We start from the raw sequence: 70,918 nt of genomic DNA, 5'->3' as shown, positions 1-70,918 counted from the left end.
TGCACAGGAAGGGGATGGTTCCGTTTGTGAGATGTGGGGACAGGAGGAGGGAAGACTTTGCAAACACTGTCACGAGGGCAGGGCTGTTTTCAGGTATGGTGCCAAGTGGCAGTACAGAACCTTTGATTTCATGTCAGGTGCTGAAGGGCAAACATTCTCAGTGAAAAGGAGAGAGTGTCTCCACTCACAGAGCAAGGTAAGTAAAGGGGAAAGTGAAATCTGTATTTCAAGGGAGGTGCTCAGTTTTTAACAAAGTATTTTTGCAGATGTGCCTAGGCAGCGGTGATTGAGAGCATTTTATCAGACTCACAGAGTATCCCCACATCTGTTTTGCCACATTTGCTCTCTTTTTTCATTGTGAATGATTTCTGTTGCCAGGGTGGCTCCTGCTTGGAGTTCTACTCTCAGTGGAATCCTGGAGTTTCCTCAGCAGTCCTTTGCAGTGAGTTCTGAGCCAACGTGTGGCTCTGCTGCCATCCCAAATCTGTGCTTCCCTTGCCCAGCCTGAGTGCAAGTCCTGGGCACGGCCAGAGATTTTCATGGCCAAAATCCTCCAGCATTTCCATCTGCTCATGGCTTTGGGCAGCACAAATCACAAAACACCCAGTGCAGCTGACAAATGGCATTTTCTGCAGATTGCTACAGCTGCACGGCTGATCGACAAATGCACGAGAATCAATTTCAGTTGGAAAATGTAATTTATTACAAATTGCTACACCCACGCTGAGAATACAGAACTATACAAGTATTAATTTATGTTAAAAAAGGAACTTATTACATTAGTAAAACAATCTATGTAAAAATATACAAATACCAACTTCAGTTAGCAAGCCTTAATTTATTGCCAACCTCTACAACAATTTACTGTACACAAAGATCAATTAGTTGTTTCACAACTTAATTTATTACATATTACTACGAGTGTAAAACCCATCTAGGAATACAAAAATGTGTTTGTCTTCCGTCTTGAAGTTTGTTCTTCTGTAGTAGGTTTTACATATTCCTTGTTACAAGTTTGTAAGGGTGCATTCCATGTACCCCATTTGGCTTTGTAATGGTTCAGTCCTGAGTTGTTTACCCCAAAATTTTTCCACAAATGGATGTCAATCCACCTGTCAATCTCCTTGTATCTCCTTTGTTCTCTGCTGGAGTGTTCCCTGTCGTTCCTCCCTTCCTCGAAACAAGATTGGGGTGCAAGGTTTGCTCCTTCCCCTTGGTGGCTTCTATTGGATAGTCCTTACCCTGCAGCTCTCCCCTGATGCCTTCCTATTGGTAAGAGGTTGTGTCCTTCCTTAAATCCCGCTCGCCTTAAAAGCAGCTTTTTGCCCTCAGTTATTGTCATTTGTCCCTGAATCCTCTGGGGAATAAAACTCCCTAGAATTCAAACAAGTGACTCCTCTTTATTCCTTTGCCTCGGTTTCTCGCACTGTGCTGCCGCTGTGTTACCCATGCCACAGCCGTCTGCTGCAGGGAGCTGCAAGTCCCCGGCAAGCACCACCACCCAGGAGATCTCAGTGGAGATCTGGGGGTGGCCACCCTCGTGACTGCACACAGGTCTCGAGGAGTGAGCTGGCTGGAGAACATCTTCCCTGTGACCCACAGCATGTAGATACACTAAAATATCAATCTCTCTCTTTAAATAACCCTCTACCAAGAACTCAATAGATAGAATTACATAGCTAAACAACTGCATACATAATGAAAGTAATATATATATATAAAACCACCACAATATACAGAAATAAATATGGATTTTTAGATATATATGTACACATTTATTACATACATGTGCATATAAATACATATATAAATATAAAAACAAACACATAGAAATAAACCTATACAAATAGCAACACACATATGGAAATATCCAGGTAATTATCTGTGTTCATGTACAAGTCCAGACATCTTTAAGCAGAACTACAAAGCAGAAGGATCCCAGCTGCCCCATCTCCAAAGCTTCTCCCTCGGTCTCTTCCTCCTGTGCAGAGCAGCTCTGCTGGACAGGGACGGCAGAAGGCACAGCTGGCAAGCAAAGAGAACACTGAGTCAGTACAGGGACCTTTCCCTTGGCAGCAGCTGCACTTCCATCGGGGAGGAGAAGATCTCAGAGCCTCCCCAGGAGGGCCAGAAGGAAAAAGCAGCCGAGCGGGCCAGGCCGTGGTGAGCGCAGCCGCGGCGGGCCTGTCCCGCAGCCCCGGCAGCCCGGCACAGCCGGCACAGCTCCCGGGCCCTGCCGGCACAGCTGCCTTGCCCCAGGACAGCCCCTGTGCCGGCCGGGGCAGCTGCGCTGAGCAGCCCCAGAGCGGGCAGGGCCCGCTCCTGCCCCGCCGGGCAGTGCCCGCGGCCTCAGCCCCGCCGCCCTCAGCCCCACCCTGCCTCCCCGGGCTGTGGCCTCACCCGGGCTCTCTCCAGGCTGGCAGCAGCAGCTCCCCGGTCCTGCTCCTGCTGCTGGCCGGCAGCTTCTCCCTGCTGGCTCCCGTCCGCCTCCGGCTGTCCTCGAGCTCTTCAGTGCGGCTGTGGCAAAAGCGGAGGCTCTGGAATTGCTTCCAAGGCCCGGCAGAGCTGCAGTCCCGGAGCCCTCTGTGCTCCCTGCCGGCCCCTCCATCCCCTCAGCCCCGCCATGCTCCGGGCAAAGCCCCAGCCCCCTTCAGTTTCTTCAGCCCTCACAGTCCTCTCGCCCCCTCAGGCCCTTCTGACCCTTCCCGTCCCCCTCGACCCGCCACGCCCTTGGCCTGTGCCACTTCCCTGTCCCCTCAGTGCCACCATGGCCCCCGGCTGCCCCACACCCTCAGCCCCAGCAGCACCTCAGGGTCACCGTCCCTTCAGCGCCACCGGCCCTCGGCCCCTCGCTCTCACCGTCCTTCAGCAGCTCCTCAGGGGACAGTGCCTGGGGCCAGCGGCAGCTCCCAGCGCTCCAGGGACACCCGGGCTGGAACTGCTGCTCCGCCCGGCCCGGCCCCAGCTCGGACCAGCACAGGGAGAGGGGACACGGGGGGCACAGGGAAAAAGCAAGAGGTTAGGGAGGAAGCAGAGCAGGGGAGGAAGTTACAAAGAGGCCTATACCTATACAGATACCAATCTATGTAACTAAACTCCCATATATCAAAATAAAGATGCCTTTCTATAAATGTAATTATATTGCATCTATAAATGCGACTATACACATGTATAAATGCAACTATGGACATCTATAACTATAACTGCACATCAAAAAATATAAATATATACACCTAAAATTAAAAATAAATTAACTATACAGACCTCTAACCATCTACCTGGATAAATATAAGTATATAAACCTATACATACAACTACATAACTATACACATCTATTAATATTACGAGAGACAGAGGAATTCTACCTGCCCGATGGTCACAGGCTCTCCCTCTGTCTCTTCCAGCCACACAGGGCAAACCTCCTGGGGAAGTCAATCACACTGGATCTGGGAAGCAAAGGAAACACGGAGTCAACATTGGCCTTTGCCCAAGTATCCCCTGAGCACCAATTGTCCGTCCATGAGGGCCTTTAAAAGATGGCCTGAAAGGCAGACTCTCACTTGGCAATTTGAAGCCTGCTCTTTAAAAAACAGGGATCCTTCCAAGTGTTCAAAACTGCACAGCATAAAGTATTTAAGTATCCCGATGAAGTCTCAGCACTCACAGTGCAAATGGCACCCACGAGAGCTTGAAACAGAGACAGTGCCAGTGACAGAGACACCACAGCCCTCACTGAAATGGCTGAAGGCTGCTGGGGGCTGAGTTATGAACCAAACTGGGACACCCAGCTTGGTGACACAACTCCCACAAGGTCAGGTTTATTCCCTGCTCCCCTGCCACAGCAGAGGACTCTGTCAGAGCCTCTGCAGAAGCGTGGAGGGCAGGGCTCAGGCACGTGCCTGTACAGGATTTGAACTAAAGGCACTGGGAAGCACCAACCCTGCAGACAAGAACTCAACTTTTCTCATCTCACCTTCCTGCCAGAGGCAGGCTCAGAGCAGCCGTCTCACACCTCTCTAAACCAATGGGGGCTCTGTCCTTACCAGGCTCCTCGGGCTCTGGAGAACTGTTCCCGCAGCTCTCGGTGCCAGATGGAGTTTCTTCTGCTGCAGCTCTCTGCACAGGCTCCCCTCCTGAAGACTCAGGAGCAACATTAATACTCGCCTTGAAAGAACAGTAGAAAAAAAGAAAATTAGAGATCATTCAGTATTTTGTTGGAATCACATCAAGGTACAATTACTCCACTTCTCCATGTAACAATGTTCAAAATCTCTCAGCCCAGCATCTTCCATTCCTCTCCAATGGGATTACCTGAGAAGAGGGAGGCCTTTCAGACACGGACCTCCTGATCTCCCGAATCATTTGCTCTATGGCAAAGCCCAGATCCACTGGTGGCAATTGTTCTTCCCCAGGTGCCTTCTGTGCTGAGCTGGAGGCTGTTGATGCTGCAGCACTGCCAGGTGGAGCACTGGGGGCTGAAGTGCCCGAGGCAGCTGCAAGAATCCAAACACATTGGTCAGGCTTCTCGATAGGCTTGACGATTTTGGGGCAAGAATGACAGAGCCTTGTGGAAAAATAGTTCAGTCACTTTTCATGACCTTTTGGGAAAGCAAAGAGCTACAGCTCTTTTCCTACCTCGTGGGACGGAGGCTGGGGGCTGCTGCTCCCTGTGGAGAGGCTGGAAGCTGCCCGGCTGCATCCTGAGCAGCTCCCGGTCGACCGGAGGCAGCTGCTCTCCGTACAGGTCCTGGAAGCGGCTGCGGGGCCGCGCCTCCCCGAGCGGCAGCAGCGGCTCCCCGCAGAAACCGAGCAAGTCGCAGGGCGCGATCCGGAGCACCTCCTGCTCGGCGGGCGGCGGCCGCTGCCCATAGAGCTCCTGGAAGCGGCTCGGCCCCTCCCGCCGGGCCGGCACCGGCCGGTCCCGGTGCAGCAGGTGGAAGCCGCAGGGCGGGCGCCGGGCGAGCAGCGGCCGCTCCCCGGGCGGCTGCTGGAAGCGGCCGGGCCGGGGGCTGCGCAGCTCCCGCCCGTCCGGCAGCGTCCGCTCCCGGTGCAGCAGGAGGAAGCCGCTGGGCGGGCGCCCGGGCGGCAGCGGCGGCCGCTCCGTGGGCAGCGGCTGGAAGCGAGCGCGCCCGCCCCGCCCGTCCGGCAGCGGCCGCGCCCCGGGGAGCTGCTGGGAGCCGCAGGGCGGGCGCCGGCGGCCCTCCCGCCCCGCCGCCGGCCGCTGCCTGGTGGCCGCGCTCCGGCGCCGGATGCGGAGCAGGAGGTCGGGGCGGTCGCGGCGGAAGCAGGGGTTGCTGTAGTGGAGCCAGGCGCCGGCATCGCCCGGCGCGGCTGAGCCAGCCCGGCCCGGCACGCTGCGGAAGCCGTAGCGGTGGAGCTGGCGCACGAAGCTGCGGAACCGCGTGGCTCTGAAGGTGCCCGGGGCCGGCCCCTGGGCGTCGCCCGGGCTGAGCAGCTCCCGCTCGAAGAGGGAGCGGTCGATGAGCAGCCCCTGGGCCCGGCTGTCCCAGCGCACGGAGCGGACGCGGGGGCTGTTCGCCAGGCGCCACAGCTTGGCGGGGAAGGTGCTGGCGCAGAGCCCGGCGGGCAGCGGCAGCTCCGCCATGGCACCGATCGCCGAGTGCCGCCGCAACGGCCGCAGCGCAACGGCCGCGGCTGCGCCGGCGGCGCGCGGCCTGAGGGGGGCGCTGCGCTCGGGCCCCCGGCGCGGGCCGGGCTCGGCGGGGACGAGCGCGGCAGAGCCGGGGCCGCGGGCACAGCGCGGGCGGGGCGGCTCCGGGGCTGGCCGGGCTCGGCTCGGCACGGCACGGCACGGCTGGGCAGGGCAGGGGAAGCCCCTGGCGAGGGCGCTGGGAGCGGCGGCGGGCTCTGTCCCCACGCTGCATCCCGCGCCTGGGTCACCATCGGCTACAAAGAGAGAGGACATTGCTCTGTCTTGGCTGGGGAAAGGATGAAAAGGGGGGATTGGAAAACATTCCTTTGGCCTCCTTTTCAGCAGACTAGCTGGTTTTGTCTCACCATGTCTGCCTGTCTTTGGCAGAATTGGCATATCACTGGTGGAGTCAGCAACAGCAGCAAGAAGGGCCAGAAATTTTGTCTGCATTGTCTTCAAAGCTGTAGTGCTGCCCCATGGATGGATGTTGCTTTATGCAAGGGATTTTTGGCCTAGAGTTGTAGCAAACTCGTGCTTGTGTCTTCCCAAACCACATTGCAGTTTTCTTTCCTCAGGAATCACCTCTTCTTTTTCTTCCCCCCATCGGGGGAGAGTTCCAATGCAAATGTCTCCTGCAGCCAACTCTTGTCGCTGTAGACTGACAAAGGAGGTCTTGCAATGGAGAGAGACTCCCTAGAGCTGCTTGTGGAGAGCTGGAGGGGGAAGCTTTGTCCTTTAGTCTTCAAGTCTTGTTGGGGAGCTGCTTGTGCTCTGGGGGACGCACACCAACGATGCCTATCCAAGCCTTGCAGGTTCATTCCCGAGCTTCCTGACACACCACAGAGACTTTGTGGTTGTCGTGTTGGGGCACAAATTTTAGTCTGTGTACTTTTTGAAATGCTTAATTTTAGTTTTTTTTTAATTTTCTGCAGAAATGTTGTCATAATTTGTTGCTTTTCCTACTTTTTGGGGAACTTCCCTTTGCTGTCGTCCCAGATCAGGCCAATTCCTAGGGTTCCTTCCCAAACTGAGGAACAGCCCATGGCCTCCACTCTCCAGCTGGAACAGAAGGAAGCACAGAGAGTTTGCTGTTGTGGGAGAGGAGCTTCTCCTTCCTGCCTGCTTTCCCTTTGGGACAGGTTGGTGTGTGTTCATTTGATAAAGGGGGGTTTAAACTCTGAAGGAGTTGTGTTTTAAACTGCTCCATCCTCAAGCACTTCCGTGGCTATCCTTGGACAAAGACCTCTTGGTGGGAGCTCCCAGTGGCAGGTTAAAGAAGGAGGTTGATGTTTCAGGGTTGTGACTGCTGAAAGTAGTTGGTTTCTGGAGGTGTCCAGAGCTGGGAGTGGCTCCTTTTCTCACCTGCCTGCAGAAAAGAAAGTTGCACAGTGGGAATTCCATTTGTTGAGGTGGCCATCAGGGGCCATCCAGGTATTTTCCAAGAGATAGGCTGGCAGGGAGGCCAGTCTTGTGCTAAACTGGCTGTGTGTTTGTTTTGATGGTGGGGAGGATCAGAGATGCAGACACAGACACCAGCTGAAGGAATAGTGTCATTTACTGTAATGCAAAAGTGCAAAAAGGAATAAAAGGATAAGCTAAGCAATGCACCTCAGCATTATTACAAAGGGTTGCCTCTAGTGATTAAGAAAGATACATCACCAGATACCCCAATCCTTTCCCCTTCATCCAGAGCTGCACATCAGCTGGGGGAAGCTGTTCCAGCCAAGCCCTGGAAAGCCACGGCTGGGAACTGGGAAATCCCACAGTGCCTCCACCTTTGCCGGCCAAGAGGCTTCCGACTGCACTGTGAGAGTAGCCCAGCTTTGAAAGTGTTGGACAAGCAGTGTGACAGAGCTCCTGCTGAGGGGACATCTGATTTCATTCACTTTTAGTTTTCTCCCCAAGCCTGTCCAGGGCTCAAGGAGGAACCAAGGCCAGATTGGCCTTATTTGGTTTCCTAATGCCAGAAGGTGAAGCCATGTTTCACCAATGAATGGATGCATCGATCCTTTTCATAGCAACACTTGCTTAAGGAGCAGATACATAGAACGCTTGGCTGGAAAGATCATCTAGAGGGCAGCTTTGGCTCAGGTCCTGTTGTTGAGGCTTCAGTCAGGGCCTGTTGTTCAGCCCTCAGTCCTTCAGTATTTTGTGGTGCAATCAGTGCTGTGCAGAGCTGGAAACAAACAAGTCTGTCTTTGGGACGTTTGAGACAGGGAAGAGGATTAGCCCTGCAAGGCCGGGCTAGGGCCAAGAGCAGAAGGCCAGCACCCTGCACTTGCCCACAGGGAGCTGTCCAGAGCAAGAAGCCACTCCTGCCCAGGGGCTGAGGTGCCCGAAGCTGCCTCCCCGCTGTGCAGCTCTGCAGAGCCCACGGAGCGCAGGGCCCTGGGCAGCCAGGGCAGCCCGGCTGCCTTGGGGCACAAGGAGTGTCCCAGAGAGAAGCTGCTGCCCTTTGCTTTGGAAATGTTGCTCAGAGTCTTGTCATTAATCCACAGGGTCTGACATGTTTTCCTTTCCTCTCACAAATTCAACACAGCTTTTTGAGAAAATTGACTGATGTAGCTTCTGCTGGTGGTGGTGCTTTTGTCTGCAGGTGAGAGCTGGTGATTTGAACCAAGGACAGAGTCCACTGTTAACACCCCAGTATTGCCAAGTCAAGAAAATCATTCCCAATTGGGCTACTGGTGCTGAGCAGTTTTCCTTGGTTTTGGATATCTACGACCTTAAGAAACCCAACAGAGGATACCAGCAGTAGCATGATGCCAAGTTTTTCCACCTCTTTTCTGTGTCTTTGGTGCTTTTAGGAGTTCCTCAGTGCCCAGCAGGAATGAAAGGACCTGTGATAATGTGATTTGAGAGCTCTGATTTGTGCCCTCCATGAGGATTCCAGCAGTAGCATGATGCCAGGTTTTTCCACTTCTTTTCTGTGTCTTTGGTGCTTTTAGGAGTTCCTCAGTGCCCAGCGGGAATGAAAGGACCTGTGATAATGTGATTTGAGAGCTCTGAGTTGTGCCCTGCCACATGAGTGTTCATGGCAAGCTGGACACCCCACTTGTGGGTCTGTCGAGTTAAATTCATCCCAATTCTGTGCAAACAGCAGCCCCGAGATGCTGAGAAGAGCAAGGACAGTGGGTGGGTGTGCATGCACAGATACAGGGCTGACTGCTGTGTGGGCAGAAGGCTTTGGACAGCAGAACATCTTCACTCTTCCAAGCTGGAGCAATATATCAAATCTATATGAAATGAAAATATTTATCAAAATATATTAAAATATATTTATAATGTTATGTGATATGTCATACATATATAATATTATGTGATACACAATATTTATATATATTATGTATCACACAATACATATGAATTTACATATGAATTTATCATATATGTCATAGATGTAATTTCTCATCTATATACTACATATTTTATATTTTAATATAGATACTATAATAAATAGAATATATAAAATATCCTCTTGATCTTTTTCTAAGCTGCTGCCTGTGGGTCATATCGACCATCTCCTAGTGTTACTGCATTTGTGTATTCTGGTACTACTTATTATAGTATTAATTTCCCTGGGAGTTCCTTCGCTTCCATCATTTCAGTGCTTGTCAGAACTCGTTGCTTCCCAGTTCTCCAGCCTCCTGGATTTTGGGGCTGTTGCTCGTTTTCCACACGGGCCCCGGGCCCCCAGGCGCCGGCTGGCAGCCGCCCGTGGGTGGCCGGTGGTGAGCAGCGCACGCCGCTGCCCCTGGGTCTCTGCCGAGATTTCCAGGTAGCAGTGAGTTCGCTGTGACGCGGGCAGTGCTGCTCTGAGAGCGCTACTAGGACCCGAGACAAAGAGACAAAGAGAGGACACCTGTATGCAGTTCGCAGAAAGTTGTATTGCTTGAACCCCGAAGGGACAAGTGACACCGGGCAGGTTTCTGGTTACAGTTTTCATAGGGGGTGTAGGTAAAAAGGTGAAGCCAATAGGGACAGTCTCCAGCCTGAATACATTACGGGTCAAATCCAATGGGAATAACTCAAGGAGGGGTGAAGGCTCCAGGGATTACAGAAAGAAAACTTTCTAACTTCAGACTCACAAAGCCTTTCACCTTTTTCGCAGCTGCGCGCTACCGCATGGGGCATTCAGCACTTGTGTCCATGGCCCTTCCTTCATCCCCAGCCTGCAGCAGTCACAGTCACTGTTGCCTCCCCCTTGCTGGAGCTCATTTGCCAAAGTGCTGCCAAAGGCAGCAGAGCTGGCTCAGGATCCCTGTTGGCTCCTGGTCTCCAGGACGAGCTTCAGAGGGACACTTGGCACGCTGCCTAAAGAGCTGCCCCTGGGATGGGTGTGGATTTGTCCTTCCCAGGTGGCTCCTGCTTGGAGTTCTACTCTCAGTGGATTCCCAAAGTGTTCTCAGCAGGCCTTTGCAGCGAGTTCTGAGCCAGCGCGTGGCTCTGCTGCCATCCCAAATCTGCACTTCCCTTGCCCAGCCTGAGTGCAAGTGAGGCATGTGCTGGGCATGGCTGGAGATTTTCATGGCCAAAATCCTCCAGCATTTGCATCTGCTCCTGGCTTTGGGTAGCACAAACCTGTACTTCTTTCAGCTGAACCATTGCATTTATTGCAGATAGTTACACCCACACTAGTAATGTACAAATACGCAAAAACCCCTTAAGTTTAAAAATGAAATTTGTTTTAAATTGCTACACTTGTGCCGCCGATGTATAAACATGCAAATTTAAATTTAAGTTAAAAATCTAATCTATTGTGAGAATCATGCTTTGTAAATATACACAAATATCAGCTTCAGTTAAAAAATGAATTTATTGCAACTCCCTACAACTCAATATACACAAATAAGAATTGAAATTGGACAATTTCATTTTTTACATATTACTACAAGTATATGGCCCATGTACGAATACAGAAATATCAATGTCCCTCTCAAAAGACTCTCAGATGCAGAACTAAATTAACAGAGTTTTAGAACTATTGAACTCCATATATTTTTCAGTAGAAGTAAATACATAAGAATATACAGATGTAAATATGTACTATGGATTTCATTACATGTATGACATATATAATACACACATAAGAAACCTATCTATAAATATACAAATATCAATGGGCCAATAAAACAATCCATACAACCCCAGCAATAGAACTACACAGCTACACAATTGTACAAGTATGTAAATATAACTACAGATGTAAACAGATCAAAATACATACATCAATATAACAATATACAAACATAGACACCTATACAAATATCAGTCTACGTATGTCAATATCCCTATACTTGTAACTATCAAAGTCTAACTCTACAAATCCATAAAGAGAACTAGATCAGGAGGGACTGCAGCTGCCGATGCTCCCAGGCTCTCCTGTCTCTTCCTCCCGTGCAGAGCAGCTCTCCTGGACAGGGACGGCAGAAGGCACAGCTGGCAAGAAAAGGGAACACTGAGTCAGTATGGGGACCTTTCCCTTGGCAGCAGCTGCACTTCCATCAGGGAAGAGAAGATCTCAGAGCCTCCCCAGGAGGGTGAGAAGGAAAAAGCAGCTGAGCAGGCCAAGCTGTGGTGAGCTGTTCACTCCTTTCAGGCATCCCAGTTACTCTGAGGGTACTGCAACATGTCACGTTATTGAACCACGTCTGCACTACCAAGACTGTGGCCCCCAAATCAATCAGTATTTATATCTCCAGCTGCTTGCACCAATGGCAGGGAGCATTCTCTAACGGTGCTGGGGCACAAAGTTACCTTCCACAGGTCATCTGACAGAGCCTGTTTCTTCCTCTGTTTCTGGTCTTTCTCCTTATCTTTCACTTGGAATTTTTACAGGATTTATTTTTATTTTGTCTTGATCAGTGCTAAAATGCATGTTTCTCTTCCCAGTTTCAGTTTGTTTAGTGATCCTGTCAAGCGTTTTCTCAGAAGATTTTGTAATGGAATTGAGTGTTAATTTCAGCAATTTTGGTGATTTTCTGTGTGATTTACCCAAATCTCCTGTTAGTTAGGGCACCACTTAGGAAGGTACAAAGAGAAAAAAGTTGTCTCTGTAAGTCTGTTCAGTAGTGATTCCACTATTCATGAATGAAAGAGAGTGATTAGCTGAATTTTAGATGTACTCCTAACCTGAAAGTGCAACAGGCAACTTGGGGAGAAATTAAAGCTAGCCTCTTCTCCTACCAGCCTGTATTCAAATGTAAAGTCAATAGAGCAGGGTGAGAATGTTAGTGCTGGGCTCCTAAAGTGCCTTATTAAGGTGTTCTTAGCATAATGGAGATAAAATCTGGGTTTCCATTCCTAATCTCCAGACACTCATTGTCAGTTTCATTGACTCTGAAAACAGCAGAGATGTGCACATCATGCCTTATCAATGTATCTGGGAATGTTTTAGGTTCAGGTTCTCTGAGGCTTTAGATTTTTAGTTCTCTAGACAATACTTCCAGGAGTCTAAAGAACTTTCAGAAATTAAACTTTTCTCCTTTTTTCCTCATTCTTTGCACTTGTGCACCAGAGATCTTCAGTGAATATATTCCACTCTAATACAACTCCAAGCTGAATCTCTCAGATGTATTTACAGTGGTTGCCCATGTGTCTCTTCTGCCCAGTGCAATTTAAAAATCTTCATTCCTCATTATTTCTGCTGTTCTTTTTCTGTTTTAGCTTATAAATACATGCCCATGCATCGGAAATGTTGTTTTTTTTTCATACATCACTTCCTGTCAAGTAGTTTATTTTTATCCTGTCCTGATGTTTCCCTAGTTTCATATGTTTTATTCTAACTGCACTCGTGTACTTTTGAATGTGAAGTTTTATAATGCAATGCTCTCATTCACCTGCTTTCATGAAATCCTTCATTAACGTTAGCAAAGGTACCTGTCTGGTTCCCTTCTGCTTTGTAGAAGATTTGGGAAACTCAAGTCATGCTGAAGATACCTTGATGAACAGATTAATGGGATTATGGGCCATACTGGCCTGCGACAGCAAGGTCCTGTACATGAAGGCAGAAGTGCAGAAGGTCCTGTCAGTCCTGTTTCTGTGTATTTCTGGAAACCAGGGAATCTCTCTTGGTCCTGTGAGGCACTGAGTTTGCAAAGCAATGGTTCTGTTGCTGTTGTTGCTTTCCCTTTGGGCTGTATCAGTATTTGAAGGCAGTCAAGCCTCTCTCCAGATGGACACTCTGATCATTGCAGTGAAGCAATGGAGGAGTTCAGGAGGTGGTGATGACCATTTCAGGATGGCTCACTCCAGTTCAAGCCCTGAGTGGGACTCAGAATAAAAACTCTTTCAAACCTCAACTCCATTGGAAGGTTCCCTTCCTTGTCACCCTGTGAATAAGCTCAACATTAACTTTTGGAATTATCCATTGTTTTTACAAGATGGAAAGTCCCATTTGTGGTGGTTTTGGCACGGTTAGGAATTGGGGAAGGGTCTCCTTCTGATGCCAAAATTATTTTTGCTTTTATATTTTCTTCATAGATATTCATGGCTCTGTAGACTATTGTTGTATAGCTATCTAGTTCCTAGGTAACTTCAGTACTTTTCCTCCCCTGATAGGCAGAAAGACAAAACACCTTCCATTGGCTCCTATCCTATCTTGCCTCCTTGGGGAACCAAAGTTCAAACAGGTTTTCAAGACATTGAGAACTGCACTTCACTACACTTTCCCATAAACTACCTGTAGCCAGAACAGCTAGTACAGCTAGTCACAAAGAAAGAGGGGCCCCAGAAGAGGTGGAAACAAAGTGGGGGAATTTCCCCTTTACTTGGCTTCTAATTGGGAATTCTTGTCAAGTATGCTAACTTCCCAAACTTGTAAAACCACATTGACTGGCCCTATGGAGGGTGGGCATTTTTCTGTATCTGTTCCTGGAGGCTTCCAGTTAAAGACCAGATTTGATCTTACCTGCTATACTTAAATTGCCTGGAAAGTGTGTTGTTTCATTTCTCAGTCTTTAAGGCATCACTCCCTCCACACTGCAGTGCCTTTGGAATACAGCCACTGGCTGTTGTTTGCACAGCTGTGGTACTTCTACCTGAGGCAGAAAGTGCAATTGCATTTCCAGCCAAAATCCATGAGGAATGCGGCAGCCAGAGCATCCTGTGCAGATACAGACCTGCAGCTGTGACTCAAGGGGGTTTTGGCTGCTGCCCAGCCCAGTGGGTGCAGTGTCTCCTGTGTGACTGCCCCCTTCCCTGCTGCCCATGGATAGTCGTGCAGGGCTCTGCAAGGGGTATGGAACAGGGAGGGAATGTCTGCCGGAAAGAGTGAGTGGAAAATGTTGGGAAAATGTTTGAAAGTAAGCAATTGAGAATTCCTTATGCTTTAACAGACAGCTCTGGGTCCTGTATTTCCTCATACAAATGATTGATGTGTGCAAGTGGGTATCTTAGTCTTGAGATTTAGAGTGGGCCTGCTGAGAAGATAGCTGTCGTTAAGGGGAAGAAATTGGTTTTAGGGGGCTCTTGACCATCAAAGGATAATCTGAAGCATGGGATGTTCCCAAAATTACTTTGAAAGAGACCTCTATTCTAATGCAAATAATTTTGTGGGAATGATTTAAATGTGTAAAACTATTTTAGGAATGCTTAGCCTATGCCTTTGAGCAAAGTAGTGAACATGGATACAAACTAGTAGGTGCTAAAATAAAGTAATTCCCCCTTTCTGTCCTTGTTAAAAAGGAACCTGGAAACAAGAATCAACCACTGTCTTTTCCAAACAGCAACGTAGTATTGCACATTCATCTCCATGCCCTTACTGCCTCCTTTCAGCCACCTTGTGGGCAAGGAGTTCTGGCTGCTGATGGAGTACATGGACAGAGGCACTCGGAGAGCTGTGACTAATGAAACTCACAGATCTGAAGATGACATTGCAGCTGCCAGTCTGGACCTTAGGGATCCCATCTGTGCTTCCGAGGACTTGGGTAGGATTGTCTGGGAAACAGCTTCAGAACAGGAGCAATTCCATGTGCTGGACTTTGTTTCTGTATTGCTGGAATGCTATGAGGAAGCAAGAGCATTTCAAGTGAATTGCGTGGCAGGGTGCCTGCACTCACTGTGCTCTGTTCTTGTACTCTTACTTCCTGCTGTTGTATCCTGGCTCTGTTTCTTGCATTTGTATTTACTGTTCCCCACCTTGCTTCTCGAAGCGTTTGCCTGGAGCCTGCCTGCACCCCATTCCTTGCCTGTAAAGCAATCCTGCTGGTGGCAGGATTTGAAACTAACAGCAAAGGAATAAGAGACTCATTTCTGACAGTCCTCAACTGAAAAGGACAATAAGGCAAATGCAAAATACTGTTTGCTCCAGAAGAGTAATGTGACACCCTCCTGTTAGTGTTTTCTCTCTCAGTTCCTGTGAGGACTGGATATCCTTCACTCAAGCTAAGTAATCCACAGGGATGTCAAAAGCTGGCACATCCTTCTCATAACCAACACCTCTTTGAAGCTGGGTCAGTATATTCTCAATCTGGTCCAGCATTCCAGGCATGTGGTCCATGGGGCTGCTTTTGAGTAACTGCCAGTTCCTGCAAAGTGGTGCTGGTGGCAGTGCAGGGACCCCTACTTGTTGCGGTGTGGTTTGATTTAGTCAGTTGGTTTTATTAATGTTAGTTATCATTTATGTTCCCCGGTTTGTCCCCTCATGGTTGGTTTGATCCAAGTTGTTTGGCCCAAAAGTTCCCACCACTTGGGTCCCCAGTTATCTGTCAATCTTCTCACCTCTCCCTGCTTTCTCCTTTTTTGGTTGCATCAATCAGAGTTTGTTCATACTCTTTTGGTTGTGAATCCTGCAACCACCCTGAGTTTCTTCAAGAAAGTTCTGTATCAATCACCCCAGGTCAGTTTTTCTATTTGTCCCCTGACTTGGTGCCTAACTGTGCTATGTTATCATAGGTTGCTGTAATTGGTTTCATCCCTCTCTGGTTTACCTCCATTGGGCGAGACAGATTTGCACCCATGTCCACCCAGCCCCTATTTGAGTTGCTGTAATCTTTGATTTCTTTGGCATTTGTTCCTGCACCCACTCAGAGAGCACTTGTGTTCTTGCCCCGCCTGGGGAAAATAAAGACTCTTTGGGCTGGCATACAAGTGTCCTTCTCTCATCCCTTCACCTCCTCTCAGCGTGTGGAACTACCAAAGCTGCGTAACCCACGCCACAGCACTCAGCACCACCAGGCTGGCAGATGCCGTTCCCCTGGGGTGCCTCTCTCGTGGTGGCCACTCGGCCTCACACGGGCAGTGCCAGCCGGCTCATCCCACCTGCCCGAGGTCGTGGCAGGGAGCCGCCGCACCTACTGTGAGCTGAGGGCAGAGTTGCAATGCACACAGAGCTGTCACAAGGAACAAGCAGTCCACACGAGCATTATTGTGTGTGTATCCCTTCCAGAGGGAGGGAGCTACAACCTAAAGCTTCCAGGGAATCAAATCCACTGCTGGGGACAGTGTAAAAAACTGGTTTGTTTCATTTAGAATGTGGAATTCTTTTGATTGGTTTCCTAATTGCACAGAATTTTTTTATTCTCCTCAGCTGATTTTGGCCTCTTTGCTCAGCTCACCCCTGAGCAGAGTAGATGGAGCTCAGTGGCCGGCACTTGTGGGTGGATGCCGCCTGAAGTGCTGACAGGTCAACCCTAGGGCCCCAAAGTGGACATGGATCAGGAAGTTCCTTACTGGAATGAAACTCCTGTCTCAGTAAGGTGCAAATACTCCCTGATCCTGCTGTCTTTCTCTCCTGTCCCATGTCCTGTGTGCCATTGAACAAAATCCCATTGCCATTTCCTGGCACCATTTCCACCAAGGTCCCCTTCTAAAAATGTCCCTGCAGCACAGCAGCATCTGCTGTAGCTTTGGTTGCATCAGTGGGGGAACCACAAAAGAGAAGTAGCTTATAGGAAGTAGAAGGAACTTGAGCAGCAAGTAGCACAACGAAGTGGCATGCAGAAGTAGCAAGTAGCCCATAGTTCAGGAACCTGTAATTTTGGCCTTCAGCCATACTTACATTTCTCCTGTGCTCTGGAGAGATTGGCTGTGGGCAGGAGGGGCTGTGAGGGGCTCACTGTGAGCCTCTGAGGGGCCCTGGTTTGTGCCCCCCACCCCACCCTTAGAGGTTTCTGGCACACAAACAGGGACAGCTGAGAGGGATTTGTCCCAGCCCCGTCTGCTGCCTGGCACGCTCAGGCAGAGGGGAACTGGCCCAGGCTGACTGCCAGGTTGTGTGGCAGAGAGGGAACTGCAGGACCCAGCGCCACTCGGCTGGCCCTGCTGGGAAGGAAGGTGCCATGCAGCACAGGAGGGGCAGGGCATGGAAAGGCAGACACTGCTCTGTGTGCCTTTGGAAATTAGCACGGTGCCTGTCTTTCCAACACAGGGACCTATGTGAGTCATTGGAGCTTCCTGAAAGGAAGAAACCCCAGGGACAGAAAGCACCATTTCTAGAGCACTGGCAGGGCAAAAATCCCAGCAAGATGGAACAGATGAGTGGGATTCTGGGCCAGGTTTGCTTGTGATGGCAAAATCCTGCACATAAAGATGGAAGTGCAGATGGTCCCATTGGTCCTCTTTCTGCATTCTTCTAGGAGCCAGAAGAATCCTGTGAAATACTGAGCTTGGAAAGTTATGCTTCCTTGGTTTTTGTTGATTTTTTTTTTTCCTTTTGGCTGCATCCATTTGTAACATTTGCTGAGCCTGCATCCAGACTGATGCCACTGATTGTTTCATTGAAGAAGGGGAAGGACACAAGAATGTGATAATCACATAAGGACCATTACCATTTACTTAGAGTAGGATTGTAGGTTAGGGTAGGATTGTCTAATAGGACTTGGAAGAGTTGGATTGGAAATTAATACAGTTTCTGAAACCACAACTCACCTTGAAGATTCCCTTCCTTCTCACTGTGTGAATAAGCTTGATATTTCCTTCTGAATTGTCTGTTTTTTCTTAAAGGTGGAAAGTGACACACCGAAAGTGGGGAAGGCTCTTCTCCATTCATCCTCTCCAGACCACACTGCCTTTGGAATATGGCCCACTGACCCCTTTTGGCATATCTGTGGCACGTCCAGTTGAGGCAGAAATGGCAATGGCATTTGCAGGAAAAAGCAAAGGGCAAGTGGTGCAGCCAAAATATCCTGTGCAGATGCAGGCCTTCAGCTGTGACTCAAGAGCATTTGGGTGCCTGCCACTTGGATTTGTATTGTGAAGGGCAATGTCTTTGGCTGGAGGAGAGCCTCGCTCAGCGGAGAAAGCAGAAAGATCAGAGAGGTGCTCTGAAAGGTCTCCTGCGGTGCAGAGCTGTCAGCGAGTGTGAGCTGAGAGCGGGCCCGGCCCTGCCCGGCGTGGAGCCGCAGCAGAGCCCTGGCAGAGCCCGGAGCAGCCTGAGCCTCGGCAGGGCCAGGCTGCAAGGAGGCCCTGGTAGCTGCAGGAGGCACAGCCCGGCCCTGCGTGCCTCTTGCTGGCAGCGGGCGCATCCTCCGCTCTCAGAGCCCAAGCGCAGCCGGCTGCTCCCGAGGGCAAGCGGAGCCCTGCTGGGCACAGCCCAGCCTGGAGGCATTGGCCCTCTGGAGTCTGCCCGAGGAGAGAAAGGCCAAGGGCAGCCGAGGCCCGCTGGCCTGGCTCAGCATTCCCACTCTTGTGCCGCTGCCCTGCGACTCCTGGCAAAGGTCAGCAGTGTGTGCAGCACCCTGGGCACCGGGGCAGGGAGCCGGGCTGCTCGGCAGGCTGGAGCACAGGGCAGCGTCCTTCGGGCACGGCACTTGTGCCAGGGGACCCGAGGCCAGCGGGAGGCAGCGACAGCTTGTCAGCTCACGGCTGCAGGAGCCAGTGCCTCACACAGCTCTGGGAGGCAGCGCCTGCGATCCTGCAGCTCTGCACTGAGCCACAGCAAAGCTGGGAGCTGCAGAGTGCTCTGCAGAAATATTCAGGGCCGGCAGGCCAGCCTGCTTTGTGCTCTCTGGCACACAGCAAGCGCTGTGCCACACCGCAGCTCGGAGCTGCTGGGAGAGAGGTGTTAGAGATAAACTCTTAGGTACATTTAAATGGAGACAAAGTCATTAAAGCAAAAGAGAACCTTCTTCTTAGCAAGGATTCAGCTGAGCTGGGTGTACTTCTCTTTTGGTCTGGTGTTCAGACCGCCCCTACCCCCCCACCCCGCCCTTTTCCATCTCACAGCAACACCCAACAAATGAACTTGAACAAATGCAAACCATAACTAACAACACCTAGCACCAACAACTTTCATTCTTTTTTTGTAATGACCTTTCGGCTGCAGCAAAATATTACCTCCTATCTCTCAGAGGGAACGGGGGATGAGCCTGAGCTTTGTGCTTGACTAGTGATCTGATTTGGAAGGGAGCAGAAGGGTTTCAGCAGGCAACTTGTGTTTCCTTTATTCATTTCTGAAGGAAAGACGCAGTGTGGCTTCAGTCAGCAAAAGCATTTGCCAGTTGCATTGAGGAAATGCTTGTGAGCAATTCCCAGAAAAGGAACGTGTTGAGGGCAAGTCTAATCCTAACAAATCCTGCATTCCTTTAGCTGTAGCAGGCGGTGTTGCGCCCTCTATTCCCCCGTGCAGTGATTAATGCCTGCAAATGGCTCTCCCGGCCCTGCCAGTGAAGAGAGCGCTCCCCTGCGCAGGTTCTGTGCTTTGCTTTGCGGCGGCAGCTGCCGCTGGCCGGGCAGGCAAAGTCTCTCGCTGGCCGTGCCGAGGTGGCGGTGGCTGCGTGGGCCCTTCTGGCCCTGCCGCGCTCAGTTGGGGCCGTGCCGGCCTCCCCTGGCGCCGTCCCGGGGCTGCTCCCGGCACGGGCAGCGGGAGCGTTCCCGCTCCTGGCCCCGGGGCCGCTCCTGGCCTCGGCCGCAGCTGCCGGCGGCGCTGGGATGAGCCCCGGCAGCACGGCCCGGCGGCCCTGCTGGGAAAGAGCCCCGAGCCCGCCGGGAAGGGGCCCCGCTGCCCCGCAGCACCCCTCGGGGGCACACACAAAGCCGGCTTCTTTCCCTCTCTTTTTGTCTCTCTTCAAAATGCTGTGCTACGGGCGGCACCAGCTTTTCTAATTGGCTTAGCAGTGCGCCTGCTCTCAGAGCCACTCCGTGATTGCTTTTGCCTGGCACAGGGAAAGCTTATGGCAGCTCCTCACAGAAATGCCTCACTTTCCCGGCTGCCTTCTTTCCTCCTCTCCAAAAACTGACCCATGAAAAACCAACAAAACCGGCCACTGGTGCTCCTGGGGCTGGGGAACCTGGAGGCTTAGAGAAAACTTGAAACACTTGTGTGGGGCCCTTCAAAAACCTCATGTGGCTTCATATCCAGACACACAGCTAAAGCCCAGCTATTTCTCTTTTAAAAATCTTTTTAACTGAGAAAGGAAGTCAGATTGTATCAAAGAAAATTCTATAAAGCAATGAAAAGCATATGTACACTTTCCTGATAGCCTTGGGATTTTACTCCTTAAATATTGCTAAGTTTCTCTATCAGTCTATTTGCAAAGTAACTGGTTATCCTAATAAATTTAGATACATTTCCCCTTTGATTACAAATTAAGCATTGCACCTTCAAGGCATATCCAGGGTTGCACAGGTGACACTGCGCTCATTGTCTCAAACGAGATGAGCACAAACATAGAAATTCCTGTTATTACCTTCCCATGCATAATTTTTACCTCAAATGACCTCAAATGACCTCAGTTCTGTGATTATATTAAATGCCATGGTCATAATTTGGTTCTAAAGAAAGAAAACATGCAAATTAGTATTTCAGTGATAGCAGTGGCAGACCTTTTAGCTTTAATCCAATTCCTGCTATATTCAGAAACCTGCTATTGGGCTTCAACAGGAGTTGGCATGGGTGCTTAACCAGGAATAAATCTGGAAGGTAGTTGTCAGTGATTTTCAGCATGAAAACGTTTTTATAGACACTGTAAACAGGTAGCAAATACTCAAGAGTCAGGAAACTCTGCAACCAAAACCTCCGAATGAAACACCTCTCCTTTTACAGACCTAGCCTTCAAAGACCTCTCTCAGATCTGTGGAGTTCATGGGAACCTTTAGTACCTTTATTTATAGTACCTTTCTTTATAAAGGTAAATTATAATTAAAAGCTGTGAACACAAAGGGAACATTTAAGCACATGCAGCGTCTTTAGACACTGCAATCTATGTTTGCTTTTGCTCCACCATACTCCAGTGTATTTGGGAAAATAATAGTTATGCAAACCTGTGTGTCAGTGTAGTTAATCACAGTGGCATTGTGTGGATGGATGGATGGATGGATGGATGGATGGATGGATGGATGGATGGATGGATGGATGGATGGATGTACAAAGCCTTGAGATAGAAAATACAAGTTCAGACTTTGTTAATTATTACTGATAGATCTGGAGTGCTTTAGTTGATCTGATTTTGTAGGGTTGCAGTATCTCTTATCTTAAGGCGGTCCATAAAATATAACTCCCCACACATGAGGTATTCTGCCAAGCAAAACAAAACACCTTGAGACAATTCTAAGATTTTTGAGAATGATAGCCCATGCTTTGTTTACGTATAGTGACTATATATTGAATTAGCATTCCCCAAAGGTAGATTTGGATTCAGCAGTGGGGAACAAAGCAATACAGAACCCCTCATGCATCCAAATGAGATCCCTTTATTGTAAAAATCGCAACCTTTTTATGCCTTTAATCTCAACTCAACATCACTGAAACCAAACCGAGACCTGACAGAACTGAACAGAAAGAAGGCACCCAATGGCTGGTGTTAGCAAATATCATAGATGAGCTTGCTGCCAAGCCCCAGGATTGACTGACCGGGGCTTCTCCCTCTCAGATCTCTTGTGAAGCTGCAAGCATTTCACTGGCCAGATCCCAAGGGCCATGGAGTTCAGACCAAGGAGAATATCCCAATTTCAAATGCTTTGTATAAGGGATGGCCTGGGAAATGAATACTGTCAGTGCCACACGAACCTCGGGGCTGAGTGATCTCTGTCTCCTAGATCTCTTAGACCCGCCACACCCTCGGCCTGTGCCACTTCCCTGTCCCCTCAGTGCCACCATGGCCCCCGGCTGCCCCACACCCTCAGCCCCAGCAGCATCTCAGGGTCACCGTCCCTTCAGTGTCACCGGCCCTCGGCCCCTCGCTCTCACCGTCCTTCAGCAGCTCCTCAGGGGACAGTGCCTGGGGCCAGCGGCAGCTCCCAGCGCTCCAGGGACACCCGGGCTGGAACTGCTGCTCCGCCCGGCCCGGCCCCAGCTCCGACCAGCACAGGGAGAGGGGACACAGGGGGCACAGGGGAAAAGCAAGAGGTGAAAAAGGCAGCTGAGGGGGGAAAGAGGTCAAAATGCAGCCTAGGCCTACACAGCTCAATCTATGCATCTAAACTTCCACATACCTCCAACTGAATAACTATGCACATTTCTAAATCTATATCCAAGCATGTAAATGTATGCATGTCAATTTAGCTATGTAAAAGTTACTCTTGAAAGATATAAATGTAAATCTAAAAATCTATAAATGTAACTACATCCATATAAATATAATTCTGTCCCATCTATAGTGATATATCTCACTTGGCAGTTGGAAGCCTGCTCTTGAAAGAGCCAGAATCCTTCCAAATGTTCAAAACTTCAGAAGTTTTGAAGTATCCCAATAAACTCAAAGTATTTGCAGTGCAAAGGGCACCCAGGAGAGCTTGAAACACAGACAGTCCAAGCTGCCACAAAGAAGCCCAGCCTTGTTCTTTCTCTGTGCTGACACAGAGACCTCAGTCCTCACTGAAATGGCTGGAGCTGAAGGCTTCTGGGAGTGGAGTAATGAATTAGCACTGTTCCCTGCCATCTACAAACTGCCCTCTACAGTGAGCAACAGCTCCTTCAAAACAAGCACCAGCTCTGGGATGAACAGCTCTGTGAAAAACGACCAGATAATATTGACTTTCACATTTATGTATTAGCTTACGCACATTGTTCGTCATTATAAGTATTGAGAAAAAGCATCCATTATAACTCTTTTTAGCAGCTTGTTAATGATAAAAACGAGAGCACACTTCCGGTACTAAAGTGATTTCAACACTTATTATAAGAAAAAGGCCTAAAGCAAGGGGGCCCGTGAGCATGCAGGAGGGTTCCTGTGGAGTTGTGTGATTTATATGTTTTAATATTTCTGTATTATCCATTGGTTTGTCCCTGTACACCCCCATTACCACTTGGTTTGTTCCCTGTTTTCCCGCCTGGTCCTCCCTTCCCACCTTTCCAGTATTTGTCCATCATCCTGGAAAGTGCAAAGTCATTCCCCTGTCTCCTCCCAGGTGCCTTGTCTGTCACTCGGTGTTCCTTCCCCTTCATCTAGAAGCTTCTGCTCAGGGCACCGAGTGGTTGGACGAGGGCCTGGGGCCCTTCCCATATCCTTCCCCCATTGGACCAGGTCAGATCACCCCATCCCGGAGCCACTCCCTTCCCCTCTCCTCATTGGTTCACCGATATCCCTCCCCAAGGGTTTTAACCCTCCCTAAAGGTTTATAACCCAGTGTCAGACCCCTCTCGGGGTTCCAGTTGGCTGGTACTGTTCCTGCACGTTTGGCCCGTTGGCCCGAATAAAGTGGACTTGGCCCCCAGCTGGATCCGCCCTTTCTTTCCTCACCGACGAGGCTTGCCTGCGCCACCCAGGGACCCACGAAGGCACCCTCTAAACCCCATCTGGGAGCAGCGGAGGGTGCCTCCACTGCCCACTCTCGCCCCAGGAGGAGCTAGCCGGGGCTAGAGAGACCAGGGATCTGGGGCAGGAGCGCGGCAGGTTCCCATGGAGGATGCTGCAGCGCTGGCACTGGGTCTTCTCAGCAGCGATGTAGCGAGGTCCCCGCCGTCCCAGATGGAGTGGCACAGGTTCAGTGGGTCAGAAGCCCCCTTTTTATCCTGATTTTTGTTCCTTTTGGATTGGTTTCTTTTTGGATCCTTCATGTGCATGAAGGTTTAAGGTTTAAGGTGCTCGATTTGCCCATCAGAGTTCTGTCCAGGCTGGCTCCATTTGCTTGGGGGATGGTGCACTTCACTCAGGTGTAACATGGTACGTTGAGTACTGTATTTCTTACAACTACCCATTTAAACCCCTTTTACCATAACGAAACTCAGAGTGCATGCTTAACTACTATCAACTGCTTTACAACAGTTTCTAACCTGTTTTTAACATTAATAGAATAGAATCCATCAGCTTAGGTGTGCACTGTGTTGCTCATAGAAATAGTAGTGTAATGAATATAACATCTGAGTATCACTTACGGAAACAAGAGTGTGATGAATGTATTGTGTTATAGACCTTAGCAAAACATAAGGGAAAACAAAATGCTTTTCTGTAACTATAAGCAGTGTAAGGCGTCCACTGACCAATCTGTCCAAGTGATAACCCTGACACAAACCAGAGCACCAGAGGACAATCAGAGAATACCATGCTAAATTTATAGAGGACATACTAAACCCTTATCAGAGGATGTGAAACAGCAGGATGGAGACACAAGAAGACATGAAATTATCAATCAAAAATATTGACCTGACACGTAGGATGTCATGCAGATAAGCTGGAGTGTGAAGAAGTCAAACAAGGAGTTCCCAAAACATCAGAAAGTTCCCCAGAATGTTTGAATAAGGCATGAAACACACGAATATGCATGTTTCTCAGCAATGTAACAGTATAAAGATAAGACTGTCTCCATATATTGGGTGTTCTTTGGCTGTTGGCCAGGAGCACCCAGCACAGAACATAGTGTCTTTTTTTATCCTAGTCTTAAAACTAAGCAGTGAATTCTGTTTTCACAGCTGGGAAGAAAAGAGCTCCCTATGAGGCCTGAAGGCTGCACTAGCTTTGCACAAGAATGCAGACCCAAAGTGCTTTATCTCTCCTCTAGTTCTCGCAAATTTGGGGTAATTTCAGTTCTGCCTTGAGCTACTGGATTTCAGACTAATGATTTGTTTGGCCTCAGAGCTTCTGCTGCTGCTTGTATTTTTAATGTATCTCACTACAGCTACCAGCACACCGGCACGACATCGATTTAATGCTTGGAGACAGAAAGCTCAGACTTCTATACTGACTTTTTCCTGTGGTTTTGCACTCTTGCTTCAAGAGTCACTCAGTGATGCCTCCAGAGCACTGACACACTGCAGCAAACTTATCCATGGGCATCAGCACAAAACTGGGACGCCTGACATGGTGACACAACTCCCACAAGGTCAGGTTTATTCCCTGCTCTCTTGCCACAGCAGAGGACTCAGTGTCAGAGCCTCTGCAGAAGCATGGAGGGCAGGGCTCAGGGAGGTTGTGCCAGTGCAGGATCTGAACTAAAGGCACCGGGGAGCACCAACCCTGCAGACAAGAACTCAGCTCTTCTCATCTCCCTTCCTGCCAGAGGCAGGCTCAGAGCAGCCATCTCACACCTCTCTAACCCAATGGGGCTCTGTCCTTACCAGGCTCCTCAGGCTCCTGGGAATTGTTCCAGCAGCTCTCGGTCCCGGGCAAAGCTCCCTCTGGTGCAGCTCTGTCCACAGGCTCCTCTCCTGAAGACTCAGGGGCAACAATAACCCTCTCCTTGAAACAGAAACAGAAAGAAAGAAACCCTTCTCTGCAGTTACACAGAACACCTGGTCCAAAAACTCTGTGGCTCACACTCTTAATCCCTTGCTCCTAAAAAGAAGTCTGGGCACCAAAGTCCTTCAATAGTCAAAAAGATTTGACTCCTCAAACACTGTCCAAAGGCTGTCAAAGCTGACAGTGTTGGACATGGGCGTGACACTGAACACATGGAATGGCTGCTAAGGAAGGAGTCCTGCCAGCTCCTGGCACAGGGATGTGCTCCTCTCTCCACAGCCCTGAGCACAGCAGTCTCATCCAGGCTGCAGCTTGGCAGGGACTGTGTGGGAACACACATCTCTTCCCACAGAGATGCCCAAGAGCAAGGCGACTGAGCTCTGCAACATGGACAGCAAGACTGGCCAGTTTGCCCAGCTGAGGATTTCCCAGATGGAAATTGGACTGCAGGTACCAGGTTACTGAGAGGACAAGAAAGCTGCAGCTCCAGCCCAGCCCCACCCATGGCTCTGGGAGTGCCTACAGGCACAGCAGGGCTCTCACAGCAGCAGCTGCTGCAGCCCAGCCCTGCTTTGCCTTGGCCTTCCCACCCAAAAGAGGCAGAGCCCACACCTCCACATCTGCTGCTGGAACAGAGGCACCTCTCGCATGCCCCTCCCTGCACGGGACACTTTGCCTTCAGTGGCAATTCTCCAAACACTCTTCTCTTCTTTCCCATCTAACAAAGCCTCTTAGAACCTACAGAGCTTCCACTTCCTCACCACAAATGCCCCTGCAGGAGGGATTCTTCCCGGGAAAATGAGCACCCAAACCTGGCCAACACCTTGCATCCTCACTTAAGGGCTAGCCCCTTGTTCATTCCCTCTTCTTTAGGAAATCTTGCTTTACCAAGCAAATCCTGCCCTGTCCATTCACAGCTGAAGGGAAGAAGCCTTTGCTTCTCAGCCGTGCAACAACATTCAAACGCTTTCAGTCCAGCCCCTTTCATCCCTGTCCAATGCAGGTTCCTGAACAGAAGGAGACGTCTCAGGCAGGGATCTCCTGCTCTCCCAAATCATTTTCTCAGCAGCAAGGCCCAGATCTACTGGTGGTGATTCCACTTACCCAGGTGCATTCTGTGCTGAGCTGGATGCCCTCAGCGCTGCACAACCAGCACTGCCGGGTGGAGCGCTGGGGGCTGAAGCGCCTGCTGTGGCTGCAAGAATGCAAACACATTGGTTAGGCTCCTGAATGGGGCTTTGGGATGCAGAGCTCTATTCCTGCCTTGGCTCAAACATCACAGGAAACACATAGAAAACTCTATTCCAGAAATGTATTCAACTTCTGAAGGGATTTGGAATTTGGATTTCTTCTTCTTAAAAAGTATTTATTTTAATTGATATGTACATACATTCAAGTATGGGCTGTAAAATTGATCTACACTCACACTAATAAAGCCAGGCTGTGGCACTGCCTCCCCTGAGATCCAGCTGCTCATTTCTTCCTCATGGTCGTTATTTCCCAGTGTTTGACCTGGTGTCCCCTCTCAAAAGGGCTCTATTGCTCCCAGTCTGTACAGCTTTTGACTGCTTTTCCTAGGAATCCTAAATGTGCTGAACAATCTTTCAGGCTATTTCCCCAATGGATCCTAAGGAGATCAGTAAAGATCAGCCCTTTGGCAGCTGCTCTGGCTACTGAAGGCATTTTCTGCTGAGATGGTGATGACTTTTCATTTCAGTTTATGATGGCTCATGACTGTCCAGCCTGGGCCCTCAGCCCTCAAGATCTGCTAAGCTTTTGATTGAGCAATGGGCTGTAATCACTTTGTTGAGGATTTTTTTTTAGGAATCTCTCAGGAAGTAAAGAAGGAATAAGACAGAGCTGGAAAAAGGCACCTGGGTGTGTTAGATTTGGCACAGCTTGGTTTTGGGTAGCAGGGGAGGGCCATGTGGGTAGCTTCTCTGGAAGGCTGCTAGAAGCTTCCACCATGTCCAACAGAGCCGTTCTGGAATGGCTCTGAAGAGGGACATGCTGCTGGGCAAATTAGAGAGGTTGTAACATCTCTGTGATGACATATTGAAGAACAAAAGCAAAACAGCCCATGTGTGGTTCTTTCCCAGGGGTGGCGAGGCACTGCTGCCAGGGGCCATCCAGGTGCAGCACGTGGCGATGAGCTGCCACGGCTGCTGCCATCCTGGCACGACCTGTGGTGAGCCTTGTGTGCCTGGCTGCTGCTGGCCAGCCGCACTGTGGACAGAAGGGCAGGGGGGCGATGGCAGCAGCTTCTCCTTCCCAGCATCCACATAAAGAGAGGTGTTCAATAGTGCCAGCCCCGAAGTGGCCACCACTGCCCCCATGGTGGTGGCAGGGCCACGTGGCTGGGAGCAGAAATGTAATGAGCGGTTCCCCGGAGCAGAGCCTAGATGAGATCAACATTTTGGTGCTGTGATATACTGCAATAATCTTGGAGATAGTAAAACTTTTTGGCAATGCTACCCCAGAGGAGCAGTTTTTCTTCTAGTCAGAGAAGAGGAAGAAGTGAGGACATGTGAGGGAAAACAACATGGCAATGCCAAAGTCAATAGAAAAATAAGGATATGAATAAGGGGAGAGAATCCACTGGGCCATAACTCTGTGGGATGTGTCTTGAATTTTTGGAAGTCACAGTCTCTCTTTTATCCTAAACTCCCAATTTTATCTTGCCCTCTTTGTTTTCCCATTGGCTGAGTTAGTGAGAAAGTACAGACTTCCCAATTCGCCTACTCCATGTAACACATATTCTCCCTCATCAAGCATTGCATGTTCATTAAAATTATCTTTAAGCCCACCCTGGGTCCTGCGTCAAGACCAGCTGCCTGAGCTGTCCATTCTGCCTTTAGCTTCTCCGGGGTGGTAGTGTGTTTTTCTTCCATAAGTTGGTTCTGTTATCCCTGTGCAGATGGTTTGTCCCTGAAGCCTATCCTCTCACCTCCCTTGTCCATCTCCCCAAAGATGCTCTTTGTTCCAGTACCTTCCATGTCCATCACTGTAACTCCTGCCCTCCTCTGCCCTCCTCCTTTGTCTGTCAGTATAATCCCGTCTTTACTTCCAGATCCTTCCCTGGCAATCTTGTATCCCCCTAAGACCTAACTGGTTCATTCAAACTGTACTCTTTCCCTGTTATTCCCTATGGGTTTGAGCATTGTAATCCCTACCTTCTGCTCCTCCCCAGGTTCCTTGAAATTTGACAAAGTCTGTAACCTCCCCTTGTACCCTCCTCTGTATATAAATTGGTGCACACCTTTGTTCTGTGTCTTTCCTTCCCTGACCCTTCTCCTGGAATAAACCTCCCTGAGAAACCATTGGAAGACCCCTCCCTATTCTTTGTCCTGACCCTTTTGCAGATACAGCTCGTGCTCTGGGGCAGCAGCCTCACTGCTGCAGCTTTCTAGCAGCCCTGCTATACCGCCACCCAGACCAATCCAGGCAACGGGCGGCCACTCTCAGTGTGGTCAGGGAAGGGGCTAGCTAGAAGTTGACCCAGCACTCCTGTCACTCCTGCCCTAGGGAGAAAGCGTGTGTGGGAAATAACTCTTTATTCCCTTTTCCTTCAGTGAAGATTTGTGAGAGCCCTGCTAGAGTTGCCAGTGGGTTGGCCTCTTGCAGGGCTGGGGAGAGTCCTGGGGGCTGAGTCCCTTCTCTTAATGGGGTGCAAGGGTGCCCATGGCAATCGGTGGTAGCCCAGGAGAGGGGTGGAGGGGCTGAAGCTGCTGCCCTGGGCAGAGGGATCTGCCACTGTCACCACCTCCTGCCATGGCTCCTCCTGGGGCCAGTCCCACTCCACGGAGACAGGCACAGGTGGGGGGCAGCTGGGACCCCCAGGGAAAGCAGCCTCCGATGTACCAGCTTCCTCCTCCACATGACAGACTTCGGGGCCATGGGCAGGAGCCCCCGTCCAGGAGCTGCTGCTCTGGGAGCTGCTGGAGGTGGTGGAGCTGGCACTGGCCACAGGGCTGTTGTTGTCATCCCTGATGGCACCAGAGCACAGCAGCCTCTGGGCCTCCTCACTGCACTGGCCCACCATGATGCTGATGGTGCCATGCACCAGTGGAGCCGTGTGCTGCTCGAGGACAGGCTGCAGCCTGTATATCTCTCAATATAATTTGACATCAGCCTTACTTCCCTAAATGTGTATAAATACATAACTTAATTCATGGGATCATTAATGATCACAGCAGCAAACAGCTGTCTGGTTACAAATGTACCATAATGCTTAAACCCCTGTGTAAGAGAAGGGTGACCTTTTTGTTCGATGCAGCTGCAGATAGTAATTTGTTTCAAGGAAGTTTGTTTTTTACAGCGGTAATAGGCAACAGGCTGTGAATTGCTGATAACACGCATTCCTAAGCTTTTACAGCGGTAGTAGGCAATAGGCTTTGCATTGCTTAACTCATAACACGCATTTCTAAGATAACACGTATACTTGAGACTGTGAGAATCCCCAGATCAAAGGACACCTGTGAGGAAGACAACCAGCCTTCATCCCACGACCACTAAAAGGCAGAAAACGACCACCTAGCAACAGAATGTGACTGCGCAGAAGAAACGAGTGAACTAAGGAGGAAGATAAAAGAGCGAACTAGGGGATCACAGGCGCGGCAGTTTGGCGGAGTGGTTGCTCCCCTCTGTTGCCGCAGCGCTGCTTTTTACTTTACTCTCATATACTCTATTAAATGAATTAAATAAATTCTATTAATCAGATCAGATGGCCTCTTGTGCTCACTCATAACACCTGCATACTGGAATTCCTTTTTTGTTTGGGTTGTTTGGGGGTTTTGTTTGTTTGTTTGTTTTGGGTTTTTTATGGGTTTTCTGCTTCTTTTTGTTTTTTTGGGTTTTTTGGGTTTTTTTTTTTATTATTCAAGGAACTGAAAAGATAAATATATCTTGTGCTCTTTCATTAACTTGATCTTGAAGAATTGGCTTACCAGTGATTCTTGCATCATATTTCAACAGCTAGCAAGTCTTACACCACTTAAAATATTTTAAAAATCCCAAACAAACAAAAACCAGAAAGATTAATTATTTTACAGTCAAACCTGACACAGTCTAACACAGTGCATAATAGATACTACTTTTTCACCAACATCCTTTGCAGTTCTTTTTCTCTTAGAACTGGCATATTTTGTGGAACATAAGAGTGTTTACAAGAGATAAAATGTTCTGCAAACTGAAAAGAAGTCAGCAAAAGTGACTCTAGGGAAGGTAAAATAAGAATGCCTAATTGTATTTAAACATGCAGATGTATTTTTTGCGTAAAACTGTGCTGCCTCTTAATTCTTCTTATAAAAAATACATGGGCATTTGACGTATGTTAATACAAGAAAATAATTCTTATTCCAGGGGTTATTTGTTTTGAGTAAACATTAGCCAGAAGGTATTTCTGAGGCCAATCATGAAAGCAGAATTTTTAAATACTTACAGGTTGTTATTTCTAATACGAAAATCCACAGCTAGTAATTTTTACTAGGAGAATACGTATAAAGAATACAATCTCCATGTCTAAGAGCTTGGTCAGGCACAATTCTTTGCTCATTCATATGCTGAGTGCAGACTGCGACTCAGTATTCAGCAGGGCTGCAGCAGGCAGTGCATGCCTGACCACACTCTCCTATTTTTTCACCCTTCTAATAGCATTGGAGAGTCAAAAAAACAATGAAAAGAGAAGGGCATGTATTAAGGAATTTGTTATGCAGGATGCACTCAGGCTTCACACCATTTAGCCATACAGATGAGCCCTAACCCAACAGTTATCTCTGTGCACTGCTGTATTTACAGGATTGCAAACTGAGAGCAGAATTGAGCCGAGGAATCTTTTTTCAGAATCATGGGGCTTTTTGTCTGTAGGAAGGCAAGCTGATGCTGTTAAGAGGTAGAAACTGTTAAGAGATCTGGGTTCTTAAGTAAAGATGTGACTCTTTCAAATTAGTTATGAACTCTCATTTTTCCTTGTTGATACCAAGGATGATAAGAGGAATGCTCATCTTATTCAGCTGACGTGTTTAATTTTCCCTAACTGTGATGTGCTTTGAGGTGGCAGTACTGAATGTCTCAGGAACAGCTATGAGGAACTAGCATTTTGTACTTTGATTGAAGATACATAGTCAGATACCTGAACTGAAAAACTGAAAAAAAAATTAAAGTAACCTTAGAACAGATCAATTGTTCCGCTCCAGTGTAATCTCTCAGTGCAGAATTATGCTGAAGTTAGCTTTGTAAAAGCCTTGGTGGAGGTCGCTTAAGAGCTATTTTTCAGCTAGCTACATCAGACAGTGAGTGTTTATTTTCTATTTATTTAATTGCCCATTTCAACTGAGGAGTAGTAGCTTATTCTTCTTCCAAGTACTCTCCTTCTGACCTAATGATGTTTCCGAAGCAGCAGCCTTCAGTACCGAGGCCTGTGTCAGGCCCAAGTGGATTTGGTTAAGTTTCTAGCTCGTGTCTTCAGCGTGGAGTCAAAGGACAGCAGGAAAAGCAGGGCAAGTAACACTTTACCGAGCGAGGAGGCTGAGGCCCGAGATGACCCTCGCCGCAGCTACGTTTCACACCATGCCATGAAAGCAGGTAATTTATGACGGGACAGGGAGCAGGGCCGCGTTCTGCCCGCAGCCACACGCGCAGCGCGGTGCTCGGGCAGCCGTGCCCCCCGAGCGGCGGGAAAAGCGCCAATTTCCTCCCGCCGGGGCCGGCTCGGCTGCGGGCGGCTCCAGCCGGCCCCGCCCCGCCCCGGCGGCGCCCCTCGGGCCGAGCGGCTGCGGCCCCGGGTCCGGGCGGTGTCGGGGCCGTGTCGGGGCCATGTCGCGACACAGGCGGGTCCCGCGGCGGCAGCCCGGCGGGGCTGCGGGGGACGGGGCTGCCGCCGCCGCGGTGCGCGCCCGGGCCGAGCCCCTCGGGGCCGCCGGCGTGGACGAGGTGGTGGCAATAGCGGCGCAGCTGGCCCTGGAGCGGTTCCGGAGCGGGGACGAGGCGGGTGCGCGGCACGGCCCGGCCCGGGGGCAGCTGCGGGTGTGGGGAGGGCGCTGGCAGCGGGTCAGGGAGGGGATCCTGCCCCTCTGCCCGGCCCTGGTGAGGCACGGCTGGGGTGCTGTGTCCATCTCTGGGCTTCCCAGCACGGAGACAGGGAGCTGATAGAGCGGGTCCGGCAGAGACCACTGAGATGAGAGGTCTCTCATCAGGAGAGCTGTGGGAGTTGGTCCTGTTTGGCCCAGAGGAGACTGAGAGGGGATCTCACTAATGCATATGAATATCTCCAAGATGAGTCCCAGGAAGGCAGTGCAGGCTTTTTGGTGACAGGACAAGGAGCAATGGCCATAAATTCAAAGAGAAGAAGTTCCACCTAAACATGAGGGAGAGCTTTCCTTTGAGAGTGGCAGAGCACTGAAACTGCTGCCCAGAGAAAGCATTGAATTTCCCCCTCTGGAAACATCCCAAACCCTAGATGTGTTCCTCTGTCACCTGCTCCAGGTGACCCTGCAGGGGGGTTGCACTGGGTGGTCTCCCTTCCAATCCTAAGAATTCTGTGGTTCTGTAACATTGAGTTGTCAAGATTACTGCCTGTTGCATTGTTACTGTCTTTTCATTATTATTTATCATTCTAGAGATGGAATTTCCTTCTAGTTTCACTAGTACTGAAAGAGCATTTGTTCACCGGCTCTGTCAGTCTCTTGGACTGGTATCGAAAAGCAAAGGGTGAGTCGGGGTACAGTTTTCAGTTCTTTGGTGCAGATGATAGAATTTCAAGACTAATGATAACCTGATTGATGTTTTCAACATCCTCAACTTGCTGCAAGGAATAGTGTTAGAGAAAAAAGTGTAAAAGTAGCTACACATATGAGCATCTTTGTTCATTGCTGTATGCATGCTTGAAAAAGCTTGTGACATGCATTTTGGGACAGCTTGATTTTATACTCTGTGGATTTAATGGCTCCGTTAAAAAAGGTTCTCACTGTGATTTCTGTTTTTTTTTCCAAAGATTTTGCTTAGCATCTCATACCCTGACAGATAAAAGTTAACCTAGAGTAGGTTCCTTTTTCCTAAAATAAGTTTCCCCTCCCCCCGACAGAAAAGGAGCCAATCGATACCTGACTGTAAGGAAGAAGGATGTGTCAGAGGCACACGCAGTCATGACTTGTGACTTGGCTCTCTGTACGAAACACGCCGTTCGGAGCCTAATTCAGCGCTTTCCCGTCACAAATAAGGAACGCGCGGAGCTCCTGCCAAGGACAGAGCGAGGAAGTGCCTGTGCTGTTGAATCTGGTACGTTCAGCATGTGTTCTGATTTGGACTTGTCCATCGACACCACTCGAAACTACCTGCAACTCAGTGACAAAACAAACCTCTTCCTGCTCTGTCCGCTCTGGTGTCCTAACAGACACCTTCAAACAAATGCATTAATTTTCCTTACTTTTAAGGTCTTTTATAACTGGTGCTGTGAGGAACTTGGGAAGTCATATCATGCACATTGAGATGTCCACCTTGTGTTGTGTTAATTTAGAATCTTTGAGCCAGTTCCAGCCAAATCTTTTTGGAAGCACATTTTGAAATGTGGCTTCACAGAAGTAACTATGAGGTGGGGTTGAAGAGTCAGTGTTACTGTGATGCCATAAGAATGCCTATATTAGAAAATGAGGTTGTCTGTTCTGCTTATAGAAATTAATGTCCTTGATAAATCAAAAATTTCAGTTTTTACTTCTTCATCTCTACAAAATAGATTTGGTCCTTAAGAGACTACTGTCCAGACTTCTTGATTTCTTGAATATGGAAGAGTTCACGGAAAGACAAACTTCTGTCGAAATGTTGGGGTTTTTTTTAAAAGCAAGGTTTTCATCTAGATTATTGCTTTAGCAGCTACAAGTGGAAGAGTTGCACTGTGTTTCTGTGTGCAGAGATGGGTGTAGTGAACAGAAAACATTTGTACCAGTATGCCTTGTTTAATTGCATGTTTTTGATACGTGGTGTCTCTTCTTGAAGCGCTTTCTTTGCTGTTATTTCCAATTGTTTTAGTTGTTTAATAGGATTGTTATATGAACCAGAGGGAAGCTGTAATAAAAGTACTGAAATGCAATGTCTTAGGAATGTAAGGGATAAGTTAATGAACAGTCTAATATTTGCCTTTCTCTGCATCTCAAGAATGTATTTTTAGTTCTCCTGATCTTTTAGTCTGTTTGTCTTGGTACAACAGAGCTTGAAATTTAGAATATGAATCTGTTAATGGCATTACATATGTATAACTGAGTTTACAGCAAACTTTTCATTCTGCCAGAGAATAATTCTCAAGGAATTATAGAGTAGCACTTGCAATGATGGATGTGAAGTAGCTCCCTCAGAAGATGTGCCTGTTTTTTGGCTACTTATGCACTGCTTTCTAACACATCGCACTGCTGCGTGGGGGCCAGGGCTCTTGATACAGCATGCTTTCATTGGTATGATTTCAGGCAAACGTGTGGAATAGCTTAAAGGTTTAACTCTGTCAGTGTGTATTTCTAGGGGGAACTGCAGGTGTGAAATGTGGGCGCAGATACAAAGGCCACCAAAATACGCCAGGCTGATATTCTCTGGTTTAGTTTGTTTCTCCTTTTGCTCTTTGTAGGCTTTTTTGACTTGGAGCAATGCTCTGGAAGAGTCTGGTTTTCTTCAAAATACCTATGAAAGTAATATCTGTTTTGAAAAATATCTATTGCAAGCACTGCAGGACATGCTATAAATATGACGTCTAAATGTGTGATGGGTTTGTCACTTTACCCACAGGGATGCATAAAAAGCCAGCAATGTTAATTTTTAAGTACAATTTTTGAGCAGTGTTTTTGTGACCTTCCTCTGTGTCTGCATAAATGACCTTTTAACTTGTCTTCACAGAAAAGAAAGAAGTAAACAAGACAAGTGGTCAATTAATGATGGTATCCCCCAGGTCCCAGGGAAAAGAGGGGAATCAGAGTTTGATTCCTTCAGGCAGTCACTACCAGTTCTTGAAAAACAGGAAGAAATTGTCCAAACCATAAAGGACAATAAAATTGTTTTGATCATAGGAGAGACTGGATCAGGAAAAACGACGCAGGTATGTTGCTTCAATGAAATAAAAACTATAACAGTATTTATTCTAAACTAATGCCAATTGTGTAACATTTGTGATATGGGGTACTTTGATGCTATTTCAAGGCTTTCCTTTTCCTGTGTGATTGAAAATGTTGTTCCAATTTATTTTCTTGCTTTTGAAACACTAAGCCTCTAGATAGGTACTAGAAGCAAAAATGATTCCTTACAATTTTCTGGTAGATACCATTTTTTCATTAAAATAATACAAAATATTGAAGGGAAAGTAGCTGTGATGTTTGTATAACCCTTTTTCTTCTAAGGCTAGTTCTGTTCTTAGTATCCAGAGTAATCTATTTTTTGTGTTAAAATGTGAGATTATCTGCAGGGCTTTGGTTTTTTTTTTAGATTTCTCTGAAGCAGGAGGGAGGCACTGTAAGGTTTTTCTTTAAAAAAAACCTAAATAGGTTATACTTAGAAATTTACTTTCTGCTGATTCAGATATGCTTGCTATGATAATTGTAATGAAAAGTCTTTTGCAATGTGCAATATTGATATGCAGTTAATGGTTTCCCTGTGCTAACAAAGCTGTGACTTTCTCAAAAAGCAAATTTGAACCACTTCTTTACAGATCCCTCAATTTATCCTTGATGACTGCTACAAGAATGGAACTCCCTGTCGTGTGTTTTGTACTCAGCCAAGACGTTTAGCAGCTGTTGCAGTGGCTGAAAGAGTGGCAGCAGAAAGAAGAGAGAAGATTGGCCAGACAATTGGTTACCAGATCCGGTTAGAGAGCAGGTACCAATGATATTTCTAAGTGTCGGTTGATCTTGTATTGGTCTTGTGAATCTTGTGTACATTGAAACTGCAGCCTCACAGGTGGGATATGTTACTGCAGGTAAGGAATACGTAAGGGTGAAAAGGATGGCTTTCTTCCTGTGTTTTGCAGTTTGATGTAGAAGGCTGTCTTACAGAACTGAATCTCAGGTATTTTCTGTTGATTTCTTCTGCATGGAAATCCTTGTCTGATTTTCAGATCAAGTCTACACTTTCTTCTTTCCCCCCCCCCCCTCTGCTTTTAACATGTGTGGATTCAAAAGGTCTGCAAGCTTTGAAGGTAGGTGTGAAAACCAGCATGCTGTAACAAATGTTATGTAGTGAGAGTTGATAGGAGCCATAAAAGGGAAAACAAAAAAAATTGGAATGTGACTGATGAAGCTGAGCATTATTTATCAGTCTAGTCTGGATTAAATGTATTCTTCTTCAGCTGCTGTGTTTAAAACATGAAGTGATGTAAAAGTAGAGATTTCAGTATCTTCAGCTGCTGTGTTTAAAACATGAAGTGATGTAAAAGTAGAGATTTCAGTATCACTTGATGAATTTGTCTGTAAAGCAGAGCATGAATGGATTGTTTGGGGTTTTTACATCTTTGCACCGTGTAGCGAAATGACATTTAAGGGAAAGGCCAGCAGTTGAGATAATGAGTGACCAGAAGATGGCTAAAGGTTGTGTTGCTTGAGTGAACAAAGATAACACATAGCTGGTGAAAATGAATGCACTTGAACAATGAAGCCACAATAAGAATTCAAATATGTGTATGAAAGCTCACAAGGATATTAAGAGATTAGAAGAGCTGGTGAAGATGTGTCACAAATAAGATGGATGATTAATATATGGAAGTACTATGCTGGCAGAAGAAGAGCAAAGTCAGGTGAAAATGGTAGAATTACTGGAAGCAGTGCAGAAAATCCAGAAAAAATGACGGGAGACAAGTCCATTCTATAATGTCAACAAGTCTCAGTTTATTTCAAGCACACATGTATAGTTATACCTGTTATAATGAAGCTTATGCATATTGCAAAATTTAAGCTCATCACTGGTGTATGAAAAACAGGTCAATCCCGCCTTTTGAGCTTTCTAAGCTTGCTTTGTTTTCCCTTACATTTATCTTTTGCTGAACATTCTACTGTTGGGAACCAGCTTAGCCAAGGACATAAGATATTATTACTACATCTGCTATTGCTGCACTGTGCAATTTTCAGCTACTGCTTCACTAACTGCATGTAGTCATGTCCTTTCTCACGAAGCCATTCATCCACAAAACTCTCCATATTTCCCCCGTTTTTGTTTTGGACCATTAAGTTAGTTGTCCACATCTTTTGAACCATGCGTTCTACCAGCTTCTGAAGACAGTTAAACAGGCAGGGCAAAATCAGCAAGAGTAGTAAAACAACAATCAAGATTCCTACTGCATACATGATAAAAGTTCTTAGCCAAGGACCGATCCCTAAACTTTTAAGCCATTCTTCTATCCCCAGACCATCTTCTTCTTTTAATTGATGAAGGCCCTGTTGTAATTCTTTAATCTTAGCATGTATTGATACAGAATGATCAGAGAGATTCATGCAACACATTCCTTCAAATTCCTCACATCCATGTCCCTGGGCTAACAACAAAAAATCAATTGCTGCTCTGTTCTGTAGTACAGCATGATTTACACTTTGTACATCCATAGCAAGCATAGCTAAAACCTCTGATGTTTTGTTAAGTTCATCTTTAGTCCAGCATCCCAATTGTTCAGCTAACACCATAGCCTTTCTGGCAGCTTCTCCTGGTAACAGGGTTGCCACTATTACCTGTTTTAGGGTCCCTATACCTGACCCATACTTCTTTGCCCTTTTTGCTTATTTCTTTTTGTCCATAATGTCTCATTGCAGGTGGTGCCTCTGAATCCCCAAATACACACAAATGATTAAGAACAAAGAGCACTTTCATTAATCTTTCCTGAACATCTCCAATCTCTCTATGTTTTTCCAGATATCTCTTCAAAGTTCCATTTGCCCTTTCTACAATTGCTTGTCCAGTGGGAGAAGGTGCTATTCCTGTAATGTGCTTAATTCCCCATGATTTTAAAAATCTATTCACCCTGCCACCAATGTATGCAGGACCATTGTCTGTCTTAATCTGCTTTGGCACTCCCATTACTGCAAAACAACTACACAAATGCCTTATAACATGTAATGCTTTGTCTCCAGCTTGAGCTGTTGCCCAGATGTATTTACTATATATATCTATAGTAACATGAACATATTTCAAGCGACAAAAACTATTTACATGAGTAACATCCATCTGCCAGAGTTCATTAGATGAAAGACCTCGTGGGTTAACTCCCCATCCAATGCCATGACCGCCATTATGATGACTACACAGGTAGGACAAGCTCTCACTATAGCAGTAGCATCTGCATGGGATATTCCAAACTCCCGTTGTAACCCTTTTGCATTCTGATGAAACATAGAATGTGCCTCCCTGGCAAGCATTTGCCCTGATAAAGGAGAAGTTTGAGTCACTGTGACGAGCTTATCTGCCCGGGCATTACCCTCTCCTAAGCCAATTTCCCATTTGTGACTTCTTATATGAATGATAGCATAAGGATGTTCTCGGATTTTTACTGCTTTTTGAAGTTGTATGAACAGTTCAAATAGTCTCTGATTTTGTACTTCCTTGATAGCAGCATCCTCTATTCTTTCCACAGCACCAACTACATACAAGGAATCTGTAACAATATTCAAAGGCCCCTTCAGGACTGTTAGAGCCCAAACCACAGCTGCGAACTCCAAGGTCTGAAGGGTATCTGAGTCATTTGCAGTAAGAATTTCATGATTCCAGACTCCCTGCTCCTGCCATGTAATTGCTGCTGTTCTTGACCTCTTCCCTGCATCTGTGTATGCTGTTATTGCACCAGGAATCGGCTCCTTTTCTCTCTGTGGCCGAACCATCCAACTCAATTTTCCAATCCACTGTAATGGAGGATTTTTAATACTTTCAGTTATGACAGCACCTCCTATTCCTAGCAGAGCTTCCTGCAGTTCTTCACTATTAACCAAATACCATTGTAAAGAGTCCTTTTTCATAGGAATCTGTATTAGTTCAAGCTCTCGCCCATCAACCTGCAAAATTCTCTCACGACCTCGTTTTATCAAAGCTGCTAACAGTTCAATTTTTTGAATTAAAGTCTTTGTTTGCTGAAGTGGAGGGGATAGCCATTCCAACACCCTTATCTCCCCCGTTTTTGTTTCTAGCTGGGTTAAAGCTTCCAGCAAATGTTTTTCACCACACCATATAGTGAGATTAAGCGGGATTCCCAGTATTCGCCGATGTACTAGACCCTGAACCACACAGTCTGTAATTTGCTGAAGAGTTCTTTTCTGCTGAGGATTAAGGGTCACTGGTGCTGTTGGGTCTGTGCCCTTCACTAAGGGTCTAAGAGAATCTAACAGTTCATTTGGAAGGCCCACTATAGGTTTAAGCCATTGTAAATCACCTAGTAATTTCTGAGCATCATTTAAAGTAACAATCTGTGTTTTCAGTTCTAATTTCTGAGGCGTTACCAAGCTTTGAGACAATATCCATCCCAAGTATTTCCAAGGAGGAGATAACTGTATTTTCTCTGGGGCCACAACAAGCTTAAAACGTCCCAGCAAGTTTTGTACATGTTTAACCTGTTGACTCGTAAATGATTTAGGCTGAGCAATCAAAATATCATCCATATAGTGATAAATGATAGCTTGTGGCCACTGTTGCCTCAATGGTTGTAATGCAGAATCTACGTAAAGTTGACATAAAGTAGGGCTGTTACGCATACCCTGAGGCAAAACCGTCCATTCAAATCTTTGATCTGGGCCTTCTCTGTTCAGAGCTGGCAAAGTAAATGCAAAGCGCTTTGTATCCCTGTCATGCAAAGCTATTGTAAAAAAGCAATCTTTGAGGTCTATTATCAATAGAGGCCATCCTTCAGGTAGCATTGCTGGATTAGGCAGACCTGGCTGTAGTGCACCCATTGGCTCCATCTGTTTATTAACCTCCCGCAAGTCATGTAACAAGCGGTATTTCCCTGACTTTTTCTTGATTACAAAGATAGGGGTATTCCAAGGACTTGTAGACAATTTCAGATGCCCTTGTTGATATTGTTCAGTGACCAAGGCATGAGCATGTTGCAGACTTTCCCTTTTTAAAGGCCATTGCTTTACCCATATAGGCTCATCACTTTTCCAAATTATGGGAATTGGGAAAGTCCAAGCAATGGCTATTATCCCAAAGGGTGCTCCTTTGTCAGGACAACCCCTAACTGTGTTAAAATGTCTCGCCCAACTAGGCATTGCACCGTAGGTGGTAACTGAACAACAGAAAATATTGCCTTTATGACTTTACCATCTATTGAGACAGTAAGAGGTGGCGAGCGACTTGCAAGAGTTAAACCTCCAACTCCTGTTACTGCTGTAGCAGCTGGCTGTAAGGGCCAATGTGCAGGCCAACACTGTGGTGCAATAATACTTGAATCAGCACCCGTGTCCAGCAAACCTGTAAGCATGCATTTTGTCCCTTATACTCCAACAAAACCTCTTTTCTTGGTCTGTCATTCAGATCCAAAGTTAATAGAGTCAAGCCTCCTGTAGATCCAAATCCATCTCCTCCACGGCTTTTCCGTGAGGATACAGCCTTAGTAACTTGCTCCAGAGGAACCAATTGAGCGATCCTTTGTCCTTTATTAATCCGAATAGGAGGAAATGGAGTGTGAACCATAATCATAATTTCACCAGTATAGTCTGCATCAATGACACCAGGCAGCACAAATAATCCAAGCATAGAGGCCGATGATCTTCCCAATAACAAAGCTCCCATTGTCCTGCCCTCTGTTATAATAGGTCCATTAACTCCAGTGGGGACCTTCTGCGGCTGTGGTGTCATTAAAGTCACTTCTACTGCGGCTGCCAAGTCCATCCCGAGGCTCCCTCTTGTGGCTGGACGCAAGGTGTCGCTGTTGGAAAGGCTGGAGCAGCTATTTGTGTCGGAGCGCGGCTGCTCTTGTTCGCGCTGTTTCGGGCGTTTCCCGGTCTCCTCTTACAGGCAGCAATGTTATGAGTATCCGATTTGCACTTAGGACACCATACTCCAGCAGCAGAGCATTCTCGCCGAACGTGTCCTGTCCCTCCACATCGGAAACATCTCATACGGCTGCTGTAAACATTTCCCTGGGTTGCTACTGACGCTTGGAGGGGTGCAAGAGCAGCTAACACTTGTGTCTGTGAAGCTTTTGCCTGCTCTTTTAATCCCTCCCCCAGCTCTTTAATAGCCTCAACTAAAAATGCCTGCTGCCCCGTTGGTATAGTAGCCATCCTCTCTAGTGCATCTTCTATAGTCCAATTAGCTCCTAATGTGTTTAACACACTTCTTGTAGAAGCATTACAGTTTTGCAAAGCACACTGCTTCAACAATGATCCACGCATAAACTCAGGCACTCCAGCTCTCTCTATTGCTGCCGCTGCCTTATCAATAAACGCTCCAAAAGTCTCATCCCTTCCTTGTTTAATTCCCATATACGCTGGCAAACCTCCTGGGTCTTTCACCTTATCTATAGCCCTTCGAGCTAGTCGCATTGCCTCTCGACACTTCTCAGGTCCTAGCATAGCTTGTGCCTCAGTGTGAAAATATGGTCCTAAGCCCATTAATTCATCTACAGTTACTCCGTGAAGAGGATCTCCAGGCTGTCTTTGTATAGCTACAGCTTCATTAACTTCTGCCTGCCAGTGTGCACCAAACAAAAGCCTCTGATGTGTCGAGAAAATCAGCTTAGCAAGACTTCTACAATCTCCTGGTAGCAATATATTAGTACTCCAAACATAATCCAATATCTGCCTAGCCGGTTCACTAGTAACTCCAAATTGACTCACTGTAGCTCGCAACTATGACAACAACTTCCAATCTAAACGGTGTAATCTGAGCTGTTAACCCTCCGCCTGCCTGCTGCTGAAAAATTACAGGACAAGCCAGTTCTGCTGCTAGTTCCAAAGCCTGCCCATCTCCTTTGTCCAGCTCCTCTCTTGCCAAAGTCGCCCAAACTTCCCTCCGTTCCCTGGCCAGAGCCTCCGTTAGGTCAGACTCTGCCCTAGGGGTCGGCTTACTGACAGACAAACTTTGACAAACTGTCGATTTCTGTTTTGAGGGGGCTGGAGGAGCCGTGGGCTCACAACGTGACTCTGTTTCCGTGTCCTCAGGCACAGGTTGCAATGGAGGTAACTCCACTGTAGACACAGCAGGTGGCATGGAAACACCAGGCAACCAATCCTCCCCGCTAAAACCTCTATTTTTCTCTAGTGCTGAAGTTCTCTGCCCGGCAGCTTTCTTTTCTGCCTGATGTTATAATAACTCATTGTGAACTACCTTCCACCACTTTCCCAACTTTTTAGCTGTCTTATCATCATCTAAAACTTCCTCCCACAGTTTATCCCCGAACTTACGCCACTCAGACAACTCATGTACTGTATGAGGATTTACAGAGAACCCCTTAGAATACCCATATGTTAATAACCCTGGCAGATCTTTTTGCAAATCAATGCCTTTAATCTGCCTTCTCTGCAAGAATGCAGTAAATAAATCATATGCTGCTTGCCTCTCCATACCTATATTGTCAGCGCTGTTGCAGCCCTCCGAGGTCGTCGGCAGCACGTATCGGCCAGGCTTGCCTCTGCAGTCACCTGGGGCACGGTGCACTCTATTTCAATTCAGCACTTTTGCCGTCCTGGCTGCATCGGGACCCGAACCCTTTTTCGTCACTCCACCGTGGTGCCTATCACGTCGATCGGGTCACCATTTTGTGGAAAAAATGACGGGAGACAAGTCCATTCTATAATGTCAACAAGTCTCAGTTTATTTCAAGCACACATGTACAGTTATACCCGTTATAATGAAGCTTATGCATATTGCAAAATTTAAGCTCATCATTGGTGTATGAAAAACAGGTCAATCCCGCCTTTTGAGCTTTCTAAGCTTGCTTTGTTTTCCCTTACATTTATCTTTTGCTGAACATTCTACTGTTGGGAACCAGCTTAGCCAAGGACATAAGATATTATTGCTACATCTGCTATTGCTGCACTGTGCAATTTTCAGCTACTGCTTCACTAACTGCATGTAGTCATGTCCTTTCTCACGAAGCCATTCATCCACAAAACTCTCCATAGATATTAGGAGATTAGAAGAGCTGGTGAAGATGTGTCACAAATAAGCTGGATGATTAATATATGGAAGTACTATGCTGGCAGAAGAAGAGCAAAGTCAGGTGAAAATGGTAGAATTACTGGAAGCAGTGCAGAAAATCCAGCTTGAGAAAAATCAATACAATTACTCCAGGGAAACACTGAAAGGGGGAGATAACAATATTTTGAGCTGTGGACAAAAGAAATTTGGAGTGGAGATGTTGAGAGGTGTTTCTAGTAACACAGAAACATAATTTTTAAGGTTTTCTTAACTGTCCTCCAGAGAAAAGCTGTAGAGTACAGTACAGAGGAACTTTTCAGCTCTTTTAGGATGGCAGTAGCAGAGGGAGTAGTGAGAATTGCTGTTGTTATTGGGACAGCTAACTGTGCCCCAGGTATAGAATTGTAACATTTCAGTATTTTCACCTCCTGAAAAACCAGAGGATCAAGCAGATGCCTCTGTGATTTAGTCAGCTGTAATGAATTGTGCCTTCAAGGCAAGGCTGTGGGGAGGCTTCTGTGAGGAGGTGCCAGAAGCCTCTCCCGTGTGTGACAGAGCCGGTGCCAGCCAAGGCAGACCTGCCTCTGGCCAAGGCTGAGCCTATCTGCGATGGTGATAGTGCCTCTGGGACAGTGGGGAATGGGGGAGGAAAACCTGCACAACAGAGGCAGCGGTTCCGGAAGAGCAGTGAAAGCATGTGAGAGAAGCAGCTCTGCACACAGGAAGGTCAGTGCAGGAGGGGAGGAGATTCTCCAGGTGCCAGAGCAGCCCATGGTGCAGCCCATGGTGAGGCAGCTGTGGCCCAGCAGGCCGTGGAGGTCCGTGGTGCAGCAGGGATCCTCCTGTGAAGGATTCTGTGTTGGAGCAGGTAGATGCTTGAAGGAGATTGTGATCCTCTGGGAAGTCTGTGCTGAAACAGGCTCCTGGCAGAAGCTGTGGCCCCAGGGAGGGAGCCACACAGAAGCAGGTTTGCTGTCAGGATTGTGACCCTGTGGGGTCTCACACTGGAGCAAACTGTTCCTGAAGTACTGCACCCTGTGGAAAAGGACCTGTGCTGCAGCAGTTCCTGGAGAACTGCAGCCGATGGGAAGGACCCATATTGGAGAAACTCGTGGAGAGCCCACTTTCCCGTGGGAGAGACCCACATTCTCCTTATCTTTCTCTGGGGCCTGGGAGTCTTTTTGTTATGTTTCCTCTCCCTTGCCCGTGGAGAGGACAGATAGAGTGGCTTGGGTAGGCACCTGGCGTCCCTACAGGCTCATCCCACCACATGTAGACAAGTACAAAGGCTATATCCAAGCACAGGCTGAGGAATTGGAACCTGGTTTTCCACATGGAATTTTCTAGTAAAATGAATGACATGCAGGGTTTCTTCACAGTTTTCTTTTACTTCCTTATTTATTAAAATTGAATCTTATTCTTTCAATTAATACATTGTCCAGAGTTTTGAGATGCAAGCACTACAAATTGTTAGGAAATGTCTGGGAAAAGGCATAGTTTAAAAACAAGTGGTGTGCATTAATCTTTTGAGGAGGGAACTGTAATTTCTCTTCTGGTCAGCAGCTGCATTAATTTTTGATCCATGGAAAGCTTTAAATGGTGCAAACCCCTGAGTTGTCTCTGTGATGTGATCCATAGGGTTTCTCCAAAGACGCTGGTAACATTCTGCACTAATGACATGCTCCTTGGCACGCTGATGGCAGGAGACAGCACTCTCTCCACCGTGACCCATGTTATTGTGGTGAGCATCCTGTGGTCTTTCATGTGGGGTGGAGCAATATGTATTGCTTTGGAAAATGAGGTCTTCATTTGTTTTACTTAAATTTGCTGAGCACTTTAGGTGTTTTTGTTTGGTAGAATCTGAATCAACTTCAAAGACTTTCTGAGTCCTCAGAGTAGAATGCATGTTTTGTGCAGTTTGGTGTTTTTCTGTGTGTTTGCGTTTTTCCTGTAAAAATATCTTATTTTCATGCCAATGGTTAAGTGTGGAATCAGGAGGAGTGGAGAGGGACAGAAGTGTAAATATTTCTGAACTTCCATGGTCAGCAGAAAATCCTTAGGGAGGCTTACCTTGATGTGGTTCAATGTGATTGTGTCAGATTTTCTCTTACCATTTGTTTTAGCAATACAGGTTTTCAGTCCATTTGTTTGCCCAGAGTTTTCTAGATAATGTGGAGTCTAATTGCTAGCAAAGTATTCAGATTGTTCATTTGTGATTATGTCAATATTCCTATGATGGAATTGAATAAGTAAAGGGAACTAGAATGTTTTTGGCAAGACTTAAGTACTGAAGATGAAAAGGTAAGTTTAGGTGCCTGCCTGTTTATCAGAGTTAAAAAAGCATGAGAATGATTTATACATTCTTGATGTCAGCCTACAAACTTTGTATTTTGAGTCCTTGTTTCCTTCATTCATAATATAAATCAAAACAGAAGAATGAAAAAGATGATTAATCAGTTATGTGCCTTAACTTACAGGCTTTGTGTATGACTTGTCTAAGCAATTTGTCTGTTTTTCTGATTATGTGGTGTCATATATTTTTTTAAATGCTTATCAGTGGTGAAGTGAGAATTTATTAAAATAAGATTTGTAGTTTGTGGTGTTTTCTTGAAATTTGGCTTCAAATACAAAACCAGAGAGGTTTCAGATACTCACTTTAGCCTCTAAAGTTAAGGTGCTTACAGCTTCAGCATTGTAATGCACTCAGCGCTGATAAAAACTTTTTGAGGCATTTTTGTTTCTTTATGGATAGTTTTTTTAAAAAAACCTATTACTTAAACTAGACTCACACATATTAAGGCCTCTGTAATGTGCCACCAAAACATGTATTTTTTTTTAGAGAAGTTTTTTTTTGTTAGAAGTTGTGAATCTGTGATGGTTTTTATCTCTTTTTTTCCCCTTTTGTTACAGGATGAAGTACATGAGAGGGATAGGTTCAGCGACTTCTTGCTAATAAAACTGAGAGATGTGCTGCAAAACCAGAATAATTTAAAACTAATTCTCTCTAGTGCTGCTCTAGATGCAAATCTCTTTATTAGGTATTTTGGAAGATGCCCAGTAATACATAGTAAGTCTTGATCTTAACTCTTAAGTCTGAGTATACCTGCCCTGAGACTCACAGATCTTACTAAACTGTAGCAAATTATTCTGAGTAAAGGCACATGATTAATACACTGAGAATTCCAGGAATCTTTGTTCTTTCTGTATGCAGGTTTCTTGTTTCTTGACTGTTTGCACCTCATTCAAAGTGAAGTGTTTTAGTCACTGGGAGTTCTGTAAATGCAGGTACATCCTGCCCCCCTCCACTCTTAATTGAAGAAGGAGGAAGAGGTCATTGAAGTTCTGTCTTCATGCTGATACAGGACTTAGGAGCTACATGAGTGTGATATATATCAGTGCATTCCAGTAGGATCTTACTGTTCAGGCTTTTTGAAGGTTGTTACTGGTTACTGGATAAAACACAAATAACTGTACCAGTTCAGTTCAGAAATACAGGCTTAGGCAGATTGGGTTTCACATGAAAAAAGAATCACATGATTCTCTGATTTAAGGAAAATTAGTAGTTGTTCATCTAGGTAAATATTCAGAAAAGACATCCAGTTTCGCTTAGTTTGTTTGCAGACTCAGTTACCTGCAGTTAGACTACATTCAAATGCAAAGAAAAGTTACCATTATTTGCTGGTTTAATTTCATTTGACTGATCTTAAGTAAAGGCAAAATGTAAATGCGTGGGAGATGGGGGGTTTTTGTGGGTTTGCGGTTTTTGCCCCACCCTCTTGGCTTGCAGGTTTTCTGAATGGGTGACCTCCTCTGGCACCTTGCAATCCTCTTACTTTTTCAACAGTAATGTCCAACTTTAATGTGTTTTGAAAGGTAGCTTTTAAGAGAAATGCTTTATCTGGCAATCAGGTAGACTCTCTGCATGTCAGCCTTTTTAAAAAAAAATCTCAATGGTTTTAGGAAATGGGATTGCTTACTGGTTTATTTTAGCAAATGTTTGTGAGGAGGAAACCTTTTTTTCCTTCCTTTTTTTGCAGATGGAACTGTTTAGTTCTCAGTTTTGAATTTTTGCCCAGTTGAATAAGGTTTGCAGCTTGTTGGAGACAGGAATCTGGAAATTACACGTGATTTCATGTTCTCTGAATTTTTTTTGCAAGGGAGTGCCTCAGTTGTGATTGTTGTATGACTTTCCAGTTTAGTCTTTTTGCAGCTTCCTGTTCTTTCAGATCGGTCAATTTGTGTTGGAAAATCTGCTGGCAATCTCTCCCAATCTTTCCAGTTTACCACAGTGTTTGTGCTGGTTATGTAACAGGCCAATAACAATTCAAAAGATGTTTTTTTCCCGTTTTTTTTTTTTTTTTTTTTTTTTTTTTTTTTTTTTGGTTAATTTAAGAATTAAAAGAAGTAGCTTTTTCTGTTAATGTAATATACAAGGTTTGAGTCTCCTTCAGCAATACAGCTGACAAAATCCTGACCACAGAAACCACATCTTGTAGCTGTGGATCGCTGTAGTACACAGTTTGTGATCAGTGTTGGAAGGCTTCCTCTGTGACCAGCTTCTAAAAGTATGTGAATTGTGGATTGTTCTTTCTGAAGGAAAATCCTGAGTGTTCCTGAGTCAGGTTAAGGAACAAGAAATCAAAATGTAGAGATTTTAATCTTCATGCAAAAAGCATCCTGCAATGTTGACAGATAAGGTCTAAAAAACAGTCCTGTTGAAAAAGAAATCAGGATAAATTATCAGAAGGTAAAGGCCACTGGGATGTCTCATCTGTCAAGAAGTATTCAGTAAAGAAAGCTCAGCTTTGCTGAATTAGTAGAGGACATGGATATAAGGCTGCCTTCTCACATGATTCTCATGAAAAGAAAGTAGTTCAGTACAAAGATGTACTGTCTCTGTGTGGAACCTTGCAAAAAGCTGTATTAATTGCTTATTAATTAATTACATTTTTAATCCAGATGGCAGATTTACATGGCAAGTTCTTGTTTGTAAGCCTAAACAAAAACAGCTGTTTTCTTTTTCTCGTTTAAAAAAAAATTGTAGTTAATAACTGTCAATCTTCCAAACATCTCCTGCTGGAACACTTCATAAAATTGAAGAGGTTATGGAGAAACAAGGTGGCATTTGATTTTGGAAATGTTTTGTTTTGTACAGTTTTGAGAAAAATAAACTCCAGTGAAGGTAGTTTTTTAAAAAATTAATTCTGTAAGTGAAGCTGGTGAATATATGATCTTTTATGGATTTTTTCTATTTTAGTCCAAGGGAGACCTTTTGAAGTTAAAGAGATGTTTCTGGAGGACATTTTACGAAGCACTGGGTATACAAACAAAGAGATGGTGAAGTACAAAGAAAAGAAGCAGCAAGGTCAGCGGACTTGTTAATTCTAAGGGTTGGCAATGAGAATCATTGATTGAACAAACAATTAACAGGATTATTTTCTGTTGAAATTCCAGAGTCAGGAGATTAAATGAGTGTAATTTAGATGACAGCAAGTATCTTTAAGCTCTCAATATTTACATTATGGAAATAGTTTATGCAATTAAAGAAAAAAAAATCACTTTGATTCAGTGGTTGCATTCTGTTTTCACTCAGTTGATAAATGTCATCTTTTTTCTAATTATTATGCTGTAGAGTTATATATAACTGGGGGCTCTGCCCACATGAATACTAAAGAAGCATAGGATGCTCTGTACCTTTGGGTGCAAATTAAAGTGCAGCTATTAAAGCAGGCATGATTTTGTACATCTTGCACTAAATGGACAAGGTATTCCCTTCAGTAACATTTTTCACTGCTTTCTTCAGGCATGGATGCATTTTTTTAAGTGTTAACACTCTTGAGCTAAACATCATTGGTTTTAAATTAAGTAGATACTGCTTCAGAAGTTTTCCTGGCAACTGAAAGTAATGATCCCAGTGATTATTTAAAGAAAAAGTAGAAAATGCAAACCCCAAAGCTATAACATTCAATATCCAGTCCTAACTGGATATTGATCACAGTGCTCATCTCTGATCACTGGGGTCAGAAAAGTTCAGTTAGGACACTGGTGTTTTCTGATGTTTCTTCCACTAGTGTAGAAAAGTAAGTTGTTACATGCAGGGACTATATCACTTGTCTTCAGAATTCCATTTGTGGAAAAAGATCTGGCCTGAGATTGTGTGGAAGGTGATTACTTAAGGAAGATACTTCGAATGCAGTAGTTTGGAATAATGGAGGTTTGGGGGGTTAAACAGCAAAGTGTTGGGTTTTACCTTGTTTTTATAGCCCGGGTGCAGTGCACTTTGGGTACCCTTAAACATGTCATTTATGTTGGACTGGTAGGAGCATTCTAGACTAAAAAAAGATGTTGAATGGGTAAAACTTGGTAAAACCTGCTGTGACTAACTTTTTTAGTAGAAGACAATGGATAATAAATATGACTCTAAAACTTTCTTGGGGAATACTTTGCATTCTAGAAGAGAAACAGAAGAACACTCTTGCTGAGTGGTGTTCAGCTCAAGATAACACTAACAAAGGGACATCTCGGAGACAAAAATCGGTTCCAAGGACAAATGAGGAGTACAAACGGTTGGATGATGGCGGTGACACAGTATTTAATCAACTGGTAAGTTTTTTCTTTAGTCGGAAGAGATGTTACAGGTGTTTATATTTGTGTTGTATTACTATCCATTTAAAATCTGTTTTCTAAAGTTCTGTCGAGTCTTTCAGGACATTAACGTATTTTAAAGATTACTTGATGAGGATGAACAGCTCTAGCTGAAGTGTGCTCTTCAGTTAGGGTGGTTGCACACAGCTTTTCCTCAGATCAAATGGCTCGACTGCCATTGTGTTCATACTTGTGTATGACAAAATCAATGCATGAACTGATACCTGAGTGCTGGGTTTCTGTTGCTGCTGGGAAAAATAACCATTGCAATTCTTTGTGGGTAATGTATGAGAATAAAGACAACTCTTGGAAAAGATTAAACTTTCAATATTGTTTTTTATCTTCAGACTGAAAAAGATGTGAATTGCCTTGAACCGTGGATAGTAAAAGAAATGGATTCCTGTCTTTCTGACATCTGGTTGCATAAAGATATTGATTCGTTTGCTCAGCTGTTAAATCTTATTTTAACTGAAAATGTCAGTGGTAAGTTTCATGTGTTATTACATAAGAAAAAAGCAACCTCAGATGTACTTAGATTTTTATGGCTACTTTTATCTCCAGTTTCAAATGGTATTAACCTTTGCATTCTGATGCTGACTGAAAAAATGATAGGGCTAGCAGAAATAATGAGTTGTTTAGTTAGTTGTTGTTTTGAAGTATTGACAGAAGTGTGTTTCTAAAACAGTGTAGAATTCATATGAACTAACTTCAGAGATAAAGTGAGGAAACAAATTCTCTTTGGGCTGGAATTTGAAAGCAATATTTGTACTATATTTAGATGAAAAAATAACATTTCTACTGGGTTTGCTGGATTTTTTTTTTTTTTTTTTATTTCTCAGTTGATTATCGGCACAGTGAAACTGGTGCGACTGCTCTGATGATTTCTTCAGGGAGAGGCTTTTTGAGTCAAGTAGAACAGTTGATCAGCATGGGAGCAAGTATCCACTGCAAATCATCTAATGGCTGGTAAAAACAGAGAAACCAAAAGATAGATTTATTTGTCAATATAGGAGAGAGGAAGAAAATTCTTTATCATCTAAATTAATTTGCTAACTTATCACACTGCTGTAAGAACTATAGATTTTGACAGCCTCAACAATTTCTAACTCCTGATAATCACATCGTTTTCTGTAAATTCTAAATTGAATTCTTAATTACATGGTCTTGATTGTGAGCTATAAACTTTGCTTCAGTAGGTCTTATTTAAGATACTGGTTAGTAGAAAACTGTAATCTACTGAATTGGACCAAAATATTTGGCAATTGCTATTTTCATGGAGTTACACATATCAGAAGATCTTTCTGTTATGTTTCTAAATATATTGTAGCATGTAAAAATATTTGTGAATCTGTAGAAACTCAGGTTTTGTGGTCATGGAGTATGTCTTCATATAAACAGGGAAGTACAGTAAATAATTGTAGTATGGAATGATAAGAATTAGGATTCCAGGGGTCTGATATTTGGTACTAACATTTGAATAACTTGGGGAAGAAATGCAATTTAAAGATAAAAGAGTGAACTGCATAGTGAGAAGGACAGCTTCTGAAAGACATGAAATAGCCAGATGTTATGCCTGGGGTGTGACTTTTTGAGATGACTTCAAGGATACTGCAAACAGGCAGGTCTGATCTCTGCACCATTTTTAAAGGAATGGCACCTTCTTCCTCCTCACTTCCTTGTGCATGTTTGCTCCTGTGTAAAACTGACATTCTATTGTGGTAAAGAACTGTAGTCACCTAAAAGTCAGCTGTTAACACCTATGAAGCACTTTCAAATGGGAAGTTGCAGATCCAGCAATAACAGTACTGATGTCAATACAGAAATGGGTACAAAAGTCTGATGTCAATTGCCTCTCCTGATGTGCTCTTCATATGCATCTTTTGAAGTGAAAAGTCTAATAAAAATACTTGTGCAACTATTTCAGGATGGCTGTGGACTGGGCTAGGCACTTTGGACAGACAGAGGTTGTTCATCTGTTGGAATCCTACAGGTAAGCTGTAACTGTTTTGCAGAATGAGTTGTATATGATATACATAGAGTTGTGATGGGAAATTTGAGATTTGTGTTCTTCTAATCAGAACAGGTTTTAGCTTTTCATGCTCTAAAATCTGGACTTAATAGCAATACCTTTTTTTAAGAATAGGAGTATTTCAAAAAATAAACAGCAAAAAAGTTTATACTCAATAGCATATTGTTTATGCTTGCACAACTTGCTAATTCTATACTATGTACCATTTTCTTTTCACATGCTTACTTTGGAAACAAATCTGTAATGTGTTTTTATCTGTATTTTTTATATGCAATAGGCATATTAAAGAAAATTTGCAGAAGTAATGTGTACACTAGGCCATTCAAGAATGATTTTCTGATTAACTTACAGTTATCATACTTGTGGTAGTGTTTTGTAAAGATTATCTCTACTATAATTTCTTTTAGTGTAGTTTCTGCTAGTGGGAAATTTTTGGAGAAGACGTATCTCTCAAATATTTTTACTTGAACAGATAAACGAGAAGTATCTTTATACTTTCCTTTGCTTATGGTTGTGTTTCAATGAAGTTGAAGAAAACTAAAGTTACCACTAATAAATAAAGTGGCATCCTTCATTGGGTTAACATTGGAATCAGTAAACAGTAATAGTATGGTGATTCCCTTCTGCTACACTTAAACATCAGAATTCAAGACCAATAGTCATGTTGGTCTTGATCTAAGTTTGAGTTGATGGCTCAATGCAAACCCGAAGGGGCAGCCTTGATTCTGGTGTATTTTCCTGTTACAGCGCTTCATTCGGATTTGGAAACATGGATGAAAGTTCCAGTTCCCTGGTCCAAAAAAGTGCTAGTGACCTTAGTGCAGAGGACAGAGAGCTACTGACAGCTTACCATCACAGTTTTGATGATGAAAAAGTGGATCTGGATCTGATAATGCACTTACTTCACAGCATCTGTCATAGTTCTGATGCAGGTAGGTAAATACCTAACCAGTGGTTGTGGATTTGACTTCTGATAATCATGCTCTTTTTTCAGCAATCCACAGACGTTAAAACCTTCTGAGTGCTATTCGGCATGTATTTGAATTTTCTGTTTAACTTTGCAAACCCACTTCCTTTTTTAGGAGCAATTTTAATATTTCTTCCTGGGTATGATGAGATAGTGAGCCTGAGGGACCGCATTGTTTTGGATGACAAGAGATTTTCTGATAATGCTCACAGGTAAAACCTTTAGTTACTGTGGCTTTTCATTGCTTCTTTTAAGGATCCTTAAAATGTTCCTTTTGTCTTGCATTAGATACCAAGTTTTCGTGCTTCATTCAAGTATGCAGACTTTGGACCAGAAGAAAGTGCTTGAAAGTCCACCTTTTGGCATCCGCAAAATTGCAAGTATTAGAGGACTTTTTCCAATGCCACAATGACCTATTTTGCCATTGCTTTTGCAGTTATTATAGTTTTGGTGGTTTTGGGTTTTTTCTTTGCAGATTCTTTCTACTAATATTGCAGAAACCAGCATAACAGTCAATGATGTGGTGTTTGTCATTGACTCAGGCAAGGTGAAAGAGGTAGGACTGCCTTAAATTTTCCTAATGTGATTCTAAAACACACAGTGTATAAATTTTGGAGAACTTTTTTTTTTTTTTTATTACTTTACAGTAAAGTGAGAAAAAGCTTTTACTAGCTGAGACCTAGTGCCTGTCAGGCAACAGTCCTTTCTGAAAGGCTTCAACATGCATTTGTTTTAAGACAAATACTGTAAACTATCCGTCTAAAAAACCTTGAAAATCTTGAATTTCAAAAATTGCGGAGCATTAAGATACTAGAAAGGAGATACCCTCATTAATTCACTTGAAATTGAGAAGGTACCTTTGTCTCAGAAGCTGCTGTATATATTACTATTTCATACTTTTTAGAAAACTCCTGTTGGTAATCTAACTAACTAGTAACTTGTATTTCATGTACCCTATTAAGTTTTCAGTTTGTATTCCTTTCTTTGTTTTTCTAGAAGTCTTTTGATGCACTGAGTTGTGCTACAGTGCTAAAAATGGGGTGGATTTCAAAAGCCAGTGCTATCCAGAGAAAAGGCAGGTAATAAATGCCTCATAGCGGTTCCCATTTTGCAGATATGCACAGTCCTTTATGTTTAGAATAAACCACACAACACAGTAATTGTTTCTGGCCTATTCTGGTGTTGTGTTGCATAGAGGCCAACACTGGTTCTCTGCAGACGAGTAGGCGTCAGCATGTATTTCCTTGGAATAATCTCCCAAGTTGTAGAAAAGTGATGCTCAGGCATTTCCCAAAGGTCTGGGTTGTTTTCCCCCCATTAATTTGTTCTCCTTCCTCTTTCTCCCACGTAGCACCCGCAGTCACAATGTCCAGTGGGATGTTTTCACATCATGTCTATGGGCAGAGGACTGCCTATTTCACTTTCTCCAAGCTATCCATGACTTAACAGGCCATGATTATATTCTTCCCAGCACTGTGGGGGAGGGCTCAGAAGTTTATGTAGCAACAAATGCCTGTTTAATCAATCATATTGGCATTAAGCTGCATGTATGCACATAGATGTATATGACTGAGAGAATTTGCTCATTCCTCCCTCATTCACTCACAAGTTACTTCATCTTTATTCTACCTTTTACTCCAAGGATCACTTCTGTTTAGGGGATGTGAGGAGAAGCAAGAAAGTTTGCAACTGGTTCCTTACAACAAAGGATGATTGAGATTTGGACTGGTCTTAGGTTAGCAAAAAACCCACAGCACTTTACATTAGAAAAGCCTTGTTTTTCTTTCTCCAGATTTCTCAGTGTTGGGTTAAAATTACAGTAAAAAATTGCCACACTCTCAAAAATAATTAATGATTAGGAAATTCTCATGTTGCATGTGACCTAACAACACTTTCTTCATGGTAGTGCCTCTTCTTTTCCATTCTGAGTTTCTGTGTCTGTTTGTTGGCTTTTGGTTTTGTTTTTAGAAAGAAATCCTCATTTTCACAACTTCCCATATTTTATTTTCAAGGGCTGGGCGCTGTCAGCCTGGGGTCTGCTTTCATCTCTTCAGCAGGCTCCGATTTCAGAATATGTTGGAATTTCAATCTCCAGAACTTCTAAGACTGCCGCTTCAGGTGCATGTTCAGTTAGAAACTATAACTTTAAAAAATACAATGTCCTCAAACCATACTACTAATTGCAACAAATCATGTGTTTGGCAGCTGCTTCCAAATCTTGGTAATCTTTTTTTGTTCTGCCTTTTACCTTGCAGGAGATCTGTTTGTACACAAAAATTCTGGCTCCAATTAATTGTCCAATTGTAGACTTTCTTATGAAAGCTCCTGATCCTCCGCCTGCTGTAACTGTGAGAAATGCTGTGCATATGCTTAAGGTCAGAAAAGGAACAGGTTTAGATGGTAATTGTGTTTGATCCCAAATTTGTGGTGTAGCAGTTTACTGACTTCAGTTTGTACTGAAGCTGTTTTTAATTACTTAAGGATGTTTTGAAGTTTTGCTTGTTGTCTGTTTTCATTTTGTGTGTGGGGATGTGTTTTTCCATGTCAAGGGAAGAGAGTGCTTCAAAGTCTTGTCTCTGTTAATAGTCTGACTTGCTTCTTCAGTGTTTGGAAACAAGTCTAGTTAATGTCCATTATTCACATCCTTTTTGCTTTCACTGTAAATTGATTTTGTCCACTGTACCCATCCTCCTCTCCTTTATTTGTTTGTTTGCTTGTTTATGAACAGACCATAGATGCCATGGACCCTTGGGAAGATCTCACTGAGCTTGGTTATCAGCTGACTGAATTACCTGTAGAGCCACACCTCGGTAAAATGGTGTTGTATGCTGTAGTTCTGAAGTGCCTGGATCCTGTTCTGACCATTGCCTGTGCTCTTGCCTGCCAAGACCCTTTTGTGCTGCCCACGCTGGCCTCCCAAAAGCGTGCAGCCATGCTGTGCAGGAAGCGCTTTGCTGCCGGGACATTCAGTGACCACATGGCCCTGCTCAGGGCTTTCCAGGTAGTCTTTCATTTCAGAAAGTACTAATCACAGCACATCACCCAAGCAAAATGCAGATGTACCAGTTGGATGTAGAGTGGCGGACTGTGATTAAGTCCTCAGAGAAGACTTTCTTTTTGCCTAGTGCCTTTCCTGTGTATTGGACTCATAAATTTGTGAGGGAGCCCTTTTTGTAGTATGTTTTGTTTCAAACCCTAGAAAATTTTGAATGTTTCAACAATGTGCCTCTTTGCATCCTACTACACTGAACTTTGAATCATGATCTTAATGTAATGATCTTTATTTATTGTTTTAATTTGACATAATCATCACTGGAGTGAGCACATAAAGAGAATCTAATTGTTGAACAGAAAAAATAATCTGGTTTGATACATTAACTTTTAGAGTGGGTTTTGCATTCATTTTATTGACATAAATGTAATCTTTAAAAAAACACCTGCAGTTTTTAGTTTAAGTCCTTCAAATTAATAGGCAAATGTAAAAACATTTTCAGGCATGGCAGAAGGCACGCAGTGACGGCTGGGAGAGAGCCTTCTGTGAAAAGAACTTCCTATCCCGAGCCACAATGGAAATCATTACAGGAATGAGAACACAGGTGCTTGGCCAGCTTAGAGCCTCAGGTAGAGAAGTTGGAAACAATTTTAACGTTGTTTTAAAGTCAAGCATATAGAAATTGTAACAAAAATCATGTTCACTGGTGTAATTTTCCTTAATTTGAAATACACTGTCATGCATACATTCATGAAGGGTATGGTGCAGATGAGGAATTGTGGCTGATCAAACTGAAAGCACCCTCATCTCCACATGCCACTGCATTTCATGTTTTAATGAATTATTCCCATAGGAAATGTCTTTATATTGCAGAAAATAGTGGTATCCTGTCTCAGTATGAAACCCCTTATCAGGAAGGATTTCAGTGTAATGGTTTCTTCTTGGTGCTGTTAAGGTTGGCAGTGGTGAAAAATGCAACAAAGAAGTCATTTATTTCACCTTTAGTTTCTGACTCCTTTTGAGAGCCAAACACAAGGTAACATGGCACTGTTTTGTCTCTTTCATTTGTCAGGTTTTGTGAGAGCCAGAGGAGGAGCTGATATTAGAGATGTTAATGCTAACTCTGAGAACTGGGCTGTAATTAAAGGTGCCTTAGTGGCTGGGATGTATCCCAATCTTGTGCATGTAGACAGAGACAGCCTGGTGTTGACGGAACCAAAAGAGAAGAAAGTGCGATTTCATCCTACCTCTGTTCTTGGTCAGTCTCAGTATAAAAAGGTAAAGACACTTTGAATTCATAGTTCAAAAAAAAGGGTACTAAAACCTGTCACGTGTTTTAGAAATGTCTTTTCCTATTTGTCAGTACTTCAAAAGCAGTATAGGCATTTAACACTACAGCTTTAGAAAATACTGTTCTACCCAGCTGATAGAATTGGAGTTGATTCATTTTTCTATCGTTTCAATTAGTCCTTTCTCTAGATGGAAAAGGCAAAAAGGCAAAAAATCTGCCCTGCTATAAAATTGTTTTAAAGATATAATGATCCCTATTCTTAAAAGCAAGTTTTTCTCTGAAACTTATTTTTAACATTTCTTTTTAAAGCAACATATTTTGTTTTACCATGGTAGGATAATTGATGAATCTGGTTGAATTCTCTCACACTTTTTTATGTGCATGTGCGGCTTTCGGGGGTTTCTCGCCGCTGTCCCCCGTCCCTCCCCGGCCCCCCGGGACCCTCTGGCTAGCTGTCCCCTCTCGGGGCCGGGGTTTTCCGCGGTCCCGCTGCCCTGGGCTCACCAGGCAGTGGCTGGGTTAGCACGGTCCGAGCTGCGGCGCTGCCTCGGTCGCCACTAGGATTCGAGATAAAGAGACCAAGAGAGACCAGTGGTATGCTTGTCCAGAGAGATTGTATTGCCTGAAGCGTTGCAGGGACCAAAGGCCCCGGGCTATTGCCCAGATACAGTTTTATACAGCAAAATTAAGAGTTAAGGTCTAAACAATAGAGACAGTGTCCAGCTTAGGCACATCAGAACCACCCCAAGGGCCAGGTCCAATAGGAACTGCTCAGGGGTGGGGAGAAAGGGGGTTTACAGAGGAATGCTGAAGCGGGACTTTCCTGAAACAATGGAGCATACATAAATGTATCTTTTCCCTCAGTTTCTCATTTCCAAGGCCTTTCTAAAACAAATCCTCCACACTACCATGCCAGCATGATAGCAACATGCATGTATATTTTTATATGTATATAATTGTACATGTATTTAATTCTCAAAATACAGAATCATAGAATGGTTTGTGTTGGGAGGGACCTTAAAGCTTATCTCATTCCAGCCCCTGCCATGGGCAGGGACACCTTCCACTAGTCCAGGTTGCTCAGAGCTCCATCCAGCCTGGCCTTGGGCACTGCCAGGTTGAGGCACCCACAGTGTCTCTGGATAAAATGAGAAATACGTTCAAATTTACATTAATTACAGGTAGAGGGTACAATAGCCTGGTTTTACCTGCTCTTCCACAGATTGCCCCAGCAAATGGAAAAGCTGCAGCCATCCAGGCCCTCCCTACAGACTGGCTTATATATGATGAAATGACGAGAGCTCACAAGACAGCAAACATCAGGTGCTGCTCTGTTGTGACACCTGTCACCGTGGCCCTCTTCTGTGGACCAGCCAGACTGCAAAGTAATGCCTTGCAGGCATCTTCATCCTTTCAAGGTACACTGGAGTCTGGATTTGGGATGTTTCCGTTGGTATACATCAGCGTGTGACATGCAGAGCTTATTTTTCAGTAATATTTAATACATATATTGGCTGATTCTGGAAACAGCGCTGTTATAATTCCTGTAGCTATTCAGGAAGAGTTTGTTGGTTCTGTAACAAATCTCTCCATTTTGGGATTCCTTACCTATTCAAGTCCATAAATTACACAGTCGTAGGGTCTCAGAAACTGCAGTATAGTTTGTAAGGAAAGAATGCAGCCACAATATCTAATGAGAACTGTAGTACTGGTACTGAGAAGTGTAGTATGCATGTTCTCTTTCTGCAGACTACTTTATTTGATACATTGAACCAGATTATTCAAACAGAATAATTTAGAAACAATCAGTATGGCAAACAAGTCATGTTGCTTCTAGCTAACACATACATTTTCAAGATATGTTCTACTGATAATTTTTAATTTCAGTTAACTGTACTATTAACTATAAGTAATAGAGAATATATTTACATTTCCTTCTTTTTTTCTCATTTAAATTGAGTCCTGTTGGAATGGAAGCAAAAATAACTGCTTCTAGTTGTCATAGTTTGAATCAAACTAAAAGTCCAACTTATTTCTAAAGCTTTCCTGTCTTGCTTTTAAACTGTGAACCTTAGAGTAGTGCTCATGCTGACTGAATTGCACTTAAGAAAAATAAAGAATCCTAATTAGTAGCCATACATATTTTTTTTTTCTTACTAGGTCTTTAAATCTGCTGTTTTACTAGGAAATAGAGGCATGTGTGATTTTGCCAACAGCTTTAGGCAAAAGTTGTATAGTGGCCTGTGAAAACTGGTGAAGGTACATGAGTTGGGTCACATCATATCAATCCACATTTTTACATAGTAGGACCTTCAGCAGGCCTGGCTACTTGATTGCTGCTATCTGGAGCAAAGACTTTGCAGTGTATTTGCAGAAAAGAAGAGGTAGTTTTACAAATGTTTACATTTAAAGTCAATTTTAGAAGGAAAAATATTGCTGGTAATACAGTAGTATGCGGGTTTTTGTATAGAAATAATAGTAGAAAAAATATGGAAATTCTGATGAACCTTTTGTCTTTAATTCAGGGGGAGGGGTGTCTAATGATAGCAGCGACAGTGAGATGGAGGACAGGACGTCTGCTGATCTGGCACTGCTGAAGCTGGATGAATGGCTCCATCTTAAACTGGACCCTGAAGTAAGTAAGAAATTACTCCTGGGTTTGCTTCATGTAGAGGAATTGTAAAAAGATGTGAAAAGGTTTTTGTAATATTTGAGTAGCCAAGAATTTTCTCCAAGAATATCATGGTCCATTTGGGTCTCTCCAACTAGGTACTCTGTGATTTAACCTTTACTTCACAAGCTCATTAAGAATTAAACGGCTTCAATCCCCTTTGGCACAGAGTTGTCTGTTGCATGAATTTGTGTATTCAAAATCCAAGTTGCAGTGTTTGATCACCTATCACCCATACCTTTCTCTTCTTTTACCTGTCAGCAGAAAGAAAGAGAATAGTCACCTAAGTCAACAGTGAGAGTGCTCATCCCTCTTCCTCCATATTGGTGTGGGTGTCCTGTCTCTCACAAAAGGGAGCAGGAAAGCCTCAGCAATCCAGATGCTGTTGGGTCTGTTTCAAAAACTTTCTGGGCAATATGATGTTTTATATCTGAGCTTGGCAGTTTTGTCCCTTTCCACAAGTCAGCAGATTCTGAAGAAACTGGCAGACAAAAAATGATGACTGCAAGGGACAGCAAGCTGCAGGTGACAGTGACAGCATAAGGGCCCTTCTGCTCCTTCTGGCCTCCTGTCCTGCCTGCATGGTGCTCCATCAGGCCATAGCACAAGCTGGGATAAGCTAAAATCTGGACAGGAGCTGAGAGAACAGTCACATTGGCATATTGTGTTCTTCTTTCTCTGAGAGGATAACCAAAATCAGATCAAAAAAGGAGCACTTGAAGCTGAAGTTGCTGAGAGAAAGTTGCTGTCAGATTTTGGAAGGATACATTTCAAATCCTCTTTGAAATAGAAGTCTTTATGTCATTGAGGAGCTGTGGCTGCAGTTTATGGGTCATGAAACACACAACTTTACCAACTCTAATAATAATACTCTCTCTCCTAGTCATGTCCAGAAGAGTGATTTTTAAAAATTTATTGTAATGGAAGCGTTTCTAGTAGCAGAATTAGACAATAGTCTTCTGAATTTAGTCATCACATTTGACCAGGTGTCTATGTAAGAAAAATATCACTTAGAGCTCTTTTCCATCAACTATACTGAAGAATGCATGAGTAGAGACTGATTTGAGAGGAAGGGCATAAAGCATGAAAGGATTGAGTTTTCTTGAAAGATAAGAAGGAAAAAAAAAAGTCTGTGGAATTACAATACAAAGCTAAGTTTAGTACAGAGCTAAATGAAATGTTTCCAAAATGACCTTGTACCCAAGGAAAAGAAAGCAAATTAACATCATAGTTTAAATATGGATTATTCCCCTTCCCCAAGACCTTAGTCTTGCCTTCAATTCTGGGCTCTGTTTATATTGGAATGCCAGGTGTTGCTTGATAGGGAAAAGACAGGGTTCTCTTACCTGTGTGATCTAATTTTCATCAGTATTTAACAGAATTGGAATTCATTGCAGGCTGCTGGTATGCTGCTGCAGCTCAGGCAGAAGTGGCACAGCTTGTTTCTGCGTCGTATGCGAGCTCCTTCTAAGCTGTGGTCTCAGGTTGATGAAACAACTGTAAGAGCAATTACAGCTGTTCTGAGTGCTGAAGAACAGTCTGCAGATCTGCAGCAGCCTTCAGGAATTGGCCAGAGACCAAGGCCTGTGACTTGTGAAGAACTTCCTTTGGCGTCTACATGGAAGTCAACCAGCAGCAGAAAAAGCTCAACAGAAACAGAATTATCTGACTCCTCTCATGCTGAAAAGTAAGATGCTGAGGTCTTCTGCTTACTGTAGGTTGCAGTTTATGTATACGAGTATCACTTAAGTTTCTGCTAGTAATAGGAGGTGAAAACAGTGGAAGTACATTTGGAAGGTGTTATACTGTTGTATGCTGCATTGTAATCCCAAAGAGAAGTATTTCATACCTGGGGCTGCTGTTTGAGAGAGCAGTCAGGAATATTGTCCATGAATTGTGATGTTTGAGAAGTAGCAGAAGAAGTTTAACAGTAGCATTAAAAAGCAATGAATGGTCAGTATGAGTTTTTAGTTAGGTTTAATAGATGTTGTAGTTGCTGTAATACATGTGGTCATGCTGTAGGTGGACAGGTCGATGTAAATTGTTCAGTGACTGCTTGTGAAACTCAAGGTATGTCCTTTGTAGGGTTTCAGTGAAATCTTCTTCTCCTGCACTCCACCAGCCAAAGAAGTACAAAGAAAAAGACATTTTGCTCTCCGGACAATGCTCAGATGACAGATCAGCTCAGTCCTCAGTGAAACCTGCAGACAGCAGTAGCTATTCCAGCCCCTGTGCTACTCCTTCTTCTCCAGTGTCTGGAAAGGTAGAGTTCTCTAACATACTACCCTGCTCTTCCAAAATAATAGAATTTCTTGCTGATATCATTCTGCAGTTAGGTATTTTACTGATAAATTAGGAATCTAACGTAGCTTTTCATTTGTAACACTGCATAATACTTCCTTCTGGAATTTAAAAATCTAGACTAAATATCCTTGTTTCACTAGTTTAATACAGCAAAAATAATTTATGGACTGCTGAGGTAAAGCTATCCAAAGTAGAAAAAATGAGATTTAAAAAAACCCCCAAACTTGTTCTAATAAACGTGTAAGTTTTTTTCAACTAAATGAGTATATTATATACATACTTCTGAAGTTTTTGGATTCTGCCTTTTTCTGCATTCATAATAGATTTTCAGTATCAATACTGATTCTGTCTTACCTGCCTTACTATGACTGATTTTTGTGATGGTTATTTTAACAAAGCACACATTTTTAATGAGATTACTGTGACAGTTGTCCCTATATACTTGAATAGTAGACTGCAGTAACACGAAGGAGATCATTCAGAGGAAACTTCATGGACTCATTGGAGGATGTAGTAATTCCTCTTGAATCTTCCAGCTTTTAAATTAAGACAGCGTAAAAGAAGAAAACATTTTTCCCGAATATAGAAATGCGAGTAGTGTGCTGTAGGCTACACTCTAGGATGATGAATTTTGGTGTCATCTCAAGGTCTGTCAGACTTTAACCAATTCTAATTAATCACTAGGCTTTTTAATCCTATTCTGCTCTACTTGTTTCCTGCCCCTCATGGATGAATTACTGTGGAAGGGGCTAACAGCAGGCCTGTTAGCTAAAGGAGCAAAAAGAAGCTGAGGGGCAAGAAGCTGATAAAGAGCTCTCTCCAAGGCTGCTACCAAGGAGGCTGAGAGAAGAACTGGAGAAAGATAAGGAGGGAACTGCAGCTGGATAAAGCATTTTCAGAAAGTTAACTAAAGTCACTGTTACTGTTCACCAGTGGTGTTATGTTGATTTTTTGTGGCCAACAGTTGGGGTAGAAGAAGTATAAACAATTAGAAAGTTTATAAAAGGTCATGTTCGATAATAAAGAGTTGCCATCTGAGACCGTCTGTGGTCTGTGCTTTGTGTGGCGACCGCCTCACGATGCAGTGTATATACCAGTGATAGCTGGTGCCCACCACGTGGAGCCACAGCCTGAGCAGCGTGGTCGGTCTGGAGCCACGCGGGGTCCCAGCGACTGGCAGCCCTGACCCGCTGGGGAGTAGCAGGGGAGGCGGCGCTGGTGCAGCTGAGAGTGGCGGGTGGAAGCCACAGGCAAGTCCTGACCTGATTTTCTCCTATCAACACACCTGGAAGCAGGTGAGGCACCAACTAGTGATAATGGGAAATAAATCTAAAGAGGAAGAGACTATTTTGGCTACATAGAAAGCTTTGTTAAGAAATAAGGGAATTACTACTTCAGACTATGCCCTTTGAAGTATATTGCTGTGGGCTAGATCATAGGATTTTGCTACTGATCCTGACACAGCATTTAGTGTTAAAGGTTGGAAAAAAAGTCAGGGACAAGCTGTGGGAAGTCACCTGAGCGGGAGATAAAACTATTGTCAATCTAGTTGTTACTTGGAGATTGCCTTTTGAGGCATTAAAAGAATGGAAAACAGCGGGAACAAGCAGAGTACAAGGTGGATGAAGATTTGGGGTTGATAAAGGAGTCTGATGGGAGGGATGAGTCAGATGGGGCCTCTGATGGGGAACTTGTTGCATACATCCTTGAAGAAAGTGCAGGTGCCCATGGAAGTTACCAGGCAGGCTACCAAAGCTTCCAGGAAAGTTGCCAGAGCTTCTGGGCTGGATGCTGAAGCTTTTGGGAAAGCTGCTAAGGATTCCGGGCAGACTGACAGAGTACCTCCTTCTCAGACTCCTAAGCCTCTTTATCTCACCTGCACAGCAGCTTTCAGCAGTGCCTCTATACACTACACCACTGTGCCAGTTAGCGGAAATGTCTTTGGCAGAGAGACAAACCCAGCTGTCTGCCCCCTGCTCCCCTCTGACGCTGTTGAGGCAGGATGGGAATGAATAGACTTTGTTCAGAAGGCTGAGACTATAACTGATTTATTTCAAAATACATCACTCTTTTATACAGAGCTTTGTGCAGACCAACTCTATTGGTCCTGAAGTGAAAACATCTCAACGTATTGGTGTGCAGTGGATGACATACAGTAGTAAAACCTAATTATAAACAATTTGAACAAGAGAGATAAAGAACTTACATTCTTTCTCAACACTTTCTCAAGCTTCTACCTGGTTAGAAATTTATGGTTTTTCTTTGAATCTAAGACCTACACCCCTCCACTCTAGCCCAGCCATTTGCCCCCCGCCCCCCTCTGAGCTGCATGAACAGTTTGCAAGGTCGTATCCTCCACTGCCGGACAGTGACAGCAAATCAAGTGAAGAGTCACCCGCAGTAACACCTGAGGTGGGGCAGGGAACTGTTGGCAGTTCAGCTTTTAAGAGATCTAGCCCTACTGCCCCATGGACTTTGCCTCCGTGTCAAGTAACTGTGCTTCCATGACAGCCTCAGAAGTTTTGGGAATTTCTTAGGAAGAAAGCAGCTGAATAAAAAAATTGGGACCTAATAGAAAGATTTGGTGCCCCAAAAGTACCTCAGGAGGAGAGTGTTAAGGCAAATGTTTCCTGTGATAATCCTATGGCTTTTCCAGTTTTTAATGCAGTTCCTGGAATAGGGCAGGATGACAGTCATCATGTCTTTGCCTGGAAGGTTGTGCAAGATCTCCAATTGAAAGTGGCTCAGTTTGGTATTAATTCCTCAGAGGTAATGCAATTAATACATGTAATTAATGCAGTATGCTTGTACCTTATGACATCATGCATCTTGCTACAGTTTTATTCCAACCAGTACAGTATGGTGTGTTTCAAGAAACTCAGAGGTGAGTGGCTGAGCACACAGCTTTAACAAATATGCAGCTGCCTCAACACGACTCGTCATGCTGTGGGTGTTGATGCCTTATTGGGCACTGGGCCTTTTGCTAACCCAGATTTACAGGCAAGGTGGGATCCTTCAATTTTGACACAAGCTCGGCAAATAGGCATGAGTGCTTTAATTAAAACAATGGAAATGGCAGCTCCAAAACAGAGATATGTTACTATACAACAAGGGATGAGAGAACCATTTTTGCAGTTTGTGGAAAAGCTTGCTGCAGCTATTGAAAAACAGGTAGATAATGAACCTTTGTGACATAGATTGTGTATAGAATTGGTGAAAGAAAGTGCAAACCCAGACTGCAGAACGATTATTGACACCTTACCTGGGGAGCCCACATTGCCTGAAATGGTTACTGCTTGCTCAAAGTTGGTTCAGTAGAGCATAAAATGGCAGCTCTTGCTGCAGTTCTAAGACCACCACCGAAATGCTGTAATTGTGGACAGCAAGGGCATGTAAGGGCACAGTGTAATACCCAGAAAATAACATCTAAGTCAAATGCAAGCAGCAATGTTATGTGCAATCATTGTGCTAAATTTGGGCACTGTGCACGAGTAAGTATCATGCAAATGGTCAGCTGTTGCAGGGAAATGGGAAGAAGAACACGAAGGGGTGTGTGGGGACACAAATAACCTGACAACCATTAACAGCAATTATGGGCATTCCCAGCACTGCAAAGCTACCCATTTGCAAACAGTATTCAGGAGCAACAAGTGGGTCCACAGGGATTGATGTACCCACCACCGACACAGTAACTATTTTGACAGAAGAAATCTGCAAAGTGCCCCATGACACCTATGGTCCAATAGGACGTGGATTGAGTGCATTTCTGATAGGGATATCAAGTACTACACTTAAAGGTATTCATGTGCATTTAGGACTTATTGATGTTGATTATTTAGGACAGAGTCATGCTATGATATGAATTGATGACTGCCCTATTACTATTCAGGAAGGAACTTGCATCACTCATCTTGTAGCCTTTGTGAGTTTTGTTCCCAATACAGTAAGTACCTCAAGTGTTCCGGACTGAGAAAGTAACGGAGACCCATCCAGAAAAGACATGCATCCTCACAGCCAGTGGATATCATCCAGGAACTGTATCGGTAACAGGTTTGATTGACACTGGAGCAGATGTTACAATAATACTCTCATGACTGCATTGACCTCAATCGTGGCCTCTCACTCGTGCAAGTTTTGGACTTATGGGGTTGGGTGGTTCTACAACAGGTGGCTTGTCAGCCATTGTAATTCATGTGAAACATCCCGATGGCCAACAAGCTAACATCAGACCCTCAGAATTACTGGGATTTTTAATTACTATTATTACAGAATTACTATGGATTTTTAATAGGAGCCGCTGTGATGCAGGGTGGTGAATGTCCAATTGTAGCCTTGACATGGTTAACAGATAAACCTGTCTGGGTTGATCAGTGGCCCCTTACTACTGAAATGCTTACTGCCCTGCAAGAATTAGTCACAGAACAATTGCAAGTGGGTCATATTGAAGAATCATTCAGACCCTTGAATACCCCTGTTTTTGTAATAAAAAAGAAATCAGGAAAATGGAGACTTTTACATGATTTACAGCACATAAATGCTGTAATGGCAACAATGGGAGCTTTACAACCAGACTTTCCTACACTGACGAAACCTGGCTAAAAGATACATTGAATCAGATATATATCACTAATACTTTCTGAAAGACTAAATATGGTCTGCAATAATTCTAAAGTTCATCAGCTGCTTACATTATTCTTAAAATGTAAAATTGTACTGCTCTCAAAAGTAAGAACCTTCCTCAAACTCCTAAGTAAAAGGTTGTTTGAAACGTATTATTTCAAACAAGAAGTGTTTCTCAAATATTTTACAAAACCTAGTGAAAATATTATTTTCTTGCAAAATTTCACATTCCTGTACAGACCCAAGCCAATTGTGCTTAAGCAATAATAATTACTCACACTATTACTGTGTTCTTCTACGCTACAAAGTACATATTATTTAATGTCAGTAACTTCATTTTATAAGCTAAATTAATAGTTTAAGACTTTCCATTAAGAATCAAAGTGTATCTGACAGTATTTCAGAGATTAAAATGTGTGAAAATACCACAAATACATAAAATTGCAGTCCTATACAGCATGTGAACATAGTAAAATACAATGATCATGACAGTTACATTTTTCCATTCTAATCTTTTTCTGAAGCTTTGCATGTGTACCAGGTAACTGGGCTGGGCTTGGTGTATCACTGTAGAGCCCCAGGAGCTCTGCTCCCAGTCAGCTGAATGTTAGCACATGGGCACCAGCCCTGGGCAGGAGCCAGTACAGGGCCCCTCCTGCAGGAGAAGGGATCAGGCCCTGCTCTGTAACTTTCATTTTGGCCACTTCTGTGAACAGGTAAGAAAGGTCAAAATGAAACCTTTCCCAGGTATTTCCGTCTGCTTTATCTTTTTGGCGCCAGAACTCTGGGTCACAGATGGCCTGGTTGTGTGCTGAGCAATGCAGCCCCCACGAAGTCCTTGGTTTCCCCACAAGTTGCCATGCCTTGTTCCCAGGTGTGCCCAGCTCTGACAGGAGCAAGAGTCTACAGCGCCGTGCCCTGCCCAGCCACTTGGAATCAAGTGGGCGTGTGCCTTGGAGATTTGCAGGGGTCCTTGGTCTTCATGTGGAAGCTCTGTGTTCCCTGTCCGGCATGGCAGAGGGCTGGTGGGCTGCCGTGCTGCCGGATGAAGAGACGCCGCAGCCAGGCGTATTCTAAGGAGTCCAGGCAGCCTAGGGAGATCTCCTGCCTAGGCTTGCTTTCACTGCCAGGGCTATAAAGGGCTTTTTCTGCTGCCCTTTTCTTTCTAAGGGCTTTGGAGCAGTTTATAAAGCCCTCAACACCAGCACAGGACAACAGGTAAAGTGTCAATACCCGCGGCAGTTTCTCCCTAAGCTCTGCTGTCTGGCAACAGGGCAGTTTGGCACAGCTCGCTGTGTCATGGCACGAGCGCTCGCTCCGTGTTCCTTGAGGTCTCGTGCAGGGAGCGACTTCTCAAGTTAATGGTGGCCAATGTCTTTGTAGGTGGCCATCAAGATAATGTCTCTTCAGGAGAAGATGTCTGAGGAGCTGGCTGTCAATGAAATCCTGGTGATGAGGGACAGCAGGAATCCCAATATTGTCAGCTATTTAGACAGGTTGGGGTATTCTCACGTCTATGTAGCTTTAGACATCTGCATGTGCACGGGAGGAGTTTGCAGCTGGCTTTCAGTAATCTCTTCTGGCATGTGTAGCTTGGAGAGCAGTTGCAAAAGCCTGGGTCAGGCCCTCGGGTGCCTGAGCCGTGCCCATTCCTCTCTCTCCATGCCGTGGTTTCCTTCTTTCAGCTACCTGGTGGATGCGGAGCTCTGGCTGGTGATGGAGTTCATGGACGGCGGCACGTTGTTCGATGTGCTCCGGGCAGTGTACCTGGAGGAAGGACAGATAGGCGCCGTCTGTCGGGAGGTGAGGCGTCCCGCTTGTGCTTCCCCTGGCCTGCCCAGGATGGTTCTTGTCAGCTGGTGGTTAAGGAGAGCAGAGATTTCTTGGCCCCGGCTTTCTTTTGGCGCTGCTCTCACAACACAGAGCAGAAGAACGAGCATTAATCTGAAGGGAACTGCCTGCTGGAGTCCCCGCACGCCTTAGGCTCTGTTCTTGCACTCTTCCATGCTGTCCGTCCTCTGGCGCTTGTGCACACTCACTTGTTTCATTTCCTGGCTTGCTCCTCTCAGCTTTGCCTCTGAATGTTTGTCTGGAGCCTGTCCGTCTGTCCGACATTCCTTGACATTCTAAGCCCGCATGCAGGTGGCAGAATTTCAAGCCGAGGGCGAAGGAGATGTCCTCAGCTTCAAAGCACGGCATTGCAGCCCAGATGGCGAGGGATTCTGAAACAGGTCTAATGTGCTGCTTCCTCCTCTGCTGCCACAGGGCTTCCAATGAAATCGTTGCCATGCTGCTTGCCAGCCAAAGGTCACGTGCTTGGTACCAATGGCAGGATGGACTCGTGCAAGCTCAGATGCCTTCGCTTTGAAATATCCAAAGCACTTCTAAGAGTGTTGAAGCAGCAAGCTCTTGCTCTTGACAGCGCCGTGCTAGTGCTCCCTCCTTCACAATTCCCTGAGAAAGCTGTCAACCTCTTGGAGCCCTTTTCTTTCTTCTGGGATTAAATCAGATGCTGAATGTTAACTTTCCTTCCCTCCTTTCTCTCTCAGTGCCTGCAAGGACTGCATTTCCTTCATTCCCGCCAAGTCATCCACAGGGACATCAAAAGCGGCAACGTTCTCGTGGGCATGGACGGATCTGTCAAGCTGGGTGGGTATCGCCCCTGCTCAGGGGCAGCCTTCCCCGCGTGTGCTGTGGGGCCGCTTTTTGGTGACTGCCACTTCCCCAGAAGCGCTGCTCAGCCAGCGCGTGAATCGTGAGGGTGTTTCTGAAATGGCCAATGCCCTATTTCCCTGGCTCCAGCCACGGGGAAGGCGAGCTCAGCTGCCTTTTCAGCTAGACTGGGCATGGCCTTGGCAGGCTTGGAGTGGGCCATCCTTTAGGCCGGTTTGTCAGCGGTGGCTGGCTTTGACAGGCTTTGTTTTTCTCCTCAGCTGACTTTGGCCTCTGCGCTCAGCTCAGCCCTGAGCGCAGCAAGCGCAGCTCCAGAGTGGGCACTCCCAGCTGGATGGCCCCGGAAGTGGTGAGAGGAGAAGCCTACGGCCCCAAAGTGGACATCTGGTCCCTGGGGATCATGGGGCTGGAAATGGTGGAAGGGGAAGCTCCTTATGAGAGGATGGCCCGTGTCAGGATAAGGTGCAGCTTAGAAAGGGGGCTCTGTGTGGAGAGAGCTGTTGTGGCTAGGAAAGGAGCAGCTAGAGTGTCCTCTTCCATCCATGTGTTGTAGGTTTTTGAACTGATAGAAACGAACGGGCCCCCGAAACTGCAGAACCCCAGGCACCACTCGGCTCTCCTGCGCGACTTTCTGCGCTGCTGCCTGCAGGCAGACGAGGACAGGCGCTGGTCTGCCCAGGAACTCCTGCAGGTGAGAAAAAGCAAAGGGGCAAAAAGCCCTGCCAGCTGAGAACACCTGCATCCAGGGATCAAGAGGAGTGTGGGCTGCGTGGGTGAGGCAGCTTCCAGGAGAGGAAGGCCCACGGGGAATGTGCTGCCCTCGGTCCTCTTGGTGTGTCTTTTGGGCAGCCAAGGAGTCCTGCTTGGGCCCGTGAGGATGTGCTCATGGAAAGTAACGGGGGTTCCCTTCTTTTTGGTTTTTCTTCCGGGCAGCATCCGTTTGTGACCTCAGGCGAGCCAGCCTCCAGCCTGGCTGCTCTGGTCACCTCAGCCAAGCAAGTGCTGGAAGACTGGAGAGGAGACGCTTGTGCCTGAGGAGGCCCTTGTGCCGTGCCAGCTCCGAGCAGGGGCAAGGGGATGTGTTGTGTTTGGGCAGAGATTCAGCCATCCCCTGACTTTTTAATAAGGGGCTGTGCTGTAGATAGGAAATGTAATGGTTCCGGAATTTTCTTAGTTTAGCTAGGTTCAACTTAAACCGTTGTTGTGGTTTTTTTTTCATGAAAAGATTAACTTTTAAAACTTAAGGAAATTCAGGCAGAGAATTCAAAGGACTGTAGAATCTAGATAGCTTAGATAGTAGAGGATAGTTTAGCTTAGAATATAGTCTTGTTAATTTAGGTAAGTTCTGAGCTCTCTTTTAAGTAGAAAAGAAGGAATTGTCATAATCAGAATTAAGCTGTGAGAGGAAAAGCTGTGATGCAGCAGAAGTGCACTGTGCA

The 70,918-nt window shown here is 45.1% G+C and overlaps 2 protein-coding genes across 2 annotated transcripts; both read left to right on the top strand.

Annotated features, from left to right (window-relative positions):
* The first annotated feature begins 32,019 nt into the window (after positions 1-32,019).
* On the top strand, positions 32,020-62,266 carry LOC144248282 (3'-5' RNA helicase YTHDC2-like). The gene is given in 27 exon segments (XM_077790287.1): positions 32,020-32,194; positions 32,823-32,913; positions 33,287-33,480; positions 35,080-35,112; positions 35,115-35,278; positions 35,885-36,051; positions 44,926-45,028; positions 46,198-46,354; positions 48,545-48,652; positions 49,742-49,890; positions 50,280-50,415; positions 50,772-50,898; positions 51,857-51,922; positions 52,709-52,893; positions 53,044-53,140; positions 53,217-53,304; positions 53,404-53,484; positions 53,925-54,007; positions 54,941-55,046; positions 55,184-55,303; positions 55,657-55,929; positions 56,423-56,549; positions 56,993-57,198; positions 58,434-58,629; positions 59,737-59,846; positions 61,280-61,569; positions 61,968-62,266. Coding segments are annotated over 27 exon segments (3,903 nt in total). The 3' UTR covers positions 62,239-62,266.
* Positions 62,267-67,817: 5,551 nt separating this feature from the next.
* On the top strand, positions 67,818-70,209 carry LOC144248333 (serine/threonine-protein kinase PAK 1-like). Its single transcript, XM_077790416.1, has 7 exons — positions 67,818-67,874; positions 67,977-68,024; positions 68,190-68,302; positions 68,492-68,609; positions 69,356-69,455; positions 69,740-69,930; positions 70,033-70,209. The coding sequence occupies exons 1-7, from the start codon at positions 67,818-67,820 to the stop codon at positions 70,207-70,209; spliced, it is 804 nt and encodes a 267-aa protein (XP_077646542.1).
* The last annotated feature ends 709 nt before the right edge of the window (positions 70,210-70,918 follow it).

The sequence above is a fragment of the Lonchura striata genome, chromosome Z, assembly GCF_046129695.1.
Source record: "Lonchura striata isolate bLonStr1 chromosome Z, bLonStr1.mat, whole genome shotgun sequence".
Lineage (NCBI taxonomy): Eukaryota > Metazoa > Chordata > Aves > Passeriformes > Estrildidae > Lonchura > Lonchura striata.
Note: the sequence above shows the minus strand (reverse complement) of the source record. Positions and strands in the feature narration are given on the sequence as shown.

Excerpts from the sequence above, each read along its gene's own strand:
- LOC144248333 (XM_077790416.1), top strand. The coding sequence starts at position 67,818 with ATGGCAGAGGGCTGGTGGGCTGCCGTGCTGCCGGATGAAGAGACGCCG. Across the intron at positions 68,610-69,355 it reads TAGGCGCCGTCTGTCGGGAG|TGCCTGCAAGGACTGCATTT; the intron begins GTGAGGCGTCCC and ends TTTCTCTCTCAG. Across the intron at positions 69,456-69,739 it reads GGACGGATCTGTCAAGCTGG|CTGACTTTGGCCTCTGCGCT; the intron begins GTGGGTATCGCC and ends TTTTCTCCTCAG.